At 40.3% G+C, this 72,089-nt stretch overlaps 3 protein-coding genes and 1 non-coding gene across 10 annotated transcripts in view; all 4 read right to left on the bottom strand.

Annotated features, from left to right (window-relative positions):
- Window positions 1-15,445: 15,445 nt before the first annotated feature.
- Window positions 15,446-15,614, bottom strand: LOC131254657 (small nucleolar RNA snoR143). The gene has a single exon (XR_009175779.1). It is a non-coding gene; the product is annotated as a small nucleolar RNA snoR143 (small nucleolar RNA).
- A 5,138-nt stretch (window positions 15,615-20,752) lies between these two features.
- LOC131252882 (factor of DNA methylation 2-like) lies at window positions 20,753-42,103 on the bottom strand. Of its 2 annotated transcripts, XM_058253647.1 has the most exons (8): window positions 41,981-42,103; window positions 26,794-26,876; window positions 26,227-26,472; window positions 25,920-26,044; window positions 23,813-24,025; window positions 22,433-22,645; window positions 21,118-21,340; window positions 20,753-20,991 (listed from the first exon to the last, which is right to left on the bottom strand). In XM_058253647.1, exons 2-7 carry the CDS (start codon window positions 26,828-26,830, stop codon window positions 21,119-21,121), a joined length of 1,056 nt encoding a protein of 351 aa, XP_058109630.1. In that variant the 5' UTR covers window positions 26,831-26,876; window positions 41,981-42,103; the 3' UTR covers window positions 20,753-20,991; window position 21,118. The 2 variants fall into 2 exon arrangements, with proteins under 2 accessions (XP_058109630.1, XP_058109631.1); XM_058253648.1 differs by lacking the exon at window positions 26,794-26,876 and having other exon boundaries at window positions 41,981-42,096.
- Window positions 42,104-48,619: 6,516 nt separating this feature from the next.
- Window positions 48,620-59,306, bottom strand: LOC131252884 (factor of DNA methylation 1-like). 4 transcript variants are annotated; one of them, XM_058253649.1, is made up of 9 exons: window positions 59,023-59,299; window positions 54,977-55,006; window positions 53,979-54,884; window positions 53,336-53,517; window positions 52,808-52,897; window positions 52,397-52,678; window positions 52,021-52,233; window positions 50,658-50,890; window positions 48,620-49,024 (listed from the first exon to the last, which is right to left on the bottom strand). In XM_058253649.1, exons 3-8 carry the CDS (start codon window positions 54,877-54,879, stop codon window positions 50,660-50,662), a joined length of 1,899 nt encoding a protein of 632 aa, XP_058109632.1. In that variant the 5' UTR covers window positions 54,880-54,884; window positions 54,977-55,006; window positions 59,023-59,299; the 3' UTR covers window positions 48,620-49,024; window positions 50,658-50,659. The 4 variants fall into 4 exon arrangements, with proteins under 4 accessions (XP_058109632.1, XP_058109633.1, XP_058109634.1 ...); XM_058253650.1 differs by lacking the exon at window positions 54,977-55,006; XM_058253651.1 differs by lacking the exon at window positions 48,620-49,024 and adding an exon at window positions 49,085-49,287 and having other exon boundaries at window positions 53,979-55,006; window positions 59,023-59,300.
- Window positions 59,307-67,177: 7,871 nt separating this feature from the next.
- LOC131252885 (ubiquinone biosynthesis protein COQ4 homolog, mitochondrial) overlaps window positions 67,178-72,089 on the bottom strand; it is a 7,384-nt gene continuing 2,472 nt past the window's right edge. For 2 of the 3 annotated variants that reach the window (XM_058253656.1, XM_058253655.1), the window contains exons 2-3: window positions 68,680-68,877; window positions 67,178-67,926 (exon numbers count right to left, since the gene is read on the bottom strand). In XM_058253656.1, the coding sequence (XP_058109639.1) occupies window positions 67,417-67,926; window positions 68,680-68,862 (693 nt within the window). In that variant the 5' untranslated portion in view covers window positions 68,863-68,877 and the 3' untranslated portion in view covers window positions 67,178-67,416. Of the gene's footprint in view, window positions 67,927-68,679; window positions 68,878-69,590; window positions 69,698-72,089 lie in introns of all 3 variants that reach the window. The other variant, XM_058253654.1, reaches the window with a different exon arrangement.

Consider the following 72,089-nt stretch of genomic DNA (forward strand, 5'->3'; position numbering starts at 1 on the left):
GTGCTTTGCCACTGCCAGAAGGAGACGGATTGGCGACTCCCCCGGACACCGGGTGGTCGGTGCTTTGTGAGCCCCACCATGACGTATGTGTTAATTTCATCCATTCCGTTCATCCATTTTTCCAGGTCATTTTAGGGATTGATATAAAAAATTATAGGGATATAAATCTTAGGTGTACCACACCACAGAAAAACAATAATGATTGGATATCCACCATTAAAATCCTCCTGAGGCCCACTGTACTTTTATTTGACATCAAATCTGTTGAGTAGGTCATAAAGACCCAGATGAAGGGAAAAAATAAATATCAGCTTGATCCAAAACTTTTATGGCCCCCTAAACGTTTTTAATGATCAACATTCATTCAACCGTGTTTCCTGTAATGTGGTCCACTTGAGATTGAGATATACCTCATTTTTTCTTTCATACCATAAAATAATCTATAAAAATAGATGGACGGCATGGATGAAACACATACATCATGGTGGGGCCTACAAAGCACCGACCATCAGTTAATGGCCGATGGCAGAGGGAGTAACCAATCCGTTTCCCTGCCAGAATGGGAGTTCACGAACTTGTAAATGATGTGGGGTTCACAGAAATTCGTGTCATAAATCCACTCTGTCTATCAGTTTTGTGAGATCATAATAGGACAGAATTCTAAAGATTATAAGTATGCAAATGTCCACCATTGAAACTTTCCAAGAGCATACCATGTAAGACCCTACCCCGAGTATCCATTTCATTCCCTTAGGTCCAATGGTACTACCAGTCGAATCCTTACGACCTGCGACCCGTGGATAGCGTCTGCGATCATCCTTAAGCCCGGTCACATAGACCCGACCCAGATCGACTCGAAACCTATGCCATTGCGACCACATCGGCACCGCGGTTCCAACGCCGCGTCCCATGCGTAATTCTGGTGTGTGCATCTTGACTTATCAATCCAAGCATTTCTTGGCCATAAATCATGTGGTGGGACCCACTTGCTAGCTTGCACATTTTTTAAGGTGGGCCCCACCTAGTAACATTTTCTTCCACTGCCTTTTACAGTGTGGTCCACTTGATAGCTAAATCTATCTTATTTTTCTTCCCAAGTGTTAGTACGAGTTCGCCAAATAGATGAACGGTTTGGATATAACACATACCTCGTAAAAGGACCCACAAAGGTGGTGGGAATTACAACAGGGAAAAAAAGAGCCGGTATCTATGGCTACGGATTATAAACGTAGAGAAACCGCAGCAAATGCTTTTTCAATATGTCCTCTACTATGCATGAAGGTCTTTCGATATGTACTTCGATATATCGAATGTCTTTCGATTAATCGAAAAGGTCCAAAACTGTCCAGCTTTGCATAAAAAATCCCGCAATTTTCGATTAATCCAAGTGTATTCGATATGTATCGAAGATATAGATACAGATTATAGCTGTGCCATAACTGTAGTCAGTAAAAGTCTATGCAAATTTTTTTATTTTATATTTTTAATTTTTATTTTTTACTTGGATAATTTTATTCTACCTACAATTTTCTCTTTTACTTATTTATATTAATATGTATATATAAGCATATAAAAAAATTCTCTCTTTTTTCATTTATTTCTCTATTCATTTAACAAGAATATCTTCTATACCAAAATTAGTTACTTGATGTACCCTATATGATTTTGGGGTAGAGAAGATACTTTAGCCAACTAACCTAGTTATTTTCCAAGATTCCATCAAGTCGATGGTCGAAAATCCATTTCATTCACTCATGGTCAATTTCACAACTTCGTGGTCATTTCCACGCATTTCACCGTCAATTCCCTCTTTTTCCTGACAATTCCATGCATTTCACGGCCATCCCAAACTATTTCGTGTTGATTCATGGTCATTGAGGCATTTCACGGCCAATTCTTCACTTCACGGCCATTTGCATGCATTTTGCGGCCAATTCGCATCAATTCATGATCATTCCCATGCACTTCATAGTCATCCCAAACTATTCAGTGTTGATTCAGGTCTTTGACGCATTTCGTGGTCAATTCCCTTCACATGCAACTGGCCGTGAAGTGAAGGGAATTGACCGCGAAATGCCTCGAAACGACCGTGAAATGCATGGGAATGATCATGGTTTGAAGCGATTTGAGCGCGAAATGCATGCAAATGACCGTGAAGTGAAGGGAATTGACCGCGAAATGCCTCGAAACGACCGTGAATCAACACGAAATTGTTTGGGACGACCGTGAAATGCATGAGAATGATCATGGTTTGAAGCGATTTGAGCGCGAAATGCATGCAAATGACCGTGAAGTGAAGCGAATTGACTGCGAAATGCCTCGAAACGACCGTGAATCAACACAGAATTGTTTGGGAAGACCGTGAAATGCATGGGAATGATCATGGTTTGAAGTGATTTGACCGCAAAATGCATGCAAATGATCGTGAAGTGAAGGGAATTGATCCGAAATGCCTCGAAACGACATTGAATCAACACGTAATTGTTTGGGAAGACCGTGAAATGCATGGGAATGATCATGGTTCTAAGTCAATTGACCGCGAAATGCATAAAAATGACCGTGAAGTGAAGCAAATGACCGTGAAATGCCTCAAACGACCGTGAATCAACATGGAATTGTTTGGGACGACCGTGAAGTGCATAGGAATGATCATGGCTTAGCGAATTGGTCGCGAAATGCATGCAATCGACCATGAAGTGAAGCAAATTGACCGTGAAATGCCTCAAACAACCGTGAATCAACACGGAATTGTTTGGGAAGACCGTGAAATGTATGGGAATGATCATGGTTTGAAGCGATTTGACCGAAATGCATGCAAATGACCATGAAGTGAAGGGAATTGACCGCGAAATGCCTCAAACCGCGATTGTGAATCAACACGAAATTGTTTTGGATGACCGTGAAATGCATGGGAATGATCATGGTTCGAAGCGAATTGACCGCGAAGTGCACTCAAAACGACCGTGAATCAACATGGAATTGTTTGGGATGACCGCGAAATGCATGGGAATGATCATGGTTTGGCGATTTGACCGTGAAATGCATGCAAATGACCGTGGAGTGAAGGGAATTGATCGTGAAATGCCTCAAAACGACCGTGAATCAACACGAAATTGTTTTGGACGACCGTGAAATGCATGCGAATGATCATGGTTTGAAGCGAATTGAGCACGAACATGCAATTGACCGTGAAGTGAAGGGAATTGACCGCGAAATGCCTCGAAACGACTGTGAATCAACACGGAATTGTTTTGGATGACCGTGAAATGCATGAGAATGATCATGGTTCAAAGCGATTTGACCGCGAAGTGCATGCAAATGACCGTGAAGTGAAGGGAATTGACCGCGAAATGCCTCGAAACGACCGTGAATCAACACGGAATTGTTTGGGAAGACCGTGAAATGCATGGGAATGATCATGGTTTGAAGCGATTTGACCGCGAAATGCATGCAAATGACCGTAAAGTGAAGGGAATTGACCGCGAAATGCCTCGAAACGACCGTGAATCAACACGAAATTGTTTGGGATGACCGTGAAATGCATGGGAATGATCATGGTTTGAAGCGAATTGACCGCGAAATGCATGCAAATGACCGTGAAGTGAAGCGAATTGACCGTGAAATGCCTCGAAACGACCGTGAATCAACACGGAATTGTTTGGGATGACCGTAAAACGCATGGGAATGATCATGGTTTGAAGCGATTTGAGTGCGAAATGCATGCAACTGATCGTGAAGTGAAGGGAATTGACCGTGAAATGCCTCAAACGACCGTGAATCAACACGGAATTGTTTTGGATGACCGTGAAATGCATGGGAATGATCATGGTTCAAAGCGATTTGACCGCGAAGTGCATGCAAATGACCGTGAAGTGAAGCGAATTGACCGCGAAATGCCTCAAACGACCGTGAATCAACACGGAATTGTTTTGGATGACCGTGAAATGCATGGGAATGATCATGGTTCAAAGCGAATTGACCGCGAAATGCATGCAAATGACCGTGAAGTGAAGGGAATTGACCGTGAAATGCCTCGAAACGACCGTGAATCAACACGAAATTGTTTGGGATGACCGTGAAATGCATGAGAATGATCATGGTTTGAAGCGATTTGACCGCGAAATGCATGCAAATGACCGTGCAACTTAAGAGACTAGAAGAAGCACACTATGAACACAACTTGGATAACATGGAGTGTGTACCGACATGGGTGTGTACTAACAAGCTAACCTAAAAAAGCAAAACAATATATATATATATATATATATATATATATATATATATATATATATATATATATATATATATATATATATATATATATAAAATACATTTTTGTGGGATCACGTGCCATTACACTTCGATATATCGAATAGAACACGATATATCGAAACTCTTCGATATAATCGAAACCTAATCGATTAATGGTAGAGTAAGTTGTCGATTATATCGAAATCTAGTCGATATAATAGTAGTAAGTCATCCTTACAACCGACCGATATATCGACTATTATTCGATTGATCGAAAATGGTCACACACTGTCCAGCGACAAAATGCTTTTTAAATTGTATTATCGATATAATCGAATAGATGTCAATATATCGAGGTATCGATATATCGACTAGATTTCGATATATCAGAAATTGTCAGAAAATGTCTAGTGTCGAACTGCTTTTTTAGTGCAATTATCAATTATATCTCTGATATTTTGATATATCGAAATAAGTATATATCGACTAAATATCGATATATCGAAAATGTACCTCAATGGTCCAGCAACCAGAATCTTATTGACTGGGGAAGGGTTTCAAGTAGAGGAGGTGGGCCACCATTATCTGATCGAGAAGCTCGATTTAAATGAAGAAGGGGGAGGAGATGGTGATGGAATCGAGAGTATGTTGTTGTATGGGTCAATTAAGAATGACTGTCCATCATCATCTGGTAAAGAATCTCTATTGATCGAAGTGCTCAAAGAATGATATGATAATGGACTGGAGGATGTGATATTGCATCGGTCAATAGAGAAATCATCAGGTGAAGGATTTGAAATGGAAGTGGACCACCATCCACTGATCGAAAGGATTAATCTGCATGAACAAGGGGTATGAGATGATGACAAACGCGAGAATATATCATTTGATGAGTCAATAGAGAGATGGCCAGTTTGATCATCTGGTGGAGGATCTGAAGTGAAGGAGGTGGGCCACCATCTTAAAATTGAGGATATCTATTTGCATGAAGGGGGAGAAGGAGATGATAGTGATTTAGAGGGTGTGTTATTCCATGGGTTGATAGAGAACGAACTACTATCATCATCTCAAAAAGTATTTGAAGCAGAGTGAAGCCACTATCCACCAATCAAGGGTCTTGATTTACATGAAGGGGCAAAGGAAATGGTAATGCACTTGAAGAGTATGTTACTCCATGGATTCATAGATAAAGGGCCGCCATCATCTTCTGGTGAAGGATTCCAAGTGGCGAAGGTTCCCTACCATCTGCTTAGCAAGGAACCCGGTTTACATACAGATGGGGGTACAAGAGATGTCTATGGGCGAGAGAGTGCATCGTTCAATACATCAAATGGGAAAGGATCCCAACCGTTGCCTAATAAGAAGTGAAGTTGACAAGGTGAGCCATCATCGCAGATCGAAGAACTTGGGTCACATTTAGCAACCACAAACGGTGTGTAGCACAACCAAGGAAATGTTCCCAATCGACCGACAAAGGCATTGGATGACAGGAGGTAGTCGATCATAGACAATTTCGAGGCATTTCGCGGTCAATTCCCTTCACTTCACGGTCGATTGCATGCATTACGCGGTCAATTGCTTCGAACCATGATCATTCCCATGCATTTCACGGTCATCCGAAACAATTCCGTGTTGATTCACAGTCGTTTCGAGGCATTTCGCGGTCAATTCACTTCACTTCATGGTCATTTGCATGCACTTCGCGGTCAAATCGCTTCGAACCATGATCATTCCCATGCATTTCACGGTCATCCAAAACAATTCCGTGTTGATTCACGGTCGTTTCGAGGCATTTCGCGGTCAATTCGCTTCACTTCACGGTCATTTGCATGCACTTCGCGGTCAAATCGCTTCGAACCATGATCATTCCCATGCATTTCACGGTCATCCAAAACAATTCCGTGTTGATTCACGGTCGTTTCGAGGCATTTCGCGGTCAATTCGCTTCACTTCACGGTCATTTGCATGCATTTTGCAGTCAAATCGCTTCGAACCATGATCATTCCCATGCATTTCACGGTCATCCAAAACAATTCCGTGTTGATTCACGGTCGTTTCGAGGCATTTCGTGGTCAATTCGCTTCACTTCACGGTCATTTGCATGCATTTCGCGGTCAAATCGCTTCGAACCATGATCATTCCCATGCATTTCACGGTCATCCAAAACAATTCCGTGTTGATTCACGGTCGTTTCGAGGCATTTCGCGGTCAATTCCCTTCCCTTCACGGTCAGTTGCGTGCACTTCGCGGTCAAATCGCTTCAAACCATGATCATTCTCATGCATTTCACGGTCATCCAAAACAATTCCGTGTTGATTCACGGTCGTTTCGAGGCATTTCTGGTTTCTTAAGTTGCACGGTCATTTGCATGCACTTCGCGGTCAAATCGCTTCGAACCATGATCATTTCCATGCATTTCACGGTCTTCCCAAACAATTCCGTGTTGATTCACAGTCGTTTCGAGGCATTTCGCGGTCAATTCGCTTCACTTCACGGTTAGTTGCATGCATTTCGCGGCCAATTCGCTTCAAACCATGATCATTCCCATGCATTTTACGGTCGTCCCAAACAATTCTGTGTTGATTCACTGCCCACGCATTTTACGGCCAATTCGCTTCACTTCACGGTCATTTGCATGCATTTCGCATCAATTCGCTTCAAACCATGATCATTCCCATGCATTTCACTGCGTCCCAAACAATTGCATGTTGATTCACTCGTTTCGAGGCATTTCGCGGTCAATTCCCTTCACTTCACGGTCCATTTGCATGCATTTCGCGTCAAATCCTTTGAACCATGATCATTCCCATGCATTTCACGGTCTTCCCAAACAATTCCGTGTTGATTCACGGTCGTTTGAGGCATTTCGCGATCAATTCGCTTCCCTTCATGGTTAGTTGCATGCACTTCGGTCAAATCACTTTGAACCATGATCATTCCCATGCATTTCACGGTCATCCAAAACAATTCGTGTTGATTCACGGTCGTTTCGAGGCATTTCGCATCAATTCCCTTCACTTCACGGTCAACGATTCACGGCCAATTCGCTTCAAACCATGATCATTCCCATGCATTTCACGCTTTTGAGGCATTTCGCGTCAATTCCCTTCACTTCACGGTCAGTTGCATGTGAAGGGAATTGACCGCAAATGCCTCAAACGACCGTGAATCAACACTGAATAGTTTGGGATGACCGTGAAGTGCATGGGAATGATCATGAATTGATGCGAATTGACCAAAATGCATGCAAATGACCGTGAAGTGAAGGGAATTGACCGTGAAATGCATCGAAATGACCGTGAATCAACACGAAATAGTTTGGGACGGTGAAATGCATGGAATTGTCCGTGAAGTGGAGGGAATTGACGGTGAAATGCATGGAAATGACCACAAACTGATTGAAATTGGCTGCGAAGTTAATGAAATGGATTTTCAACCATCGACTTGATGGAGTCTTGGAAAATAACAAGGTTAGTTGGATAAAGTAGTTTCTCCTACCCTAAAATCATATACGGTACGTCAAGTAACTAATTTTGGTTTAGAAGATATTCTTGTTAAATGAATAAAGAAATAAATAAAAAAAAGAGATTTTTTTATATGCTTATATATACATATTTATATAAATATGTATTAGAGAAAATTGTAGGTAGAATAAAGTTCTCCATGTAAAAATAAAAAATAAAAAATAAAATAAAATAAAAAATTTGCATAGACTTTTACTGACTACAGTTATGGCTACAGCTATAATCTGTAGCTATATCTTCGATACATATCGAATACACTTCGATTAATCGAAAATTGTAGGATTTTTATGCAAAGTTGTTGGACAGTTTTTGAACCTTTCTCGATTAATCGAAAGACATTCGATATATCAAAGTACATGTCGAAAGACCTTCGATGCATAATAGAGGACATATTGAAAAAGCATTGGTTGCGATTACTCTACGATTATAATCCGTAGCCATAGATACCGGCTCTTTTTTTCCTTTTGTAATCCCCACCGCCTTTGTAGGTCCTTTTATGAGGTATGTGTTATATCCAAACTGTTCATCTATTTGGCGAACTCGTACTAACACTTGGGAAGAAAAATAAGATAGATTTAGCTATCAAGTGGACCACACCGTAAAAGCCAGCGGAAGATTGAACGTCTACCATTGAAACCCTTTTAGGGGTCCCATAAATTTTTTTTTCCTCTTCATAATTTGTTTTTCCTCTTCATCCAGGTCCGTGTGACATTATGAATAGATTGGATGGAAAATAAATGTTATGGTGGGCCCTACAAAAGTTTCCACGGTGAAAATCAATTTTCTGCTGCTCTTTGTGGTGTGGTCCAGTTGATCTTTGGATATGATTATTTTTTTTTGATAATGCTCCCAAATGATCTCGAAACATGGATGAACGTTGTGGATATAATAAATACGTAACTGTGGGGCCCATGTAACTTTGATATCTTTTGAACCGTTCGTACAACTCGGAGATCGAGGATTGTCAGCATTCGTCTTTGAGCACCATCGATCAGCTTGAAGGAACAAGCAGGGGCATTTTTGACCTTTGGCAAGCCATCCGTACAGTTGGGGCTTATTTTTGCAAAGTAAAATAAGGTGGGCGTAGTTTCCTAAATGGGTCGTACAGTCGCAAATTTCTCATAAGACAAAAAAGGAAAAGAATCCTGACGATTGCATGGTAATAGGGACATGGATACTGTTTGGTGGTGTGGGACCAACCATGACGTATCCACGCAGTCCATTCATTTTCCAGTTCATTATTTTAGGGCATGAAAATAAAAAGGAGGCAGATCAAATTCAGGTGGACCACACCATGGGAAACAGTGGGATTAAACGGCAATCATTAAAGACTTCTTAGTGCCCACGGTAATATTTATTTTCCATCCAACCTGTTGGTTAGGTCACAAAGACCTGGATGAAGCCAAAAATCAAATATCAGCTTGATCCAAAACTTTTGTAGCCCGCAAGAAGTTTTTGTTAATGGTGGGCGTTCATCGTCATTGTTTCTTGCAGTGTGCTTCACTTGAGATTTGGATGTAGCTCATTTTTAGGAAATACCATAAAATGATCAGCCAAAATAGATAGACGGTGTGGATTAAACACAAACATCATAATGGGTCTACAGAGCACCGTACGCAAATCCAGGCACCGTTTGGTGTCTTTGCCGCTGCCAAAATGGGAGTTCATGCACTCGTAAATGACGTGGGGTTCACGGAAATTCCCGTCACAAATCCACTCCGTCCATCTGTTTTGCGAGACGACAATAGGACAGAATTCTAAAGATCAGGTACATCGAAAACTCATGTGGGCCACACCACGTTAAACGGTAGGTATGCAAATGTCCACCATTGAAACTTTCCAAGAGCATACCATGATGTTTACAGGCTATCCAAACCGTTTATAGGGTAACTACTACTCAGATAAACGGTAGGCACAAATATCATTCTGATACAAAACTTCTGTGGTCTCACAAAGTTTCCATTGATAGGCTTCCAATCCCTCCTTTTTCATGTGGTGGTGTGGCCCATATGAGTTTTGGATCTGCCCCGTCCTTTTGTTGTCTTGCAAAACTGATGAATAGAGTGAATTTGTTACGAAAATCTCTATGGCCCACACAGCTTCTTACTGCAGGAAGTCCAGCGAGCACAGGCAATCTGGTACGTCCATCCTTGCTGCGGGTTAAGGGTTCCTGGAAGAGGTGCGGCCTCGGCTTCACCCAACACGGTGAGGCCCTGACCATGGGGCCCACCTTGATGTATGACGGTACATTTCCCAATATTTAGATAATAAAGAAATATTGATTTTGAAAAGCAACAGGCAAATCTCATACTCTGTATCACCGTATGACATGAATCTACAAATTAGGTAGATTCTAAACTCAGGCGGACCACAGCAAATGTGCCTAGGGCACCGGAAAAGTCTACCGTTGAAATTTTTCTGGAGCTACATACCTGGTGTGAGGTACACCAGCCAATCCGCTTTCGGTTTTTAGACCATTGTCCTACCGTGGTCTTGCAAAACAGGTGTATGGAGTGGTTCTGTCAAGAACATTTCTATGGGCTCCACACATCCATGGACATTCAGAATCCCCATCCACCCCCGTGGTGGCAAGATTAATGATGATGTGTGTTTATCCATGTCTAGACATCCTTATGTATGCTAGGCCCTATTTGGAAAAACAAAAAATCTGGATCCCCTGTTTGCCATAAGCAAGGATTTCTAGCTTTGTTGCAATGTAATTGGACCACATCATCATATACTGCATTTAATGTAGCATGCTTTATGAACACATGGACCAATCACAACAAGTGAAGTAGGGTTGGGTCAGCTTAGTGCTCAACCCCAACCCAATCTAAGGTTCTTATACCTCAACCCTAACCTAACCCAATCCAAGGTACCTGTACCTCAACCCTAACCCAACCCAACCTCGGGTTGGGAATTCTCAACTCGGGTTGGGAATTCTCAACCCAAGCGGGCTTGGGGGGATTGGTCGGGTGGATATATGATAATATTTTCGTTATCATATTAGTCTATTATATTTTCAATATACATCTTATTTTTTGTACTATGATTTTATTTTATTTTATTTTTCTAAACAAACAAGCCCAAATATAGGACAATTACTGTTTTAAAAGTCATGTTACACACACAATCTATTTAGGAGAGAGAAATCCACCATATCTTATTAGCTTGAGTCCTAGAAAATGACGTAGACTAATGAAACCCGACAACACTAGAATTTCCTGTGCCTCTAACACAAATGATCCGTACTCAATTATAATTTATAAGTAACTTATATATCAATCGGTTTCGGGTTAGGTCGAACAACTAAAGACCTCAACCCGATCCCGACCTAAGTTTTATCGAGTTGGTGTTTTATAGCCCAAGCCAAAGATCAAACTCGATACATCATGCCCGAGCCTAACCCAATGTTGGGCTAGTCATGGGTCGGTCGGGTTCAAGGTGAAGTAGTAAATGCCGTGTGTGGCAAGCATAGGATCTGGATTCAAAAAAAGGAAGAATTTCTTTTTTAAGATAGGACATTTCACAATATCTGGATGATAAAGAAATATTGATTTTGAAAAGCAACAGATAACTCCCATACTCCAGATCACCATATGACAGGAATTTAAAAATCAGGCAGATCCTAAACTTGGGTGGACCACACCAAATGTGACTGGAGGACCATAAATGTTTGCCGTTAAAACCTTTCTGGAGCTGATCGTGATGTTTATATGCAATCTAAATGTAATGCCCTGGAAATCGATAAACTTCAAGAACAAATATCATCCTGATACAAAACTTCAGTCATCCGAGGCTTTCAATCCCAACTATCTTGTGTGGTACGGCCCACATGAGTTTTGGATCTGCCTGATTTTTAGACCCTTGTCCTATTGTCATATTTCAAAATGGGTGGATGGAGTGGCTCCGTTACGTACATCTCTGTGGGGCCCACACAACCGTGAACATTTAGATTCCCCATCCACCTGCATGGTGGCAAGATTAACGGTGATGTGTGTTTATCATGCCTAGACATCCATTGTGTCATTTCATCTTAGGGCATGAGGCAAAAATTGAAGCATATCCAAAGCTCAAGTGGACCACACCACAAAAATTGTGGAGATAATGACGTCCGAACCCTATTGTTAACGTCACACGACCTGGACAAATGGAAAACACAAATATCAGTTCGATCTAAAACTTTTGTGGCCCATTAATGCTCAATCACCACTTTTTCTCATGGTATGGTCCACCTGATAATTGGATTTGCTTCATTTTTGGCATAATGCTCCAAAATGATCCGGAGAACAGATAGACAGCATGGATACATAATACATACATCAAGGCAGCACCGTCTGTTTTGGGTGAGACCGGAGTCTGACCTAATCCACCCTCAAAAAATGTGGGCATCCAACAGGAATTTGTAAACATGACGCCAAGCAACTAAACTATGTGGGGTCCACCATAAATTATATATTTTATCCACGCCTTCCAAATGGACCACACCACGGAAGACATTGTGAATTTAACTTCTACCTTTTCAAGTAGATCCAAAGCTCAAATGGATCAAGCTTATATTTGTGTTTCATTCATATTTTTGTGATCTCATGAACAGGTGGATGACAAATAAACATCACTGTAGGGCCTAGTAAGGTTTGTCTCTTCCGAGACATCCGATAAAATTGAAATGATACTAAGGTTTCAACGGTTGAAATCACTATTCCCTGTTTCCTGTGGTATGGTCCATTTGAGCTTTGGATATGCTTCGATTTTAATCTCAACCCCTTAAATGAGCTAGAAAAACAGATGAAGCCGTGGATAAACCACATGCATTCACGGTTGGCCCAACAGAGTTTACTTAGTAATAACGATATGAGCGATTTTTACATCAGCGGCTGAAGATAGCTCATGCAACAAAAACCTCCATGTGGTCCACCCTCGTCCATCATTTGCGCCACCTCACGTTAGGAGGAGGACCTAACAATCAAGCAGATCCAAAGCTCAAATGGGCCACACGAGTAACAGTGGTGATAGGGACACCCACTGTTGAAACTTTCCTGAGGCTCACCCCAATGTTCATATACCATCCACCCACTGTTAAAATGTCTACTTCGTGTGAATGGGACCCTCACTTGAATGGTCAAGATGGGTGCATTGGGGGTGGAAATGGGCCTGAGAGCCGGAAACGGATTGGCTACTGACCCTGCCACTAGCTAATGGTCGGTGCTCTATGGGACCCACCATGATGTATATGTTTCATCCATGCCGTCCACCTATTCTTCCATATCATTTTATGGTATGAGCCCAAAAATGAGCTTGATCCAAATGTCAAGTGAACCGTTGATTGAACGCCTACAACTAAAAACTTCTAGAGGCCACAAAAGTTTTAGATCAAGCTGATATATATTTTTTCTCTTCATCTAAGTCTGTATAACCTAATCAAAGGGTTAGATGTCAAATAACTATTACAGTGTGCCCTAGGAGGTTTTTAACAGTGGACATTCAATCACTACTATTTTCTCATGGTGTGGTCCACCTGAGATTTATATCTACCTAAGTTTTGGAATCAAGCCCTAAAATTATCTTTCAAAATGGATAGACGGCGTGGATAAAACACAGACATCATGGTGGGGAGCACCAACCACTAGCCACCTGGCTGGTGGCAGCATACTTGCCAACCCGCATCCCCGGCGGCCCAACTCCATAGGCCAGTGTTCGAGTTGGGCAAGGCCTACAATGAATGGACCAGCCCTAAAAATTGGCCCCGACCAATCATTAAGTGGGCCATAGTTATAGAAAGATTTTGGGGTCGAGTGTCGCCAAGCTACAATCCCAATATCAGATTGGTTGAAGGATTATCAGATATTTTTCATTTTTAACCGTCCAAAAAAAATATCCATTTTTCGTTTTTAACTGTCCAATAAAAATAGCCACCAATCAGATAATTGGATTATTCAAAAAAAAAAACAAAACAAAACAAGGCCGAAGAATTTTGATTTATTTATTATTATTATTTTCCAACAAGCAACCGGCTAACTGTTGATAGCAACACTCTTAGACCCGATCTAGATATATGGATATGGGATCAAGATCATGTCCAGGTACACCTCTTATCTCGCCTATTGAATTCACATCGTCAATTCATTTGGTGACGTTATCTCGCCTATTGAATTCACATCGTACATCCATTTGATTGTCACCAATTGCACGGTCAGCATCACACGATTGGTCTGACTTTGGTCTAGTCTCCTACAGTTGGGCCAACTAGGGCTGAAAGTCGAGCGGGTTGGGTTGGGTTGGGTTGGTGCTCAACCCTAGCCCAACCCAAGGTTCCCCTACATTGACCCTAACCCAGGTTGGGAATTTTCAACCCAAGCCTAACCCAAGCAGTTTAGGTCGGATAGATATATGCTAATATTTTCATTATTATATTAGTCTATTATATTTTCAATACAAGTTTTATTTTGTATACCTATGCTTGTATTAATCATCCTATAATTGTATTACATATATATATATATAGTTATTTATCATAGAGAGCATTTTATCTAAACAAACACATTAAAATATAGGACAACTACTCCTTTAAAAGTAATATTGTGTATCAAGCAATCTATTTGGGAGAGAGAAATCCACCATATCTTATTAGCCTTAGTCTTAGAAAATGACGTAGACTAATGAAACCCGACAGCACTTGAATTTCCTGTGCCTCCAACACAAACGGTCCGCACTCAATTATAATTTATAAGTAGCACTGAATTATAATTTATAAGTAACTTATATATCAATCGGTTTCGGGTTGGGTCGGACAACCAAAGACCTCAACCGGATTCCAACCTAAGTTTTATAAGGTTGGTGTTTATATAGCCCAAGCCATAGATGGAACCATCATGCCCAAGCCCAACCCATTGTCGGGTCGGTCACAGGTGTGGGTCGGGTTCAACCCACCCAACTTTCAGCCCGAGGGCCAACAATACTGCCAATCAGCAAGTGTAAAACATTTTTTAAGGGAGCGCTGGAGCCCACCTGGCTGATTGGACACAGGCATGTAATCAGGACTGCTGACCAAGTGGGCCACAACATGAGTAGGCCATATCACAGACCGTCACACCATTTCTGCTAGCAGGGATCTATGGGGCTCGCTGTTATGTATGTCGATTTATAAGTAAATTAGAGTTGGGCACATGTCAAAGAACAACCCAGCCTAGCCTGGCCCAGATCAGCCCAACAGGTGTTATATCGCACAAATGCACAGATCTAATATCTACATCCCTCCAAAATAACTACTGTGGCCCTTTGGTCTTTGGCGTAGGTCCAAGCCATATAGCCTCGGCATACCAGCTGAGAAGCGCAGCGAAACGCCCCACGTGGACAGATTTAAGAACAATCCCGGCCGTCCATTGAGGAAGAAACTGGTCGTCTAATGCATAGAATACAACCATTCATCTTCTGCCTCATGCGTGTGAAGCACGGACAGCCAAAAATCCATCCAAAGTCGGTATCGCACATCTGACGATTGGATCTACCTCATCTTCCGTTCATCCCATTATCATCTTGGTGGCGACCCTGTTGGACGGGTTGGATGCTGTGCAAGCAACGGGGTGGGCCCCACACGCTGCTAGTTGAGCGAAAATGGTTTCGGATTTTTGAAAGAATGGAAGCACAAAGAAAACAGAGAAAAGTAAAGACGATATGAGATGGAATCAGTAGACAAGCGGGGCAATCAGAGCCGCTCATCTGTGGATCCATCCCTACGGTTGTCTGGCCGCTGCCGTTCATATAAAAACGGCTTTCAATTTCCGCACCGTTGATCAAAAACCCTATCACACGAATCAAAGGCCTTTATATCACCAACGAATGCAAAATGACCAAATAAAAAGAAATAAGAAATAAGAGGAAATTAGATGTAACTCGAAGTGAGTGCTCAGATCCTGCGGCGCATGTTAGATTTCAGCGCAAGGATGCGGTTAAAATACGCGATGGATGACAATCGCAGGAAAAGGAAAAAGAAGGTAGGGCTCATATCAAGTGTAATTTAGGAAGATCTGTCATCGTGGCGAAAGAAAAACCCATCGATATTAAAAAGAAAGAAAGAAAGAAAGATACCAAAGCCATCTCTCGGCGGCTCCTTTCTTCTCCTTCCTTACTGAAATCGATAGGGTTTTCTTTCTTTTCTACAAAAAGAAATTTAAAAAACCCACTCCAGCCTCTCTCTTTCTAATCACAGCCCCCAAATCACAAGGAAGAGAGAGATTTCACAAGGAAGAGAGAGAGAGAGAGAGAGAGACTTCAGATCTAGGGTTCCGATGTCATTTTAGATGTTAGGGTTTCAAGTGGGTGTCGGGGGTTTATAAAAGTGCGCTTTAGGGCTTTGGGTTAAGAAAAAATATTTCAGTAGTGCGCGGACCACTGTAAAAGTTAATCCTGGGAACGGACGCAAATTTCCTAGAAAAGGAAGTTGGGCCCACCGTGATGTGAGTGTGGCATCCACTCCGTTCATCATTTTCGAAAAAGGTCATTTTAGGTCGGTAGAAAAAAGGAGCAGGATCCAAAACTCAAGTGGGCCACGATACAGGAAAAGAGTAGGGATGTGAAAGCTCACCGTTGAATCCTTCCTGGGCCTAAAAGTTCTGCATCAGGTTGATGTTTGGTTTTTACCTGGTGGGACTCACCTGATGAACGGGTTAGATGGAATTAAACATTACATAGGGCCCTAGAAAGGTGGTGGTCCGTCGCATCTGGCTATTCGCTGTGGTCCCGCTCATTTTAGTTTTGAATTGGTCTTGTTTTGGGGTTCGCATCCTACCACAGACGGTCTTAAATGAATGATGGAATCTGATTGCCTGTTTGAACGGTGGAAAATATCGAAAAAAAAAGTTTTATTTTTTGAAGAGCCAGATGAAGCATCAGACCTTGAAAAGCAGATATTACTTAAATAATATATTCAAATTTTCATCCACAAAATTTAAGGTGTGCAGTAGGAGAGCTTTTTGTCTACTTGGTACCCATGTTCCACGAGAGTTCATATTTCAGTAAGGGAACGAGTTTTACTTGAATTGAAATTCAAATCACAATTATTAATGAATTCATGTGAATTAAAATTCTCAGTAGTATACAGATGTCATGTAAATTTAAAATTTGTATTTGAGACCTTTGTCCATACTTAACATGCATTTTACTAAATTCTCAATAGTGCCCATTAAAGATATGTAAAATCAACTTTGATTACCGGGTGTGTCACTCCATTTTAACCTTAAGATCCAAAAGTTAGCTTGATTCGTGATTTAGGTGGATCATGAAATTGGAAACAATATATAGATATACCTCTTCCAATTGTTTTAATTCATATGGTCCACTTGAATCATAAAACGTGTCAATTTTTGGGCCTTGGGATTAAAATTAGGTCACGCACCTAATGATTGGGGTGGATTTTATGCAAACATTAAGGAAGGGTACACCAAAGTAAACTATATTTATTGTCATCAAAGATGTTGTGATATCTAAGTGTTGAAAATATTGTGGGGCATGGACATCACAATGTTTATATAAAATTCGCTAGGATCACTAGGTGTGTTGCTCAGTTTTAGCCTTAGGGCCAAGTATCAAATTGCTTGGTGATTTGGATGGGTCATATGAAGGGAAATGGTAACCCTCATTCTCATAATTATTTCCTTTCATGTGATTGATATGGATTGTGGATGAGCCTGATTTTTGGTCCATATGCTTTCATTTTAGCTGTGTATCTAATTGTTGCGGAGTGGATTTCATAAAATCATCACAAGGGGCTCTAAAAAAATCACACGCTAAGCAGATTTTTGGGCTCTATCGTTAAATAAAAGGGACAAACTTAGTGATTAAGGTGAATTTCATGTAAATATCAGTGGGGCCCACCAATTTTTGAAGTACACGGTTGATTTTGGTGCCTACCACCTCTAGCTAAGGAATTCAAAACGGTTGAAAAAGGTGGTAAATGACACTGTACAACTCCTCAAACACACTTATTTCATGACTCTGCCATCGAATCTCAATCTTTACCACCATTTATATGGTGCCAAATGACCCCTAATGCTATAAAGATGGTGGAATTGTAATTCCGTGGGAGTTCAAATTGTCAATTTACTTTAAAATTTTAGATGATTTATCCAAGCCATTAATATGAAGGCCCTCATCACGGATGGTGCAGCTGACTGATGGGCCAGATGTTCAACACGCATCACGGTGGGTCCCACATAGCTCGACCTCATGGGAAGTTCCAGGAGGTCGACCGCATAGAACCATTTCCCTTATATATATATATATATATATATATATATAAAAGAATAGGAATGCTCACCGACGCAACATTAATACCCGTGCGCACCTTTGTGCACATGTCATGGGCATATAATCTGAATGGTCCACGAGTTGCGGCATCCCTTGAAATTTTATTCACCTAATTGTCAGCCTTATCCAAAATTCTAGTGGGCCATAGCAAAGAGAAATGCATATCAAGGGAGGAAAGTGTTTCCTTTTGCCATGGCCCACCAGAGTTTTGTATCGAGCTGAAAGTTGGGCCTATAGAGTTTCAAGTTTCAAGGGGTGCCGCATCACATGTACCGTTCAAATTCTGTGCTCACGTAAGAATGTGAGCGGGTGAGCATGTCTCTCTCTTTTGCCATGGGCCACCAAAGTTTTGGCTCAGGTTGAAAGTTAGGCTTGTGTGGTTTCAAGGGGTGCCGCATTACGTGGACCATTCAGATTTTGTGCCCATGACATGTGTGCAAAGGTGCGCACGGTTGCCCCCCATCACATGTGGGCAGGCCCTGAGGTGGCTGGCAGGCTATTGTGGTAGCAAACTACTGTACACACAGTGAAGTTAGAATTTTGTCTCACATAGGAAACATCGTCCGAAGTAGTAGTGGCTGTAAGTTGGATTCCTTCCTTAATAGGCGTGACCCGTTTTAAATCTGTGAGTTTCGGCAAAGCGGACAATATCCAATATGGCAGAAAAAACTAACGTATCTTGGTGAAGTTATCTCTTTAAAGTATAAAGACTGAAATACAGGGATCACATCATGAAGATGCCCAACCTTGCCTCTAAATTGAAGGCACTCAAGCTAGACATTTCAAAGGAATGATAGTTTCTCACATGTTGATTACTTTTCCACCTAAGTTCAGCACATTCAAAGTTAACTATAATACAAACAGAAAACTGGACCTTGATTAAGTTGATTGCACAATGTATGCAGGAAGAAGAATGACTTGAAACAAGATTGACAAACCAAGCTACACTTGGGTCATTTCCACTTCATTAAATTAAATTATTACAACTAAACTCAATTGGACATCCACATGCAACCTGATTCAGCTAATAAGAATTTATTTAGATGCAAGTGGAGTCTGTGAAACAAAACAAAAGTAGAATGAAATTTGCTGAGAATCCAAGCAAACATATGGCATAGACAACAAAGACATTAATCCAGTGGTGAAAAGAGTGGGAGTTCAACGAGTTTTCCATTGATTTTTCTTCTTATTTTTTTAATGGTTAAAGAGTTTTGCTGTTATTTGAATTTCCAAATGGTGGAATCTCCATCCAATTAAAGAAGAATGACTTCTTCCATGGCTGAAAGGATTTTCCATACAAGAGATTCAAAAAAAAAAAAAAAAACCTTTAGTTTGAGAGCTTATGTGTGATATTATATACTAAAAGGAGTGAGCAGAACTTGGTTAATGGACCTTTATTTGTCAACGAAGAAACATCAGATATCATGTGGATAATGTCATTGTAACTGAGAATTGTAAAGCAAGGATAAATAAAATCAAGAACAAACACAAAAACTGTATGAAGGGTGTGTTTTGGAAGTTACTATATTAGAATTAGAGCAGAATGGCCATTGTGATCAATTCGGAAAGGAGCTGCGTTGAGCTCATTTTCCAATTTGAGCCAGTCTCATAGACTTTCCTCCATTCCACTCAAAGTGGACTGGATTTCTGCATTTTTCAAACATTGCTGATTTCAGAATAGAAGTTTGCACCATTTAAATACAGAGAAACGGATATTTCTGAACTTGGTCCAACTGAGAAATGTAGTGATTTGAGGACAAAAGAGGTTCTCAAAGATTTCAATACACCACTGATACAAGCAAGTACCTCTGTAGTAAAGTTCAGAGTAGAATATTATAACCAAGGATCAGATTAGCAATTATGTTGTGTGGATTCTTCAAAATGAGTGAGGCATCTATGTCAAATTCCATTACTCCACCTGATTTTTGGGTAACTCTTTTATCTTGAGGAGGCACTCAGATGAATGGATTGGATGGCATATAAATACCAAGATGGGTGTCCCATCCATCAGGTGCATCACCCCTTCTGTAGCCTTTCCCAAAAATCAGGCTGATTCAACACTCAGGTGGTCCACCCCATAAAATCATACATAGAAACATCTACATTCATATGGTATAGCCTGCTTGAGTTTTGAAATGCTCTGATTTTTGGGTAATTCTTTTATCCTGATGAGGCGCATCAGATGAATGGATTGGATGGCATATAAACACCACGGTGTGCGTCCTGTCCATGAGGTGCATCACCCCTTTTTTAGCCATGATCCCAAAAATCAAGCTGATTCCACACTCAGGTGGGCCACCCCATAAAATTATACCTTAAACCTCTACATTCATATGGTATAACCCGCCTAAGTTTTGAAATACTGTATTTTTTTTTAGTATTTCTTTCATCCCGATGAGGCGCATCAGATGAAGGGATTGAATAGCATATGAACACCAAGGTGGGCATCCCATCCCAACTTTTTCCTAGGGTGTGGCCTACCTTAGTTATTGATGGTCATGATCTTTGGGCCTGAAGGCGAAAATGAGGCAGCATACCTGATGGATGGCATAGATCTCATGAAACCCATCCATGTGGCTCTCAGTGTGCGAGGTACCCAGCGCGAGTCATGCTAGTGCAGCTCTTCACATATCACTGTTATAAATTCTGTTTGAGGAGGATATCCATTTACATGATTTCCAAATGCATACCTTTTGAATGCAATAAAACAGACTTGTTCATCAGTTTAGGGCCTTGTCTCATCATAAACTCCCTCTTTTTCAAAGGACATACTTACACCAACAAAATGACATTACTTGCAAGCATACAACTCTCACATTTCACACAATCTCCCTATCTCTTAGCATGATGAAGACAAAGACATCACTCTAATTTTTTCTTTTCTTTTCTTTTTTAAAGTAGAGTCGTCACCCTTCAAAAAAAAAAAATGGAGAAATCCTACATTAAGGAAACCTTCAAACAAGTTGGAATTAATCAAGCTATGAAAACTCCATGTAAAAGAGCATAGTACTTGAAATGAAAGATAGCTAGAACTAACCTCAGCCTTTTTTATTCTTTAATCGCTTCGAAACATGTTGGATGACCTCTTTTAGGCTGGCTTTCCTTTTTACAGTGAAGTTCCAGAGTTCTTGAATTGGATATCTCCCACTTGGGTTATGCTCATTAAGCTCCAACAAGGCTGTCGTTACAGCTGTGTATACTTCTTCACCCCATTCTTCCTTGAGCCCTTTTAGCTTTTCATCATTATCATCTATTATCTCCTATAACACAAAAATCATACTCGACACATACAAAAACACATTAATTTCAATATAAATCAAACTCTCTTATCATAAATTAGGAGTATGATTCTAAATGCAAGGGATGATAGTAGGTGGCAGAAACAATATGCTTCTTGAGGGTATTATATATAATAGAATATAGGTGGGACCCATGGTTCGGTTATCCAATCTGTTGGTCTGATTGACCCCACCATGGATTTCCATGCCCCGAAAATCATCACAAGATTCTAGTAATCCATTATTTAGCCATTTCTCAATTAAACATTGACCGTTGTTGGAATTCTTTTTCTTAACCAGCTATTTAGAGGACAATGGTTCTAGGACTGTACCATCAAGAAGATTTTGATGATGATCTCAGATAGGACACTTAGATCAACAGTCTGGAACACTAGGTCCCACTTGTAAAAACTGAAGTTTGGGGATGCAATGCAGACTCTCTGGTCATGCTTCTATATAAGATATTTTGTTGGATAAACTCCCAGCAGCTTATATTTTGAGAATGGAGACAAATGACTAAGGATGAAATGCCAATTTTTCATAATTTGTAATATGCTTAAGCTGTCTATGGACCAGGTTGGCCCACTTTGGGCTGGCATATGGGCAGCTGACGGCCCCGAGCCTATTCAAGCATGGTCTTTGTTAGTTAGCAAGGTTTAAAATTGTTGGCCCACACACAATCTGGTTTTTTTATGAACGTGTTGGATGGCATATACACACCATGGTGGGCACCACACACAATCTGGTTTTTTATGGTGTGCATGCTCTCCCCATTGTTCCCAGTGTTTGGCTTACCTCAGTTCTAAATGGCCTGATTATTGGGGCTCACAGCCAAACATGGGGGCCACACCTAATGGATGTGGTGGATTTTCGACCACCCCAAGGTGGCCCTCACATGGCTAACAGTAGACTATGGGCTAGATGAGTTGCACAGGGGTGAATCGATCTGCATCGCCCTGACTCAGATTAGTGGAACCAAGTTGGATGAGTTGGGGGCAATACAGGTACATTCATGAGGCACCATTAGAGAGAATCAAACAAAAGAAAAGAAAAAGGAAAGAACAATAAACATACTTGAAGCTTTCCATCAGAGGTTATGATTTTGAAAGGATGCCAGCTTGCATTGTTAACAAGCTCTTGCCATGAAGTGCACATCTCAGCTGCTTTGGCATTGGCTTCACTGGATGGAAATTTTTGGTGCCATGCATTCCGAAAAGGCATCACATTAAGATCTCCCAATCTCTTGATTCCAATCGAACCACGACCCCTCTTCACATCACTTAGACCCTGTAAGCAAAAGGAGGATGGAGTATTGATCTGTAACTTATGTATCTTAAGCTCTTATGAAAGTTTTCTTTCTTTCTTTTCTTTTTTAAAGGAGAATGAGAGAATTGCACTACCGTGGCATGTGACCTTTGTGAAGTTCTATAGAGTGCACCTAAACACATCTTTGTTGTTGAATTGATGTCTTCAATCTATGCAGAAACATCGATCGATCGACAGCCATGCTCAATCGATCGAAGCTCCCCGGAATTAGATAGATTGTTCTCTGGACGTTTTGGACCATGATCGATTGATTGAACCATCGGGTTGATCAATGGTTAGATCGATCAACAATAATTCGAAAAATACCCCAAACTCTCTAGACTATTTTTGGCATGTTCGATTGATTGAACATGCGTCCTTGATCGATCTCGATCACGCATAATTGCGGAAGTGCGCGATTTGTTTCTAATTCCAGTTGTGATAGTATATATATCGAGTGTAATCGGGACTAGGATATACCAAGTGAATGTTAAGACATTCCTAAGATTTCTACACCAAAAAAGCTAGGGTTTTGGGAGATTCAAAGGGGGTTCTTATCATTGTAAGTTATGTATCTCTTGTAATATCATTTCATAATGGATTGCTTGTCGCTTTGTGCAGTAGTTTTTTTCAGAGAGGGTTTTTCGACGTAAAATTCGTGTGTTCTCCGCGTGTTTTGTTTGTGTCTGATTTCATCTTATTTGATTAAATTCGAGTTTGCTTCCATGATATTCCCAACATTTGTAAGTGTAGCAATTGTATATGGATAGTTGATTTTGGTGATCCATAATTTGAATGGAAGATATCCCAAGAGACAAGGCAATCTAGTCATGGTAGGCACTTGATCAATGGCCATTGTCAACTCAAATAACCAGCAAAGTTCCACACTCAATGAACATATCTTACAACAATAGGATGGTCAATGAAGCAAATTTTGACCTCCATGTGGTGCCCCACCAAATCAACGATCCCAACTGCCATAAATTTTTCCATTCATATGGTGGAAGTGAACTTCATAGAACTTGTAAGAAACATATCATAATAGTAGCATTCCTCTCTTTAGAAAAAGAAGAAGCAATAAGGGTAAATAAAAGACCATGTAAAGTTATAAGGAATATACAGATTCAAAGAGAAATCATAGATACATACTTTAATAAATTCTTTGCGAGCTTCTTGTAGCTCATTGTTACTCTTGTGCTCTCTATCAACAAGAGGATGATATTGTTCTTCCAATTCTTCAATTTCATTTTTCCTTTGTTGAAGTTCTTTGTATAAAAAATCTATTGCTTTCCCATCATTGTCACCTCCCACATCTTTGGGCACCTTCAACTTTCCTTTCATCAACTTCAACTTTTGTTTCATCTGCTTTTGACAAATGGGGCAATTATACAAAATATGAAAACAATGATAGCAAGTTCTAATCAAACTTGAAGTTGAGATTTTGTATCTACTAATCATACTTAAATGTGCATCTTCAGGTGAGAATAGAACCATGTAAAAATTCATGCTTTGATATTAGAAAAAGAAGTCAATGGTGGTCTAGCAGAACAAGCATGATTTGATTTCCATTAGTATAACTCCAATTCATAACTTTGATATCAGCAATTTCGTTGGTCACAAGAAGTCCGGGATGGTGATAATGTGGTTAATTAGAAGTACAAGCATGATTTGAATTCCATTAGTATTTAGGGATTTTTACTGCAAAACTCTTCACTAATTCTTATTTTACCAAATAGTGCCTGGCCTAACTGGATTTCCAGGGAGGTGTTTTCGGAGGGATAAAATGACCAAAATGCCATTTTTTTTCTTTGTTCTTTGACAAGTTCTAAAGTCAAGAATTGTGGGCTCACATGGTAAGTATGACATCCAACCCATCCAACAAATGTAACTAATGATAATAATTAGATGAAACATATCTAGATTCATGTGGGCCCATCTGATGATTTGAATGGCCAGATCTCTAGTACGTCTGATCTTCATGGTGGAGTGCATATGTTGGATGTTGTACACATGAGATGTGGACCCCAGAATTCTAGACTTAAGGAAAAGTAATTGAGGACATTTTGGTAGTTCGTCCCTAAAAAGCACCCCCTAGTAATTTCAATTAGTGGGAGCATTATTTAGTAAAAACAGAACTCCCATGGAACTGTAGTAAAAATCCCTAATATTTAGTAGAATTTACAATTTGGAATTTAGATATGATAATAGTGTTAGCAACATGAAGTCCAAGATGTTGACATCCCAATATAATCTTTTGGATGGTGCGGTATTTTTTATGCGATTTTTGGAGCAAATGGAATATGGCTTTAAGTACAAATTGTAGGTTGGAAAATAAAAATCAAAAATCAAAATTTTTTATTTGAAATTTATTTGTGCAATCGACCCCATTTAATTGGCATAAGACTCAAACAATAATGATGATGATGATGATGACAATATACGAATATACATTAGATATAACAATGTGCGTGTGGGTGTATGGCACTTTGGATCATTAGAAGTTCCATTCAATGGAGCCGACTATTATCTTATTGTCTTCCATGTTTATAAAAAAGGTAATGACATGCATGCAGGCTACTATTTTTGTTTTACAGCCAAATTTTAGGATGGAAACTCTGACCTACAACTTGGTTTATTATTATTATTTTTAATATTTTTTTGAAGAGTGAACAAAATAATTTTATTAAGAAGCTGAAAATGTGCAATAAAAATACAGCCCAATATCCAACATTGAAATATCTGATATAATACAGATCCACAAAAATTATAGAGACAACCCAAACATAGAAGCCACAACGGCTACATTTACATCTTGATTCCCATTCACCTTTGGATTTGTTATGTCCAACATTCATTTAACTTCCTTTGTTTCAATCTCATGTTCATTAAACATATTTTTTTAGGTTGCATCTAAATGTATTGATAAATCTAGGTTAGCATAATTTATAAGCCAACAAGGTAGGCTTCATATTTGGGGTGACCCAAAGAACAAAACTGCATTAACCATATTAAGGAACCTGCATTACATAAGAATATAAAATATAAGACACAAAGCAACAACAATTTGTTTCTAGTTTTCACCTCAATCCTTGCCACTACATTTTTAGAAACAAACTCCGAACACGAAGTTTCAAGAGAATCCTTCGATTCAAAAAGAAGTTTGGTTGACAATTTTCACCTTGCTAATCTTTTCGATAATCAATTATTTTGTCTTCATCAATGTTAAAATACTATAAATTTAAGTAAGTAAAATTACCTTTTTATTTTCATGAATTAGTTTCTTCTTCTCATTTTCAATTTGCAAGTATTCCTTTCTTTGAGATTCTAAGTCTAATTTCAATTTCTCAATGTCCTCTATTATACATTGCATTTGTCTTGTTCCTGAAAAAATCAAAGCAGAATGAAATAAAAACTTCTATAAATTAGAAATGCATGACTACTTTTTTTACAGGTTGGTATAAAGGGGTAGTAAAATCTCAATGCAGTTAAAACCTAAAGTGAAAATATTTTTAAGATAAATAAGAGTTTGATAAGACATTCAATAATTCCTTGGTACTAAATACCTTCAACATAAGCTTGATGTAGCTCATCTCTCTCTTGAGAAATGCTATTATACTTGCATTCAATACTATTATACTTGCATTCCATTTCCACCAATCGTTGATTCTTGACATCAACTTCGTTAGCTAGAGCCACAAGCTTGTTCTTTCTTTCCACATCTTCACGATTTACAACGGAAATTGTTTTCAAAACTCTATTTTTGTGTAGATAAGAACCTAAAACACCATCATTGTTGTAATCATCCCCACCTGTGACCCATCCATGAATGTTTAGTCCACCCTGCTTTAGTCCTTTCCAATCCCATTTATCAAAAGAAAATAAGGTAAAAGCATTTTCAAATGACATTGCATTCATGAATCCCGACCAATCTCTGGAAAATTCTACTAGAGCATGACCTGAGAAACTTTGGTAGTCCCATAAAAGATGGACTCCTACGGGATTAAATCTATGCAATGGCTCTTTTATCTTAACCTCATGTTTGTTAAGATATTTTTGCTCCACGAACTTAGTCACATGAGGGATAATGCCCGTCCAAGGCCAAACAAACTGATCAACATGAGACGACGTACTAGTAGACTCTGTCCCATTCCTAGATTGAAATGTCATCGTTGCTACTTCTTGGTCTCTTTTTTAGTAGAACTTATGATGAAATCTGTAAGAGAATAAACCATAATAAGGTAAACAAATCGAAAAGGATGAGACCAAATTAAAGTGAGAAAAATGTCTAAATCATGATAGTTACAACAGGAAAATAGCTGAGACAATGAAAGGATTTAAGTGAAATGCAAATAAATAAATTCTAAAAGTTTTTTATGTTTTTCATAACGATGACAACCCTCAAATTGCAATCACATTCCTTTCATGTCCAACTTGAAAATAACGAAGTAGTTATTTCAAGCTCAGTATCTCAATATCAAGGTAACCAATAATGGTCAGTGGCTACAATGGCCAGCCTTATAATCGTTACAATATAGGCCATAACGGCCGTTACGACCTTGTTACGAATGATTATTTTAAGGGGAAAAAAAAAACGTATAGGCCCTGTACCAGCCTCTTACAGGCCATTTTTCCAAACTGGGAGTTACGCCCCATATTACATAACAGTCACCACTGTTACAGTTTCGTTACTGCTGTAACTTAAGTATTTTTTAATACCATGGTCAATACAAATACTAAGGCAATTACAATTCAGTCATTTCCACATCAATGAACTACATTGGTTGCAATTCATACAATGGTGCATCTAAATGCAACCTAGACCATGTTTGGAAGTATGATTGACTTGGATTATGATACTTAAAAAGTGTAAAAAGGGGTATGTGCATGGCTGATGATTTCCCACTGCATCTAGAATGGGGCAACGGTCCTAAATTCCGATTGCTTACTCTTTCAGTTGGAGTTGAAACAAAAACAATTGTGATATATTGATTTGGCAAAGATTTCTAATTGGATAGTGGATAAAGAAAAGGTTTTGTCATCATCCAGTTCCACTCCATTATAAGTTAGCTATCACAATTTAAGCTTGTTCTACCACCCGACCTCACCCAATTTAAATTTGCTCAACCAACCATACCTGATTTCAAATCGAGTAGCTCTTTCCAACACAACCTAAAGGACTTGAGGACCTTGACAACACAAACCAACACAACTCAAACTCAGGTTGGATCAAGTCAACCCCAACCCAAGTTGCAGCCCTAATATGCACTGTACAGAAGCTCATAGACTGGATGGCTGGGACTGTTAAATGAAGCTGACTTTTGGTCCATCACCCGCCTGCAGTGGACCCCACCATATGAATGGCAAGCAACTGGTGGGCCTCACTAGTAGAGAATGCAAGCCAAAACAAAAATGTGCTACAACATGAGCAGTTTGAATTCTTCGGCAGAGGTGATTTTAGGTCCATTGCTAATCAGCAGTAGGGCCCACCAGGTGAAAGGTCAGGATTGTATAGAATAGAGGGCCAAACAAAAATGCCACTAATTCAAGTTGAGCATGGTATGAAATTAAAACCCATGTTTCACTACCCTCTATCATATAAAAATTAATAATAATAAAATAAAATAAAAACCAAAACATTATAAACAACTACTGAAATAAGCTAGAATCATTATTCTAAGTATCGACAATATTATCGATAATATCCCCAATATTATCTATATCTACTAGACGATAATATCGATAACACTATCAGTATCAGAAATTTCGGGCATCGGTATGTGGACACTGGATCGTGGGTGGATTACGCTCACGGGTGCCTTTTTAAGGCTTTCGTGTATGTTTGAGTCGTTGGGGTACAATATTTGACTTGGATTCACCATTAGCCAATTACACAAATTTTCACAATAGGCTAGACCCTGTAGAAACCTTAGGAGAATGAATCGTTGAATTTCTTGTCCTAAAATGACTCCTGATCCGTGACCGGAATTCCTGAGTAAGGGACCACGATTACAAGGAGGGAAGGTGTTAGGCACCCTCTTTGCCTATACAAGCATCCAGTCTCTACTTCATAGGACTAAACAAAGAATCGGGGATGAGATTAGTCTCGCGTCAAATGATGCAAACGCATGTGCAATGAAGTGTAACAATGTGGTGTCTACATCAAGTGATGGCGTAGGTTAGTCAAGTCTACCTGGACGTACCCACTTGAATAAGCAATCGAAGTCTAGTCAGTCTAAGTTTTTTATGGGCAAGATCTTGTATTCCGGCAAGCAGCAGAGCATACACTTAGACCAACTAGACCAGCAGGTGGGTTGGAGTGGAAATCATCATTTATGATACTAATGTAGGTATGGAAGTAGTTGATCAGAGCTAGATGAGTAGCATGTGAATGGATTTGTTGTAAGGGTTAAGCTGAGCGGCTTAGATCAACCTACAGTGACTTAGGTGGCTAACGTTTTGGACTTGGCTAGGCTGAGTTAAGGTTAAATGGGCTTCCTCTCTTGCACTCTTTCTCTCCTTGGTGAATAGATGGGCTAAGTCCCACTCTCCTTCTCTTACTTGAGCTCTCTTGGTGAATGGTGAGTGATGAGAGAAGTGAAAGGGAACATAGTATTTACAAAGTTGTGGGATGGTTTTGTGGTAATTCTTGGGAACACTAGGGGTAAAGGGGCTTTAAGGGCTAGGATTGGATGCTGCCATGTGGCACAATGGGGATGTTGGATCATGGGGCAAGGGACGTAATTTTGGATAAAGTGAGGGGCGTAATTTTGGATAAAGTGTGAGGCAGAGGGGTTGTTTCCATTAAATGACGTTCACTTATGGAAACCAGATGATGTCATCACCCCGCCTAACCTGCCTGTGAAAGATAAAGGATGTGGACGTAGCGAGCAGCACACCACATGGATGGGTCCGATCTTTTGCAGGGGTGCTCATGGGATGGTGTTCTCCCTTGGTTCTCTCAAATTTGCTTTAATGTGATCCTAAGTAGTAGTGGGCCTAGGCTTAGGTTGGGCGTTGGATTGAGCTTTGGACTGGGCTTTGGATTTTGACTTCTATGGGAGTTTCTACTATGCTTTGATCAGCTTGTTGGACTCGGGTGGGGTATCTACACAATAGGGTTGTACATCGAGCCGAGCCGAGCCGAGTCGAGGTGGGCCAAGCTCGGCTCGACTCGTCCATGTTATACTCGAGTTTGAGCTCGAGCTCAACATCGAAGCTTGGCTTGTTTGCCAAAGCTGTCGAGTTAAGCTTGTTCATGGGTTGCTCGAAGTCGTCGAGTGGGCTGTGCGGGTTGCTCGGAGAACGAGAGAAAGAAAGAGATAGAGAGGGGCAAAGAGTCTCGGGGTGCCGTGCTGGGTGCGGCCGTGCGGGCCACAGCGTGCTAGATGATCATGCTCAGTAGGGTAAGGGAAAGAAAGAGAGGGAATGGGGACGATAGGGTCGAGTAGGGTTTTTTAGTAAAAACTTTTAAGTTTTAACTTTTTTTAAAACTTTTATATATTTTTTAATATTATATATTATATTAATTAATTAATTATATATATATAAGTTTATTCATACATATATATATAAGTTTAATATATTTTAATAAATTTATATATATATATATAGATATATAATTAATATAATATATATAATATATAATATTAAAATATATTACTCGAGCCGAGTCGAGCTTGAGCTTAAGTCGAGTTGAAATGCACCATGGTTGAACTCGGCTTGAACTCAACTCGAGCTTTAGAAAACAAGCTTGACTCGCCCCGAGTCGGCCTTTCAAGCCAAGTCAATCCGAGCTGACTCGAGCCAAGTCGAGCGAGTTTTTCAAGCTAGCAGAAACTCCCGTAGAAGCCCAAATCCAAAGTGTAGTCCAAAGCACAATCCAACGTACAACCTAAGCCTAGGCTCACTAGCACTTAGGATCACATTAAAGCAAATTTGAGAGAACTATGGGAGAACACAACCCCAGGAGCAACCCCCTTGCAAAAGATAGGACCAATCCCTGTGGCTTGCCGCTTGCCACATCCACATCTTCGATCTTTCGTAGGCTGGTTAGGTGGGGTGATGACATCATCTGGGTTCCATAAGTGAACGTCATGGAATGGAAACAACCCCTCCGCCCCTCACTTTATCCAAAATTACGTCCCTTTCCCCTCGATCCAACCATCCACATCGCGCCACATGGCAGCATCCAATCCTATAGCCCTTTTACCCCTAGGGTTCTCAAGAATTACCACAAAACCATCCCACAACTATATAAATACCATGTTCCCTTTCACTTCTTGTAACATTCCATCCAACCAGAACAGTGTCTTGGGGCGTCCACGTAGGATTTGCTGCAGGACCGTTCGCTTAAACTGCTCGTGTGTGGGGTACCACTAAATTAATTAACCCAGGTTAGCCCATTGGGGTGGACCAGTCTAGTAAGGATCAGACTTAGTGCGGGCCGTCAATCCAGATATCCCGTTTGCACTTAACAACAGCCCGTACGGGCCATGCAGCGGCCAAAGAAGGTCAGAAAAATCTAAAAATTTGGGGAACCATAGATCACACTGGGCTTGTGGTCCATTGTGGACCACAAACTTAGTAGACATCCAGAAATTAATTATCCACGCCGTCCTAGCGGCACTTGCCAAACACAACTCACCCAAGGGCCAGAATTAAAATCTGGCACTTGTAAATAAAACTGAGATACCAGGCTTTGCAACCGTCAGATCTCTTCTACATTTACGGTGAGAGCCTAGAGTATTTTTCTACGCCCATCCACAAAACCTGGGACCCGATTGTGGAACGGCGACCATTGATCACAAATCGGACCCGTACGATCAAACCCCACATCCGATCGCTCCCAAATTTTGCACGGCCCTTCATCGGGCCATGGAGCATCTATCCAATAAATTTCATAGCTAGGGGGGCATCAGAACCGCCCTAACAACCAGAATGGACCTCTTAGGGCCATTTAAAGAGCGAAGCCATACGATGAAACCCCGCGTCCAATCATCTTCAAATTTTGCATGGCCCCTCATCGGGCCATGAGACACTTACAAAATTTGGTGACCTAGGGGATGGTAGGGCCTCCCCAAAGCCAAAGGGGGATCTTAAAGGGCCATTGAGGGAATTTGTTTAACTTAAGGCCAATGGGTCCAAGTCTAGGAAATAAAGCCCTAAGGACCCGTTTGGCCGGGTGGATTGGAAGGGATTGAATGGTACTAGGGTGGATGGCATGGATTTCTAGGTAATGATGGTGTTGTCAGTGGATTGTCTTGAGATCCATGGGATTGCTCTATCCCTGGATTGCTATATCTAGTCTATTTGGCACGTCTGGCCAATCCCGAGATTAAACCTTCCCATCCCTTCCAATCCCTCGTGCCAAATACATCCTAGGCAAATTTGAACGGATTAGGTTGGATTGGATGGGATTTAAAGGTAATGATGATCCATGGGATTGGGATCAGTTCACCGACTATGTTTGGCACGCCGGGTCAATCCCAAGATTTAACTTCCAATCCCTTCCAATGCCATCCAATCCCTTCCAATCCGACCGGCCAAACAGGCCCTAAGGCTCTTTCTCTCATAACTCCCACCCTTACTCCATCAACCAAAGAGAGTTAAGAGAGAGAGCAAAGAGAGTAAAGAGAGAATGAAGGTGGACCATAGATTGAAGTGGGACCCAAGGGAGTTCAATCTTACAACTCCTTACCTCTTCTTCAAGAAAACCCTCCACCACAACCGCAAGAACCACTCCCGCTGATTTTATAGGTAAATCCCTTACCTCTTTTTCTTGAAACCCTTGTGTGGAGAGGGGATTTGCATGGAGTTCTAACATGCAAATGTTTGCTTTAGGGATTTCGGTCAATCGACTCCAAATCCGATCACTCCTAAGTCGTTTCTCAAGAACTCAACGATCCATAGGTGCAGACTATTATTCTTAGGTGGCCTAACACCAATTTTAGTATGAATCTAATGATTATGATTACTTGGATGATGTATTTGAAGAATCTAGAGAAAACCTAAGCTGGACCTTACGTTTTAGATCCTCTCAATTAATATGGATTGATTATGGCATGTTTGTTGTTCCTCAACATGATTGGGCATGGGTTTGGTGAATGCATGTTCATTATTACTTGATTCTTGTGATGATCCCCTATAGCTTGTATGTTACATTAATCCTTATTTTATATATATGTGTGTGTGTGCGCGCGCGCTTGCTTAAATCCCCAAATGTATGTTATGTTAGCATTAGTTCTTGTTGCATGATTGTGCTATGAACAGTGTATAGCTCTTGATCTCTTCGCTAACCCACACCACACAATGCACGTTTATCTTGTAATATTGTTAGTACTTGCATTTATAGAAAAATTTGAATATTCATATTTGAAGTATGAATGCATGACATCACTTGTGTTAGATGTTAAATTCAGAATTGTTGAAGTATCATTGATCACCCTCAAATCCCTAGGTTGGTCAGGAAACTGAGGTGAGAGAAGGTGGCCCCGCCGGTAGGACTTTCCTGAGGCTAGACCGGCGATTTTGGGCGGATACGAATGGGCGATAGTAGTTGGACTACATGGGTCACTTGTACCCGATATCGTCCGTCACGTACTTGCCTAAACTCGGATGGTCTAGTCCGCGTACTGACTAACCTAGTTTTCTCACGCCTACATGGAACCTGGAACACCCTTCAACCGCTGAAGCCCACTGATAACCAATTGAGACCGATCCACTGACTCGAGAGCCGGGCATGGTGGAATTGGACAATGTGTCCGAGCTGTCAGCCTATGCTGGAGTGACGAGCCTCCCCGTAGTAACTGCGAGTGTTCCCTTCTCTCAGCACTCCCATGTGCTTGAAGTCGGGGATGGGGGACCCGACAGGATCAAGGATTGCAGGGTCTTGGCCTCACACGTTGGGGGGCCTTAGCCTCGCCACCAATTAAGGATATTGATATCGTGGGGTGTACTAGTTTCCCCAATCTGCTGTTTGAATGGACTAATTAAAAACCCGGCTAACACGATCATGATCGCATCGCAATAGTTAGGTTGGCGACTCGGCAGTTGAGGTCGTAATGAGGGTGGTTGGTCATATGCGATCGTTAGATGGAGTCGCTCGAGGGAGTATTGTTGTGAGGGCATGCATCATATCATTTATCATGCACCTGCATTAACAAGATTAGTTAGGTGTTTATGAATGTTTGCCTTTCATTAAATTCATATTATAATTGATGTTTGTTACAACTTAAGACTAATAACACCTACTGAGTTGATCACTCACTCCCACTCTAGGACGGTGTTTTAAAACACCAACCAGACTCTCCCGTAGTTGCAAGTGACGCAGAGTACAAGGAGCCTGGCGACGCGAGTCTTGATGAGGAGGATGAGCTGTCTTACTTCCAGCTCATGGGCAATTCTCCATCGACCTAGTAGACGGATCTTGGATCGCTGGGTGTTGGACTTAGCTCATCATTCTTTTTAGACATATTTTTGTGATTTTGTTGGGCAACGCCTTGTGCGACCCATTCATATTATTTTGAACTTGTATATACTCAGCCTCATTTATTTCAGTAGACTAGTTGTGGTTGTGCTCCATGTTTCAAGTAATTCCATACTGCACATCTAAACCTGATTAAACGTAAATTAGTAAAATTGGTTATAAGTGATACCCGGGAACTTGGGAGTCGAGCGTATGCACGACCCCTAATTTTCAGGGTGTTACACTTCTCCCATCACTCATCATTCATCGAGAGAGCTTAAGAAAGAGAAGGAGAGTAGGACTTAGCCCATCTATTCACCAAGGAGAGAGTGTGTAAGAGAGGAAGCCTATCTAACCTTAGCTCAGCCTAGCCAAGTCCAAAACATTAGCCATCTAAGTCACTGTAGGTCGATCTAAGCCGCTTAGCTTAACCCTTGCGACAAATTCATTCACCTATTACTCATCTAACTCTGATCAACTACTTTCATACCTACATTGGTATCATAAATGATCATTTCCACTCCAACCCACCTGCTGGTCTAGTTGTTCTAACTGTATGCTCTGCGGCTTGTTGGAATACAAGATCTTGCCCATAAAACACTTGGACTGACTAGACATCGACTGCTTATTCAAGTGGGTACGCCCGGGTAGACTTGACTGACCTCCCCGATTCTTTGTTTAGTCCTGTGAAGTAGAGATCGGATTCTTGTACAAGCAAAGAGGGTGCTTAACACCTTCCCTCTTTGTAATCGTGGTCCCTTACTAAGGAATTCTGGTCACGGATCAGGAATCATTTTAGGACAAGAAATTCAATGATTCATTCTCCTAAGCTTTTTATAGGGTCTAGCCGATTGTGAAAATCTGTGTAATTGGCTTATGGTGAATCCATGTCAAATAATGTACCCCAACTACTCAAACATACACGAAAGCCCTAAAAAGGAACACGTGAGCTCAATCTGCCCGCGATCTAGTGTCCACATGCTGATGCCTGAAATTTCTGATACTGATAATGTTATCGATATTGTCGCGCAGTAGAGATCGATAATATTGGGGATATTATCGATAATATTGTCGATACTCAGAATAATGATTCTAGCTTATTTCAATGGTTATTTATAGTGTTTTGGTTTTTATTTTATTTTATTATTATTAATTTTTATATGATAGAGGGTAGTGAAGCATAGGTTTTAATTTCATACCATGCTCAACCCCAATTAGTGGCATTTTTGTTTGGCCCTCCATTTTGTACAATCCTGACCTTTCACCTGGTGGGCTCTAACGCTGATTAGATGGACCCAAAATCACCTCTGCCGAAGAATTCAAACTGCTCATGTGGTAGCACAATTTTGTTTTGGCTTGCATTCCCTACCAGTGAAGCTCACCAATTGTTTGCTATGCATATGGTGGGGCCCACTGTAGGCAGGTGATGGACCAAAAGTCAGTTCCATTTAACAGTCCCAGCCATCCAGTCTATGAGCTTCTGTACAATGCATATTAGGGCTACGACTTGGGTTGGGGTTGACTTGATCCAACCCGAGTTTGAGTTGTGTTGGTTTGTGTTGTCAAGGTCCTCAAGTCCTTCATGTTGGGTTGGAAAGAACTACTCGATTTGAAATTAGGTAGGGTTGGTTGATCAAATTCAGATTGGGTGAGGTCAGGTTGTAGAACAAGTTTAAATTGTGATAGCTAAGTTATGATGAACTGGATGATGACAAAACCTTTTCTTTATCCATATCCAAATAGAAATCTTTGCCCAATCAATATATCACAATTGTTTTTGTTTCAACTCCAACTGAAAGAGCCAGCAATCGGAATTTAGGACCATCGCCCCATTCCAGATGCAATGGGAAATCATCAACCATGCACATACCCCATTTTTATACTTTTTAAGTATCATAATCCAAGTCAATCATACTTCCAAACATAGCCTAGGTTGCATTTAGATGCACCATTGTATGAATTGCAACCATTGTAGTTCAATGATGTGGAAATGACTGAATTGTAATTGCCTCAGTATTTGTATTGACCATGGTATTAAAAAATACTTATGTTACAGCAGTAACGAAATTGTAACGGTGGTGACTGTTATGCAATACAGGGCGTAACTCCCAATTTGGAAAATGGCCTGTAAGAGGCTAGTACAGATCCTATACGTTTTTTGCTTTTTCCTTAAGGGTCCTAATGGCCGTTATGGCCTATATTGTAACGACTATAAGGTTGGTCATTGTAGCCACTAACCATTATTGGTTACCTTGATATTGAGATACTGAGCTCGAAATAGCTACTTCGTTATTTTCAAGTTGGACATGAAAGGAATGTGATTGCAATTTGAGGGCTGTCACCATTATGAAAAACACAAAAAGCTTTTAGAATTTATTTATTTGCATTTCACTTAAATCCTTTCATTGTCTCAACTTTTCTCCTGTTGTAATTATCATGATTTAGACATTTTCCTCACTTTAATTTGGTCTCATCCTTTTCGACTTATTTACCTTATTATGGTTTCTTCTCTTACAGATTTCGCCATAAGTTCTGCTCAAAAAGAGACCAAGAAGTAGCAACGATGGCATTTCAATCTAGGAATGGGCCAGGATCTACTAGTACGTCTTCTTATGTTGATCCGTTTGTTTGGCCTTGGACGGGCATTATCCCTCATGTTTAGTGGAGCAAAAACATCTTAGTAAACATGAGGTTAAGATAAAAGAGCAATTGCATAGATTTAATCCCGGAGGAGTCCATCTTTTATGGGACTACCAAAGTTTCTCGGGTCATGCTATAGCAGAATTTTCCAGAAATTGGTCGGGATTCTTGAATGCAATGTCATTTGAAAATGCTTTTACCTTATTTTCTTCTAATAAATGGGATTGGAAAGGACTAAAGCAGGGTGGACTAAACATTCATGGATTGGTCGCACGTCGGGATGATTATAACAATGATGGTGTTTTAGGTTCTTATCTACCCAAAAATAGAGTTTTAAAAACAATTTCCTATGTAAATTGTGAAGATGTGGAAAGAAAGAACGAGCTTATGGCTCTAGCTAACGAAGTTGATGTCAAGAATCAACTATTGATGGAAATGGAATGCAAGTATAATAGCATTTCTCAAGAGAGATAAGCTGCATCAAGCTTATGTTGAAGGTATTTAGTACCATCGATTTATTAAATGCCTTATCAAACTCTTATTTATCTTAAAAGCATTTCACTTTAGGTTTTAACTGCATTGAGATTTTAATGGCCCTTTATACCAACCCATAAAGAAAGTAGTCATGCATTTCTGATTTGTAGAAGTTTTTATTTCATTCTGCTTTGATTTTTTCAGGAACAAGACAAATGCAATGTATAATAAAGGACATTGAGAAGTTAAAATTAGACTTAGAATCTCAAAGAACGGAATACTTGCAAACTGAAAATGAGAAGAAGAAACTAATTCATGAAAATAAAAACGTAATTTTATTTATTTAAACTTTTAGTATTTTAACATTAATGAAGTCAACATAATTGATTATCGAAAAGATTAGCAAGGTGAAAATTGTCAACCAAACTTCTTTTTGAATCGAAGGATTCTCTTGAAACTTTGTGTTCGAAGTTTGTTTCTAAAAATGTAGTCCAGGTTGTGTTCAAAGTTTGTTTCTAAAAATCTAGGTGAAAACTAGAAACAAATTGTTGTTTGTGCCCTATATTTTATATTCTTATGTAATGCAGGTTCCTTAATATGGTTAATGCAGTTTTGTTCTTTGGGTCATCCCAAACATGAAGGCTACCTCGTTGGCTTGTAAATTAAGCTAACCTAGATTTATCAATACATTTAGATGCAACCTAAAATATGTTTAATGAACATGAGATTGAAACAAAGGAAGTTAAATGAATGTTGGGCATAACAAATCCAAAGGTGAATGGGAATCAAGATGTAAATGTAGCCTTTGTGGCTTCTATGTTTGGGTTGTAAGGGGTTGTCTCCACAATTTTTGTGGATCTGTATTATATCAGATATTTCAATATTGGATATTGGGCTGTATTTTTGCTATGCATTTTCAGCTTCTTAAAAAAATTATTTTATTCACTCTTCAAAAAAAACTTTTAAAAAATAAATAATAATAATATAAAAAACCAAGTTGTAGGTCGGAGTTTCCATCCTATACTTTAGCTGTAAAACAAAAATAGTAGCCTGCATGCATGTCATTACCTTTTCTATAAACATGGAAGACAATAAGATAATAGTCGGCTCCATTGAATGGAACTTCTAATGATCCAAAGTGTCGTACACCCACACGCACATTGTTGTATCTAATGTGTATTCGTATATCGTCATCATAATCATTATCATTATTATTTGAGTCTTATGCCAATTAAATAGGGTTGATTGTACACATAAACTTCAAATAATAAAAAAATTTGATTTTTTATTTTTATTTTCCAACCTACAATTTGCACTTAAAGCCATATTCCATTTGCTCCAAAAATCGCATAAAAAATACCACACCATCCAAAAGATTATATTGGGATGTCAACATCTTGGACTTCATGTTGCTAACACTATTATCATATCTAAGTTCCAAATTGTAAATTCTACTAAATATTAGGGATTTTTACTGCAGCTCCATGGGAGTTCTGTTTTTACTAAAGAATGCTCCCACTGATCGAAATTACTAGGGGGTGCTTTTTAGGGAGGAACTACCAAAATGTCCTCAATTACTTTTCTTTAAGTCTAGAATTGTGGGGTCCACATCTAATGGTACAACATCCAACATATGCACTCCACCATGAAGATCAGACATACCAGAGATCTGGCCATTCAAATCATCAGATGGGCCACATGAATCCAGATATTTTTTGGGTGGTGTCCATTCTTTTTTATGGGGTGCCCTACAGCCCATCTATTCCCCAAGGAGAGAAAGAGTTCAAGAGAGGAAGCCCATTTAACCTTAGCTCAGCCTAGCCAAGTCCAAAACGTTAACCACCTAAGTCATTGTAGGTTCATCTAAGCCGCTCAACTTAACCCTCGCGACAAATCCATTCACCCGCTACTCATTCAACTCTGATCAACTACTTCCATACCTACATTAGCATCATAAATGATCATTTCCACTCCGACCCACCTACTGGTCTAGTTGGTCCAAGTGTATGCTCTGCGACTTACCGGAATATAGGATCTTGCCCATTAAAAAATAAAATAAAAATTGGACTGACTAGACTTCGTCTGCTTATTCAAGTGGGTACATCCGAGTAGACTTGACTGACCTGCGCCATCGCTTGCTGTAGGCACCACATCGCCTCACTACACTACATATGCATTTGCATCATCTAGCGCAAGACTAATCTCATCCCCGGTTATTTGTTTAGTCTTGTGAAGTAGAGATCAGATGCTTGAACGGGCAAAGAGGGTACCTAACACCTTCCCTCTTTGTAATCATGGTCCCTTACTCAGGAATTCCAGTCACAGATCAGGAGTCAGAATTCAACGATTCATTCTCCTAAGGTTTCTATAGGGTCTAGCCGATAGTGGAAATCTATGTAATTGGCTAATGGCGAATCCAAGTTAAATATAGTAACCCAACGACTCAAACACACACGAAAATCCTAAAAAGGCACCCGTGAGCGCAATCCGCCCACGATCCAGTGTCCACATGTCGATGCCTGAAATTTCTGATATTGATAGTGTTATTGATATTGTGAGCAGGAGATATCGATAATATTGCGGATATTATCGATAATACTGTCAATACTTAGAACAATGATTCTAGCTTATTTCAATGGTTGTTTATAGTGTTTTGATTTTTATTTTATTTTATTATTATTAATTTTTATATAATAGAGGGTAGTGAAACATGGGTTTTAATTTCATACCATGCTCGGCCCGAATTAGTGGCATTTTTGTTTGGCCCTCCATTTTGTACAATCCTGACCTTTCACCTGGTGGGCTCTACCGCTGATTAGCGATGGACCCAAAATCACCTCTGCCGAAGAATTCAAACTGCTCATGTGGTAGCACATTTTTGTTTTGGCTTGCATTCCCTACCAGTGAGGCCCACCAATTGCTTGCCATTCATACAGCCCTACTACACAGTGATATATCACTAAGTATTACCAATGCATCACCAATATTTTTAACTGTGTAAATTTCAGGTGTTGCTTCTATCGCTAATGTATCAACGATATTTCAATAATATCACCAATGTATTAGTATTGCCAAAAATCTATTTGTTAAAAAAATTCCATTTCAATTTTTTTATGGGTGCCTAGTTGTATGATGAAATACATGCTTGTATGTATATACGTATGCACGCATGGATGGATGAATGGATCATGGATTGATGGATGGTAAGATAGATGGTTGTTTGGATGGATGGATGTATGTATGCATCCATGGATGGATGGATGGATCATGCACGTGTGTTTTTATGTATATATACACATGCATAGATGGATAGTTGGATGGATGGATCCACCATTTTCCTCATGTTTATGCAAGTTAACAATACATGCTTTTAGGCCCCCATTAAAGGAAAATTTATTATTATATTCATAAATATGCAAGTATGCATCTTTTTCGCTATTATTTGATTCTTAAATACTTAAAATGTGTATTTTAGCATATCTTGAAGTATCATTGAAAAATTCCACAAATTTTCACATGTTTCTCCAATGTTTCCCTAAGTCAGTGTTACATGCTTTTATACCCCATTAAATATAAACTTATTATGCATGCGTCGTTTTTGCAATTATTCAATTCCTAAACATGCAAATATCTATATATATATATATATATATATATATATATATATATATATATATATATATATATATATATATATATATATATATAGTAACATCTCCTTGAGTCTCATTGAGAAATTCCACCATTTTCCTGTGTTTCTGAAATATATTTTCCTCAGTCAGCAATACATTTATGAGTATCAACGATTTAGATACATGTTTATGAATCCCCAGCTAGCGATAAATGTAATGATACCGATACTACAAAACTACCAAATGTTCAGCTAGAATAACAAAAACACCCCTGAAAAAAATCAACTTTTACAAATAAAATAATAATAAAGAAATAAATATATAATTCCAGAAATACCCATTCAGCGTATCAAATTTACATATATGACATCCTTTTTTCTTGCTTAACCTAAAGTTTCTACCCTCTAACACAAATATAAAAATAAATATAAAAAGCATCACACGGAAATCCTCTAAAACACCCAAGCCCTTTCTGGCCACCATGTTGAAATCGACTCCGTCCATCAGGTGTGCCCCTCTATACTAGGCCCTGAGGCTAAAAAATCAGCCAGATCCCGGTGGGCCAGACCACACAGAACAATGTGGATAGGACCAGCCTTAGGCTTGTGTGGGGCCAACCTGGTGTATATCTTTCATCAAACCCATTCATCAGGATTGAATCGCTAGGATGAAGAGAATACACGAAAATCAACCTGATCCAAAACTCAGGTGGGCCACAAATCGTGAACTTAGATGTTTTAGGTGTAATTTTACATTGTTCCCGTTGGTGTGGCCCATCTGAGGTTTTTATCAGGCTGATCTTTTGAATGTACAGTGAACATAAGGATTATCATTTGATGGACGGACTAGATTTCACATGTACAACGTGGTGGGCCCATAAGGTTTAGAGTGTTAGACGATTCTGGTCCCACACGAAGTCATTACCCACAAACAACCACAAAACAAGCTAAAATTACATCTCAAACCTCGAAAGAGATTCTTTAAAACTAACGAAAAACAAACCCAATAAGAAACATACGACAACATACAGAATTGCTGTGTAAGAAGAAAATCAAGGATAAAAAACCTCAAAGTACGCTTAAATTACGAAAATGCTAGTTTCCGAACCTTGAAGCTTGCACCTTCTCTTGATAAGATCTCGACCGTTGATCGTCAAAAGAGGATGATATATGAAGTGGAATCAAGTTAGAGAAGGGCTGAAAATAGAAGAGAGAGAGAGAGAGAGAGAGGGGCTCAGATGTTTGGACGAGACTGGAAGAGAGTGAGAGGGAATGGATGGCAGGGACGCGGATTATATAGTAGCTCACCACGCAATGGAGTGGTGTGTAAACTATGTGGGGCTCATCTTGATGTATAAGTCATTATCCAGACCGTCCATCTGTTTTTCTAGATCATTTTAATGCATCATACCAAATTTTAAATACATAAAAATCTCAACCGGACCACATCACAGAAAACACTGGGGATGATGACATCCACCATTGAAACCTTCCTTGGGCCCACTGTGATATTTATTTATCATCCAAACTGTTCATAAGGTCACAAAGACATGGATGAAGGATAAGTACAAATATAAGCTTGATCCAATGGTCCGGAAGAATTTCTCAACGGTAAGCGTTCAATTCCACTGTTTCTTGTGGTGTGGTCCACCTGATTTTGGATATCCTTCAATTTTTGGAACATGGTTTAAAATGATCTGGAAAACTGATGTACGGTGTAGATAAGACAGATACATAGCAGATTGGCCCACAGAGTTTACTCACCAGGCTGTGAGTTAGTATACCATCCGCATCCGGATGGAAGAATGAGAAAAAAATTGATACTCTGGTAGAGTGTGATGGTTAATGCTCAGCAACTTAGAAATTTCTTGGAAATTGGACACGTGGCATACAAGGATGTCAGATTGACAACTCATGACTGCTTATTTGATTACCTGACTATCGGATTGGTGGAGATTTATTGGATGTATAGAGATGAAAAATATCCAATGGTCCTATTTCAACAAATAAGTGTCCATGAACGAACAAGAGATAACAATCTGATTTTGCTACCGTGACTTAGAAACAGCGGGTTCCACGATTTAGCCGGTTTAATTTGAGTTATTATATTCCACGTGTACAGTATCTGAGTGCATGTGTATCAAGCCCCATGCCTTGCCAGAGTATCATCTAAGTCTCTGGTAGAACGTACTATCCATGGCAGTTAAGGACAAGTAGCCGTTTGGCGATTATTCTGGTGTAAGTATTACACCGCTTAAAAAATGGTGATGACTCATCTTCCTCACGTACAGCTATCTTAGAACATCCAAGCTGTGGGTCCTACTGTGGACGAAGTATATATCTGAAATCTCACTCATGAAAAATCCTAACCATGCAAATGATGGCTTTCAAATGGATAGTGAAAATTAAAAATATTGAGTGGTCCAAATTCGAAGGGAAAAATCAAATGATTAATATCATCTTATCATTGAAATTTTCAGTTACAATCTATCCTCAGCTGGGCCAGCTATTTGGACGGTCCGAATTACCGTACAATCTGCAATTTGTACATTTGAAGAATCACCACCATTTTTAAATGATGCAAAACTTACTCAGAAGCTTTCCACGGAAAGCGCCTGTAGTGAGAATCAAATCCAGGGAAGAATTATTTGAAACCGTCGCCCGCACCTTCGCATGGTTTCTTGGTACTAACAAGTGGTATGCCATCGTGTGATAATCCTGACCGTTGTTATTTTTATTACCACGTGTATGGAGAACAATAGAAAGTGGACTCGAACTGCATACGTACACTGCCAGTAGGGAGACGGTGCTCTGTCCGCCCGACCTTGATGTACGTGTTTTATCCACACTGTCCAATCATTTTTCAAGCTCATTTTAGGGCATGAACTCAAAAAATGAGGCTGATCCAAATCTAATGTGGACCACACCACAGGAAACAGTAGTGATTGAACGCCCACGATTAAAAATTTCTTGGGGCCCACAAAAGTACTTCTTGGGGACTATAAAAGTTTTGGATGAAGATGATATTTTTTGTTATCCCCTTATTCAAGTATGTGTGACCTTATCAACAGGTTGGATGACAAATAAACTTTACAGTGGGACCTATAAAGTTTTTAACGGTGGGCGTTCAATCACCACTGTTTTCCTGTTTTGTGGTCCACCTGAGATGTAGATCTGACTGATTTGTGTGCTCATCTTTTAAAATAATGATTCAAAATGGACGGACAGATAAAGATAAAATATATGCATCAGGGCGGGGCCCACAGAGCACCGTACTATGCAATCCCCGTACCATCTACGGAGATGGGGCGAGAATCGCCTGTCAAGAAAGATTCGCACTCCACCAAACTCCAGCTACGCTAACAGCCTAACACGCTTCCACTGCTTTTCTTAAAGAGTTATTTAATACTCTGATTGCATACGAAGCTTGATGCGCAGGCACATAGAAATGATATACGTGGCACATGTTCACTCAAATAAAACTGATTAAATTGTGAGATCACTATATTTAAGGGTGCGTCTGTGTCGAGACTGGATAATTTCAAATAACATATTTATAATTACCGCGTCTGTGTCGAGACTGGATAATTTCAAATAACACATTTATAATTACCGTAAAATAAAAGGAATTAGAAACCGAAAAATATAATATTAAGGACAAATTCAAGTACTTATGATTATGTTGTTCTTGAAGTGTTATTCATTTATTTTCAAAATAACTGAGATTGCCGACAGGTTGCAGGAAAATAACCTCTTGGATACGATGAGCTTATGTATGGTTCCGCGTTTAGTAATCACAAATGAACCATTAATGAAATTCTGTAAACACGGCTTTTCTAGCATATGGAAAAAAATAAATAAATAAAATCCAAATAGAAAGAGATAGAAAATTGAAAATTAACTTTGCTGGATTAGACCACTACACTGGTTTGGTTCTTGTGGACCTGACAATCTCATGTTTGTAACAAACCTACTTGCTTGATCAGAGAACACTTGGAGTTTTTTAGTTCAAATGAGAGAATGCATTAATTTGTTTGTAATGATAGAATGAACCAGCCAAGCTCTATTTATATAAATAAGGGTGGTGGACGTTTTGGTCCAAGGTCATAAATGCAAGGTACCGTTTCTAATTGTGGGTGAGAAAACTAGCCATTTTTTGCCAACTTTTGACCATTTCATATGTGAGAAACTATCTACATGCTAGCCATTAAGACATGGTGGCTAGTTGTTTCTGACTGTTGGACTAGCCACATGCAGCAATTTCTACATAGTCTGATTAATTACTACATGAGCAGTTACACTAAACCTTTTAAATGGCTCCACAACTCCTATATAAGGCAAAAATATCTCTCTCAAACCTCTTACCTACATCACTCCGAACCCAGCCACCTAACTCATCTCTCTTAGCTACTGTCACATTGCGACTCGCACCCGCCTCGCGCTGCTTCGCAAGGGAGTAACCCATTTGCGATATGATGCGTACGTCCGAAGTGCCTCATTATAGCCACATTGCCTCATATGGCCACACCCTTGCACTGATTCCTAATCCGTGACTATGCCCAAGCCTATGCTCGTGCATGTGTTTCGGTGCTTTGCATTGGAACACGTAAGTCTCGGTAAGTCTCGGTACTCTTCTGTGTCACCAAGCAAATATTAAAGTACTTAAGAGTTAAGACCTTATTAAGATGATTTTTTCTTCTCTCCTATTAGATATAGAACTATTTACAAAGATGAAAAATTAAATCACAAAAACTTATATATATATATATATATATATATATATATATATATATATATATGGGAAAAGGTACTATGCGCTCGACCTCACGAGTTCGTCCCGTGAGGTCAAGCTGTGTGGGCCCCACCGTGATGCGTTTCGAACATCTACCCCATCAGTCAGATGCACCATTCCATCGTGGGCCTAGGTCTCAAAAATCAAGTCAATCCGTGACTTGTGTGGGCCACACCACATACAGAAGTGGGGAGGGGCCACGCACCATTAAAACATTCATAATCATTTTTTGGGCCCACCGAGATGTGGTTTGCAAACCCAGCTCATCCATTATGTGTGTTCCACTTGGATGAGGTTTCAGACCAAGTTTCAGCAACATTCAAAACTCAAGTGGGCCCTACCAAGTGCTTTTATATGTTTTAACGATGTCTTCACATGATTTTAGATGGTATGGCCCACATGAGTTTCGTATATGGCTGATTTTTGGGATATCCCATAATTTAGAGGGGACCCATCAAATACACGGTGTTGATGGTCGACACGCATCACAGCGGAGCCCACATAGCTCGACCTCACGAGAGCTTATCATGAGGTCGAGCGCATAGTACCTTTTCCCTATATATATATATATATATATATATATATATATATATATATATATATTAAAAAATATTTTTTTAAAAACAAAATCATTTTCCATAACGGTTTGTTAATGCTGTAAATTTTTACTTAATGCGAAATTTAGAAAGCACTTGACATTTAGTGTTGTTTGTTAACACTGAATATAGAAAGCGTTCCATAATTTTTGCTGATTTTTTCGACAACAGATATCTAACTTAATGGTGAACTCAAAATCTCTTTTTAAAAATCCAAAATTATGGAGATTTTCTCCTTTACATAATACACAATCAACTTTTAAGATATAACACTTCTCTAGGCCTACCATGACTTGTGTTAGATCCGCACCATCCATCAACTTTTCTATATTATTCTAAAGTATTATCCCAAAAAATGAGGTACATTCAAAGCTCAAGTTGACCATACCACAGAATGCAATGGGAATGGAACAACTATCGATTAAAACTTTCCTAGGGTCCACCATAAAGTTCATTTGCCATCTAACCTCTTCGTAAGGTCACACAAACCTAGATAAAGGGAAAGCACAAAAATCAGCTTTATCAGACCTTTTATAGCCTTCTGAAGTTTTCAACAATAGGCACCAATTCTCACTATTTCTTCTAGTGTGGCCCACTTGAGCTTTAGATCTGCCTTGTTTTTTATTTTATTCCCTTGAATGATATAGAGAAATGGACGGATTGTGTGTATACTACGGTAGGGCCCTTGACAGGACCGTCCGTCTCCAGCTAAATCCGGTGGGGGTAGTAACCAATCCCCAATCCCCACACGGATTTGAGGGGAGCGGATTAGGTGAGACCTTGAATGCACCGAGGTGGGTGGGACCCCTGACTGTGGGGTCCACTGTGATGTATGTGACTACATCCACACTGTCCATCCATATTGAAAGCTAATTTTAGGGCATGATCTAAAAAATAAAGCATCTCCAAATCACAGATGAACCATAGTACAGGAAACGCGGTGATTGACCATTAAAAATTTCTTGTGAGCCACAAAAGCTTTGGATCAAGATGATATTTGTGTGGTCTCTTCGTCTAGGTGTTTGTGACCTTATCAACAGGTTGGATGACAAATAAACATTTCAGTGGAATCCATGAAGTTTGTAATGGTGAATCTCTGTTAGCATCATTTTCTCCTTCACAGGACTATACATTGATGAATCAAGTGATGTGCCCCACCGTTGGATAACTGAAAAATCTCCCACAAATAGACAGTCAAGAGAAAAATAAAGCAAGCGACGATCTGGAGAAGAGATTGAAGGACAGACGGCTAGGATATTCCCATATAGAAGACTTTTAAAGCATCCACCATAAACAGTGGGGCCCATAAGATCAAGTTACTGGATCAATTGAACCATAGGCCCTGTTCCAACGGACAATTCACATCCTGATGCACCAAGACCCTATAATTTCTCCTACCAAAGTCTCCTAATTCATTAAATTGAGGTTTTGCTAGTACCACAAGCACCTCTATACACAGCCACATGTGTCAACCTGGCACGTGTAGGATATTTGATCCATGTATCAAGTGCAACCCACTGGATAGACGATCTTGAAAAATATTGTACACATTCAACTATCAGATGGGCCACTTGAGAAACGGTTAGGGTATCACTGCAAATGTGCCTGGTTAGCACATCTGACTGCATGTAGAGATGCAAGGGGCAATCATCAAACTCTCTCTCAGAACCTAATCAAAACTAACAGAGAATATGGAAGCAGTAAATAATTCAATGAGCTCTTAATAAATGTCACATTAGCAAACTTCTGCGACCTACTTTTTCAGTAGTTCCTTTGTTTCACATCCATAGGGATAGATTATATATTTGCAAAAGATGCTATAACATGTTTGTAGTGCCCTGCCCCATCTAAACGCAGGCAGGCATGCCAATGTGGCACATATGTATGAGATTTGAGCTGTACATCAGGTGGATCACACTGATTAGGTCTTCCCTCTCATGAGTAAAGCTGTTCTGCTCCTCAGGTGGGCCACAATCTACAAAACAAATGGAGTCCATTGTCGTCCCCGTGAGGAGTGAAATTGCCTGATTGTGACCCACCTGATGGGAAGCTTAGATTACTCACATGGATATGCCATATTGGCACATACATTTGTAATACAGGGGCATTTTCACACCAGGCTCGAGTGGGGTGACCTGTGGGATGTAGGGGCACACTCTGGGTGAGCGGTTCATGTGAGGCGGGAACCCATGTGATGTGGGGCCCACAAGAGGGGTTTGGCTGAAGACCTGACCCACTAGATGTACGGCCTGGGCTATGAGATAGAGGGATTGATTCGCCATACTTATCAATTCGAGCTTTTAGAGCAAGTGGTTAATTGTCTTGCATCTATACGCTTGTGGACTTAGCAAACATCATGTATGGTATCAATAAACAAAATGCAATTGTGAGGGAGGTGTTCAGTTCCACAATGCTGTCATCAAACTGTTTCTCACTTTGTTTTGTAAAATCTGTTGTTTTTCTTGTTCTTTTCTTTTTCTTTCTTTATTTATTTCGTCTTTTTTTTTTGAAGGATAATCTGTTGTTTATCTTTTGTTTTGATAGTGAAACCATGATCTATGTAACTGAGACGCATATCATATTTACAACTGCAAGCAAGCATCACAGTATTTGAATTGAAACGACACCATGTATATACCCAGTTACCAACCTCACCCAAGTCTTTTGAGATGGGTTCCACCATAACAGTGGCCTTTTGGCTAGCCAAGACCGTCATCTATGTAGACTTTAGTCTTTACTATTGCCCACAGACATATTTCTTTACCTGCATTACCCACACAGTCACAATCCACATTAGACAAAATGCAGTTAAAAGTGAAAATAATGGGAAGAAATTCTACCTGATGTTGGGAGTAGAAATGAAAAAGACCAATATCAAAGAGAGGATAAAAAACAGGCTACTGGGACGAATTAGACCTAATGGTTGCAACAAATCATAGTATACAGAGCCTAAGAAGATGTACAGTTTGCTGATTCATGGAAGGTTACTGAGTTGTTCTGGTGGCCCACGCTTTGTATGGGAAACTCCTCAAAAATCTCCCGGATTGGAAGAACCCAACCCTTTGGTCAATGACCGACCATGAGCACTTAAAGGTGGGCAAAAAGAAGAAGAAGAAAACACAGTAATGGTGCACACTCGAAGAACAACAGACCAAAGATTGAAGGGTTAGGAATCTTTCAATCTGGGACATTTCATCAGATCAACAAAATCAATCACCAAACTGTTGGTCCCGCATGCATGTAATCCGCATTTCTGAGTCTCAGTACACCAATCCTGTTTTTCTCGTATATTTAAGTGGATTAGCTGCTGTACTGCACACCAGCGACCTTGCTGGTGTATGTACGTGGAGCATTCAGAAGAGCCCGGCAGTCCTCAAGCCCGTAATTGTATGAATGATGGAAAGAAGATCAAAGTTTTGTGGGCCCCATCATGATGTATTTATTATATCTACACCGTCCATCTATTTTGCAAGGTCATTTTAGGGCATGTGCTAAAAAATTATTCATATCCAAAGCTCAAGGGGACCACATCACAAATAGCAGTATGGACAATGATTCCCACAGTTAAAACATTCGTAGGGCCCACCATAATGTTTTTTCTCCATCCAATCTGTTCATAAGGTCACACAAACATGGATGAAGAGGAAAAACAAATATCAGATTGATCCAAAACTTCTGTGACCCCCCAAAAAGGTTTCAATGGTAGACGTTCAATCTCCCACTGCTTTTTGGAGTGTGGTTCACTTGATCTTTGGATGTATCTTATTTTTTAGTTAAACCCTTAGAATGATCTCGCAAAATGGATGGACGGTTTGCATATAACACCTACCTCATGATGGGGCCCATGGAACTTGGTGACGTCAACACACCAGCAAGGTAGCTGGTGTGCAGTACACCAGCCAATCCGCTTCTGGAAGATGTATAAGACGCACACATACAACAAATGTGCGATCTCCCGTGAACCAAACCATAAAGGTCCTTATGTGTGAGTGAAGGGGTGGTTGGCTCAGGTGGGCCCCACCATGATGTGTTTATGAAAGGGGTAAATGCTACGGTACATGTTATTCTCTATTTAAAACACTGGCTTGGACCTATTGAGTTTAATGGCTTGTAGCAGGCTTAGTCCTGAGTCATGTACATTGGGCCCATGCCCGAGCTTCGCAAGGCCCGGACTGTTCACAGCCCTAAGCTATAAATTGTAATGCAGAACCTTTGACCACCATCACTTCCAAGCATTTTCAGAGGTTCTTGAGAGCAATATCATGCTACGATGTGTGTTTGGGCCGAAAGTCCATGCCAAGTTTGTCACCCATCAAAGTTTAGGTATTTTGGCCAAAACAAAGATTCCACGATTTACCAAAAATTATTTATTATTAATTCAAGGTTGGAATACTGACCTTCACTTTGTCTTGCGCTTATGGATCTTCCATTGCTTCAATACATATTGCACAACCTCCTTTAGTGTAGCCTTTCTTCCTTCTTTGAAACTCCAGAGCTCTGGTACTACATACCTACCGCTAGGGTTGTACTCGTTTATCTCAAGCAAGGCTGTGGTTACGGCCTCGCACACCTCATCACCCCATTCATTCTTTAGCCCCGATAACTTTTCGTCATCCTCTTTTATTATTTCCTGCACCGACCCTCTACATTCTTTATATGCAAACCACAATAATCACCATAGCCTCATCGCAACTTAGGATTGGCTAGACCATAAATAGTAAATAAAAAACAAATGTCTACTCAAAATGAATGAGCCGAGTTAATTGCACAGAACGAACAAGAAAGTAAATGGTATACAAGAACAATATGGACCTCTCCTAAACACTAGCAGGACCTAAACATGCCAGACGATATGTTTAGTCAAAGAAGGAAAAACAACCAATGTCATGAAAGAAAGCTGTTTTAGTTTTCCAGGTGAAAAAATAGTTTAAATTTTTTACAAATTGACTCAAAACTCAACCAAATCAACTAAGTCAATTGGATGTCGAGTCAACGTGCCAATGAATCTCATTTCCTTCAAGTTTTTCAAGTTTTTCCAAGTTTTCTTGAGAATTTGAGTGGATCAGGTTTTTTATGGTTCAGATTTTATTTTTATTTTTCCTGAAATGATTATGGTTCAGATTTGTTATGCTAGAGTTTCTCAGAGTTCAGTGTTCTTTAAAGAATTTTCCTCTTATCTTTTACATTTTTAATACTTAAAATAGCATTAAAGATTGAGTTTTTATGGGTTCTCCACCTAGTCATCAAGCCAACCTGACTAAACAAAAAATTAAAAAATTAAAAAATAATAATAATAAATATAAAAAAAGCCAACCCGACTAAAGGACTTTCAAGTTGATTCGAGTTTTCAGGTCTTCAAACCATGAATGGAACTCATGTAGGTGAATAATGGTTGACACTAGCACATATATGTATTCGAATGTTAGTATGCGCGGGTGTCACTAAGATGTGTTCATGCACACACGCATCCATTCCTACATTTTTCTTTTTCTTTCTTTCATTTTATTTCCTTTTTCCTCTCTTTTCGATTTTATTTTTTTTTGTGTGTGTGTGTGGGGGGGGGGGAATTGAACCCTGGATTACTCACACATGCTACCCTGTCTCTACCAGCTCATCAAATGAGCAGGATATGCATCCATACCTAAATGCAGCAGTAATATAAACAAATGTTGAATACATGATATCCCATGTGTAGATACACAAATAAAGGATAATGCAAGACAAGCAGTTATACCAATGCTGGATATATGACATACATACCTCAACTTTCTCTCCAACAATGATGTTTTTGAAAGGATGCCATTCTGGGTTTTTTAAATGATCTTCCCACAAGGAGCATAACTCCATTGATTTGACTCCTGCTTCTTCTACTGGAAATTTTTTCTTGCAAGCTGCAAAAAAAGGTTTTCCATCTAGTTCTCCCATTCTCTTAATGCCAATTAATGTACGGCCACTCAACATGTCACTCAAACCCTATAAATCAACAGAAAGTAGGTTCTTGTCAGTGAATTTTGAGTTCATTGATTTGTGAAAGAAGACAATGTTTAAAATATATGCAAATCCATGTTATCTCGCGACAAGGATTATAGCCAACTCTTAATTAGGTAAAATTTCAAGAAAGATAAATCAATCATACAGTAATTAACTCTTTACGAGCTTCTTGTAGCTCATCATTGCTCCTGCGCTCTTTGACTATAAGTGCTTGATTCAACTGTTCCAAGCCTTCCATTTCTTCTTCTTTCTCTTTAAGTTCTTCGCTCATTTCTTCCACCTTCTTCTGATTTGAATCATCATCTCCCATATGCCTCATCACTTGTAACTTCCCTTTCATTTGCTCGATTTCCAATTCCAATGCTTGTTTGGCATCCAGTTGCTTTTCTAAGTAAAGTATTTTGCTAAGAGCAGCCTCTTTTTCCCTCTTGAGTATTTATTTTCACAACCAAAAGAAATGGTATGAGTTGCCAAATTGGTAAAGAAATATTCAACATATTCATTTATCTTCAAGGACAACAACCTTTGGTCAAAGGTCTAAAATTGGAAAACGGACCTTTTGATCTTCCACGAGCCTTAAAACATTCTTGTCAGCTCTTTTCTGCTCCAAAGTTGCCATTTGAAGAGAACTATTATTCATATCATTCTGAAATAACAAAAAAGGTGTCAATCATCTTTACAAACCATTACCACCAGCTTTCACAATCATCACCAAGCATCATTACAAAAAACTGTGGTTGTTGCTGCCGCTACTATCATAATGTAACATATTCTCTTTCAAAACTACAGTTGTTTTAGTTGATAAAAATATAGACACAACATAAATGAGAAAAATGAATGACAGAACAAAATGGTGTATCCAGTAACAAGTGAGTTATATTCCTGATTGTTGTGCTGATATATGCTTGCGGTTGTTACAATTAGAGAAGAAATGCTTCATGACAGTCTTTCACCTCAACCAAAACCTACTAGAGAACTTCCACTAATATGTTGAGTAATTAGTGATATATTGCAAGCATCCATGTTATTTTATTCAATGCAAATCTTAAACACATTAAAAATTTTGACATGAAAGCATCACTACCTTTTTCTTCTCATTTTCAAGTTTCCTTCTTTCAATATCATTCTGTGAATTGCGCTTATCCAATTCTCTGCGTCGCTTCTCAAGTTTTTTCCTCTTACTTTCCAACTCAAGCTTGAGCATTTCAGTCTCCTCCAAAATCCTACGAGAATGCATGTGTGCAGCTTCCTGCATCTTTCTCATTTCTGAAAGTAAAATGAGTATAAAATAAACATCTGCAGAAGGAAGCATTTGGTTAAATAAAGTGTAAACTATTTTGAACATGTAAGGCATGTAAAGATAGACAGTGCCAATCCAAATCAGATAAGATACACCTGTAGGCCCCATCCATTTGCTTCAAGTGGGAGACGAAGCAAAAGAGATTTGGAACCAACTCTCTTTCAAGCATCTCGACTGTTGCCACACACTTCCTGGAGAGACCAAACAGCCATATTCTTTGCATTTAAATACTCTTGGGACAAAACAAAATCTTAACAGGTCGGGATTCCGCCCCCATATAAATGAGACCTTAATTTACTGTCAAGATAGTAATGCTTATTCACTGCTTTATTGAAAGAGGTGGAACAAACTTATTATCACCTAAATAAGAAACACTTCCAAGACAAGATAAGCATGTAAAATGGATAGGAACCATTAGACTAAATACCTTCATTGTAGGTTTGATGTAACTTATCTCTCTCTTCTATCATCCTGTTTAGAGATAAACTGGTCTCACTATACTTGCATTCCAGTTCTTTGAGGTGCCTATTCTTTACATCAATTTGGTTGGCTAGATTTTCCACAAGTTTCACGTTTTTACGCGCTTCAGCTTTCTGGATATCAGAGACCGTTTTCAAATCTCCACTTTTACGTAAATGATCCCCTATAGGACACCCTGATTTGTAATCATCAGCGCGTGCAACCCACCCATAGATGTCTGATCTACGGTGCTTCCGGTCATTCCAGTCCTTTTTACCATAATGATCAGCTTCAAAACAAATCTCAAACGCCATCGCATCCTTAAACCCACTCCAGTCCTTTTTGAAGTCCACTATAGCATTACCCGTATGACCTCGGATGTTCCATAATGGATGAACCTTCACGGGATGGAATTTCGACAACTGACTTTTAACCATATTTGCGCTTTCCCCAACGTACTGCTTACCGTTCCACTCTGTTGGAAGGTTGACAACTATTCCCATCCAAGGCCAAACAAATTGGTCATCATTATCCAGCTTGGACCGCTTGGCAGGAGGTTCTGGTGCAACATTAGGTATTTGTGGACCAGCTGCATCAGCAAGGTCCTTCCTCAAGTATTCCGACAAGGCTAGGTGGCTTGCCTTCTCTTTCGCCTTCCTGTTGGATGCCCCCACCCCTGTGGCATGTTGAAGGAGGTCCTTGTAATGGAAATCTTGTTTCCTTTTCCCCATGCAGAAAGGGCATCTAAAAAAGACATCTGAATATTTTACTTTAGGCTTCCCTGTCTTCAATTGGTCATATAATTTGATTTTGTAGCCGTCTATCTCAGAGTCACTTATTTCTGAATCCTCCCCTGAACTGTGATCCATGGAATCTGTGAAGAGAAGAACATGATGAAATCAAATAATTGAAAATGCGTAAAAGGAACAACAAAATCATTGACTAAAGTTTTGAAAGCTTCCCCACTATGTAGACTCGCAAGAACTTTGAAATACCCTGCAAAACAGGACAACAGAAAGCCATATGAACAGAAAGTCAAGTACCTAAGGCCAAACATGAAAATTAGTAAATTTGATACGAGGTCAATTGAAAAACGAAAGGAGTGAGTTGATAAAGTTGAGCTATAACAACTCAGGATACTTCAGAAGATTAAATTTTCCACCGAGAAATATCACTTGGAGTTTGAGACTCATGAGAAGACTAAACAGTCCTGCTACTCTACAACTGAATCATTTATCTACAGAAATTCCATCCGCTTTAGCATCTTTTTGTGAACAATTTTCAATTTTCATTCCCCATCATCTCCATATGAGGTTTTATGAGCTTAATTATAAGCTCAAAGGGAATAAGATGAGCAATAGAGCAGTACAATCAGATGGACAAAACACTACTACCATCAGATTTCACCATACTATGCTAGTATCGACTTCTAACTAGCATGTGCACCATTGTTGGAAAAGGATAAAATAACAAATTGAAATGCATGATGTAGAACAAGTTTGATATGAAATACATAGCGAGGCTTAACTTGTCTAATTCTTCAAAGAACTAGATATTGTCATGGCCAGCCGCTTAGTTGCGATAGCTTTGCCCATGGAGCTATATGGTGTGACTGTTGTATGCATGGTAAGTCTCTACCATGCGGCATTGTCCCTATGATGCAGCCTGAATTGGGCCAAAGATTCATGGGCTAGGCCCAAGCCCCAAAGATGGCCCATCGAAGAAGAGGCCCAAGCCTCCTAATTAGGCAGCTAGTTGTGCAAAATCAATCAGCCAAAACTTCAAAAATTCATTCTTATCCCTTAAGTACCTTTTTATTACTTCTCCATTGTTGTAATATGTCAATAGTTGTCAATGACATTATGAACCTACCTACTTTGTGGGTCTAAGGAGCCTATTTAAGGGCCTTTCATGAGTAGTCTTAAGACACCTTTGATTGGAATAAAATTTCTGAATTGTTCTCTTTCTACTTTATTTGTGGTTCTTGTGATTAGATTGAAGGTGCCTCCATTTGGGTGGATCCTTCCCATCAGCCGGTTAAGCCACCCTGCACATGTGTGGACACAAATTGCCTACAACCCTAAGCTCTGTGGAGCCACCCTGACATATGCATTATATCCACTCCATCCATCCTTTTTTCCAGCTCATTTTGGGGCATGAGCCCAAACATGAGGCATAGCCAAAGCTCAAGGGGACCATACCATGGGAAACAGTGGGAATAAAGACACCCACCCTAGGGCCCATCGTAATGTTTATATGCCATCCAACCCATTCATAAGGTGACTCCAACCTGGATGACAGAAAAACACTAATATCAACTTGATCCAAAATTTTTGTGGCCCCCAAGAAGTTGTTAATAATGGGCATTCAATCCCCACTATCCTTTGTGGTGTGGTTCGCTTGAGCATTGAATTTGCCTCATGTTTGGGCTCGGGCTCTAAAATGAGCCGCAAAACAGATGGACAAGGTGGATACAACACATACATCATGGTGGAACCCACAGAGCTTAAGGTTGCAAGGGCTTAGGGTTGCAGTAGGTGTGTGCATGTGTGATTGGATCTAGGAAAACAAGTTGTATTTTACTGTCTGGTATTAGCTTGTATTGCCTATGCTTGTTATGCTTATCCTAATGGAGATTTGACCAATTGCTTTAATCCACCAATATATGGGCCTTTTAGGTGAATCATGGTGAGTTGGCAATCAATCATGTTCCTATGTGGACTAAGCTTCTCAACAAATGATCTATGGCCATTACAGGTTTAACCTTGTATTAGGAACTGGAATTATTGATAAACATGGATGGCCAAACTTGTGTTAAAGTTATTTTAATTAAACAATTGATTTTGAAATCAGCATATGCATTATTTTGTAAAATCAACGGTTTACGATTGTTTTTGGATGATCAATCATGGTCGTGGACTAGGTTAGGCTCTAGGATAGTGGGCATAAAGCGGTACGTAGAAGGATATGAGTATGACAGCATGAAACAAGGTGATCATGTACATCCATGTGGCATTAATGAGAGGCATCCAAATTTGGACGGATTTGACTTGGTTAAAGTCTTTTCATGGTTGGACAAGTACTATTATGGGTGTTGCTTGCGGTTTAATTAACCAACGAGGATAACCTTAGAGAGATTCCTCTATGACAAGAAAAGCTAGATGGGATAGGTTACAGCTTATAAATATAGCCTAGGAAGCCTCCACAAAGCTCTATGCCCCAAAAAGCTCCATTGGCACATAGAGTAAGAATTCTTAATGAGAATGTTGCAGCCTTGTACGCGAGAAGAAGCAAAAGTGTCACTAATCATCTTCTACTTTTGTTAACTCATGCATTTCTAAGGCTATAAGTAAATCCAAAATGATTTTGTTTTGTTTTGTGCATGGACCATTGGTAGAACTAGCCAACAATTTGGATCAGTGAAAGATGGGCCCCATGTGCAAAGCTCACTGCTCAAACAAAAGCTCAATCGAACTTTTGTATACTTTCCTCAAAATCAATATAATAAATAGCCTCGAAATCCTCTATTCTATCCAAAAGAGAAAAAAGAGGAAGAAAAATAAATAAAAGAACATGACCTCTCTCTCTCTCTCTCTCTCTCTCTCTCTCTAAAGTGGGGCGTGGGGCCCACATGATGGACAATCCACATCAAAGGTAGGCCCCACATTATGGATGACCCACATCAAGGTGAGCCCACATAATGGATTGTCCCCATCAAATATAGGCCCCTAATGATGAATGGCCCCCATCCAAAGCAGGCCACGCATGATAGGTGACCAAAATTGAAGGTAGGGCCCACACGACGGACGATCCATATCAAAGGCGGGCTCCAAATGAGGGGTAGTGGATATTGAAGGTGGCCCCACATAACACTAACATTGAAGGTGGGCCCCACATAATGGACGGTCCACTTCAAAGGTGGGCTCCACATCATGGGCGGTGGATGTTAAAAGTGTGCCTCACATGTTGGATGGTCCACATCGAAGGTAGGCTCCACATGATGGGCGGTGGATATTAGAGGTAGGCCCCACATGATAGATTACCCATATCAAGGTGGGCCCCACGTAGGGATAGTTCGCATTGAAGGTCGGCCCTTAACGATGAATGACCGATGTCCAACGCAGGCCCCACTTGAGGGGCGACCCACTTCAAAGTTGGGCCTTGCGTGATGGACGGTCCACATCGAAGGTGGGCTCCACATGATGGGCGGTGGATATTAAAGGTAGGCCCCATGTGAAAGATGAGCCATATCAAGGTGGACCCCACTAAATGACAATTCACATCGAAGGTCCGCCCTTAGTGATGAATGAACCACGTCCAACGCTGGCCCCGCTTGATGGACGGGACGGCCCACTTTGAAGCTAGACCTTGCATGATGGACGGTCCACATTAAAGGTAGGCTGCATGATGGACGGCCCACATCCAAGGTGGGCCCTGCGTGATGGATAGCCCACATCCAAGGTGGATGGCCGACATTGAACGTAGGCCCCACACGATGGACGGTTCACATCAAAGACTAGGCAAAGGTGGGCCCAACATAATAAACAGTCCACATCAAAGGTTGGGCCCACATGATGGAAGGTGGATGTAAGGGGTGGACCGAACAAACTTAAGGGACAGGTACTCTTTCAACCACCATAAGTAGATTATGTAAAGTAACTTACAATCCAAACACCCCATTTCAAAAGTCAAATTTTCAAACGCCCATTTTGATATGTATTTAAAGACTGCCACTCAAACAATCTTTTACCAACATAAATGGGGAACTGATATCCACACCCACTCTGGTTGTTTATAAACACACCCTTTCCTTTCTACTTTTGGCAATACTGAGTACGAGTTTGTACTACTGAATTACCAAAAGTTGAAATAATGGGTGTATCTATCAATAAATAATCATATGAATAGATTCTGAAATGAATTATCTAAATAGTGCAACGACATGAGTGGATACGAGGTGAAAATGCGAAAATGATGTGAAAATGCAAGGGAAATCGCAAGATTTTACAAACCTGAGATCTCACGCTTGAGATTTGGAGTTTCTTCCAATCGGATAACGCGATTTAAGGATATTGATATCTAGATCCTCGTCGAAGAATATGAACGGACGCTATCGTTTTGGAGAGAGAGAGAGAGATGGAAGAAATTAGGGTTTTGCGATGGTTTTGCAAGGAGGGCTGGAAATGGCAAAAAACTAGGGTTTTACGAGGGTTTGCCAGAAAAGAGTGGATGAGTGGAAGTGGAAGCAATTACTAAAAATGGTGTCGTTTCGCAGAAGAGGCATAAACGGAAAAGGTTTTTGGCGCGTCTTTCTTTTACGAGAGACGCCAGGAAGGAAGGATAAGAAAAGTCTTGGTCTTCAAGCGCCAGGCATAAAACGCACCACACGTACCAACGACAGACACGTGCAACGTATCGCAGACGTTCGTGTTGTAGTGGCCACAGTAAATAACCCCTGGATCTAAAATTCAGCTGACTGATTTATTAATTATGCTATGGTCGTATAAAAAAGTGGACGGTTTGAAATTGATGGCCAGCCGTCTTTATTTAAGCGCGCTTGTTTTGCACACCTGATAAATGGGCCAGGCTGATATAAGTGATACATGGTGCAGATCTATCGTATAAATTCCTAGTGGGCCACACCAGATGATCCTCGTGGGCCTGTAATTCCTGAGGCTTTGGGCAGTCTCTTCAGCTCGGAAACGGATTGGTATTCACCCCTGCCACCGGCCAATGCCTGGTCGTCGGTGCTCTGTGGGCCCCACCATGATGTATGTACTTCATCCATGCTGTACATCTATTTTTATATATAATTTTAGTTTATGAAGCCAAAAATAAGCTATATACAAATATCAAATGGACCACATTAAAGGAAACTGTGTTGAATGAATGTGGACCATTAAAAAAATTTTGGGGCCCATAAAAGTTTTGGATCAAGATGATCTTTGTTTTTTACCTTCATCTAGGTCTGTATGACCTAATAAATAGATTGGATGTCAAATGAACAGTACATTGGGCCTTAGGAGGATTTTAATGGTGGATATCCAATAACTATTATTTTATTGTGGTGTGGTCCACCTGAGATAAATATCCCTCTAATTTTTTGTATTTAAATCTAAAATTATCTTTAAAAATTTATGAACGGTATGGATTAAATAAATACATCATGGCGGGGCCCATAGATCACCGACCATAAGCCACCGGGCTAGTGGCAGGGGGAGTAGCCAATCCGTTTCCGTTCAGCTTCTTTTGGGAGATGTTACAGTAGAGCGGGGATAACCGGCTTATGGTAGAACTGCTTCGAATGCAGATTGCCTGCGATCGCGGACCAGAGGAAGCGGTTCGGAAGAGAATGGGGTCCACCATGATGTTTGTGTGAAATCCACACTGTCTATCCGTTTTTTCAGGTCATATGATGAGATGATCAAAAAATGAAGGCAGATCCAAGATTCAAGTGGGTCACGCGACAGGAAACAGTGGGGATTGAATGCTCACGGTTGAAACATGCGTGGGGCCAGATAAATTTTGAATCAGGATAATATTTTTGTGCTTTCAGTTCATCGCGATGGGAGTGACCATATGAACGGTTTGGATAGCAGATAAACATCACAGGCCGGCCGAGAAGGTTTCAACGGGAGGCATTTCGCTCCCCACCTTTCACTGTTATGTGGCCCACTTTAGTTTGGCTCTACCTCACTTTTGGGCTCGTGCCCTATCATGAGCTGGCAAAACGGACGGACGATTGTATTTCTCGCAAACATCACGGTGGGCCCCACCTAAGCATCCGACGGTAAAATAAAAATAAAAAAAGTCAAATCTTCCGAAAAACTTTCCACGGAGCGCGACTTCGCTGCGAGCCGGCGATGTGGGTGGTGTCGCGGGACCCTGGATGTAGGGCCCACCTCGATGTGTGCATTTTATATCCATGCCGTCCATCTGTTTTTCTAGCTTGATTTAGGGCATAATCCCAAAAATAAAATAAATAAAAATTTCAGGTGGACCACACCACAGGAAATAGCGGTCATTGAAACATTAAAAAAAAAAAAAAAAAAACACAAAAACAAATATCCGTTTGCTAAGGAACTTTTGTGGGCCCAAAAAGTTTTTAATTGTCAATAATCATTGTTTGGTGTAGTGTGGTCCATCTGAAATTTATATACACTTAGTTTTTGGGACCATTGAATTATATAAGCTGGCAAACAGATGGACGACAGGTATATACCATGCATACATCGAGGTGGGCCCTGGTTGCAGCCAAGTCACGCTACTTCTCACGGTCCAGGTCACAGGCAATCCGCGTTCAGCGACCTCTCCATAGGACACGTGGCAGGGTGGGGTATCGATCGGGCCCACACATATCCGGCACTAGAACGGATGGTTTTGGTTTTCAGAACAAAAACTGTTAGACAATGCTAGAGAGCCGACTAGGTGCGCCCCAGCCTCACCCAAGATGGCGCGGCCTTTACTGTGTGGCCCACCTTTATGTATTTTTTTAAAAAACATCATGCCGTCTATCTATTTTTTCAGCATATTTTAGGGCATGAGCCCAAAAAAAGAAGCAGATCCATATCTCAAGTAGAGCATACCATACGAAAGAGTAGTGATTGACCATTAAAAAGTTCATTTGGACCACAAAAGCTCTGGATCAAGCTTGTTTCGCTTCATCCAAGTTTGTGTGACGTTATCCACAGGTTGGATGGAAAATAAACATTACCAAAACATTACGTTGAGCACTAGGAAGCTTTTAATGGTAAATGTTCAATCACCACTGTTTCCAATAGCATGGTACACTTGAGATTTGGATGTGATCTATTTTTGGGCTCATGCCTTAAAATGATCTACAAAAATAGATGGACGGTGTAGATGTAGAAAACATACATTAATATGGGCCCACGCACTAAATCCGCTCCATTTTTTAAAGTGCTTTTGTCTTCCGCGGCCACTCTAATGGTCCCACGTGGCTCTCGGTGTGCGAGGTACTGCTAGCGCTGTAACCCACCAAAATTACGTGGGCCCATGGACGCGGATTGCGTCCTACCCCCGCCAGTCTCTGGCCCGAACGCGCAGTTCTGTGGGCGGGTCCACCGTGATGTATCTGTAAATCCAAGCCGTCAATCCCTTTTCTCATATCATTTTAAGGCATAAAAAGAAAATTGAGACAGATCAAACGTTCAAGTGGACCACACCAAATAATAAGCTTGGTTGATGGATTGAAAGGGATGGGAAGGTTTAATCCCGGGATTGGCCGGGCATGCCAAACAGACTGGATATAGCAATCCCATGGATCTTAGACAATCCACTGACAACACCATCATTACCTTGAAATACATGCCATCCACCCTAATCCCATGCGATCCCTTCCAACCCAACCGGCCAAACGGCTACTTTAGTGACGTCACCAAGTTTTGTGGGCCCCACCATGATGTATGTTTTGTATCCACACCGCTTCATCCATTTGGAGAGATCGTATTAGGGCAAGATACAAAGAATGGGTTATATCCAAAGCTCAAGTGGGCCCACCACATAAAACAGGATGAGAGTGACGCCCACCATTAAAAACTTCTAAAGGCCACAAAAGTTTTCGATCAAGTGATATTTGTATTTTCCTTCTTTCATGTCTATGTTACATTTGAACCAGTTAGATCTCAAATAAACATCATGGTGGACCTTACGAGGATTTCAATGATGGATATTCATCTCACTATTCACCGTGGTGGGTCTACTTGACCTTTAGATCCGACTCATTCTTTCGATCATAGCCTAAAATGATATCTCCTAATGGATTAAGGGTGTGGATACAACACATACAATACATTATGGTGGGGTTCACATAACTTGATCACTTCAGGAGCGAGTCTCGCAACTCAACCTTCCAGTAGCTAATCCGGACGCGGGTTAGATACAATGTCAGTTGCGAATTTGCTACTGAAGTGATGTCACCAAGCTTTGTGGGGCCTACCATGATGTATGTGTTGTATCTATACCGTCCATCCATTTGGGAAGATCATTTTATGTCATGAGTGAGAGAAAGAGGCGGATCTAAAGCTCAAGTGGAACTGCCACAGAAAACAGTGGGGCAATGACACCCACCGTTGAAATATTCCTAGGGCCCACCATAAAGTATGTGTTATATCTACACTGTACATTCATTTGAAGAGATCATTTTAAGGCATGAGCCAAAGAATGAGGCAGATCCACAGCCCAAGTGGACCCACCATAGAAAACAGTGGAGACAGAGATCCACCGTTCAAAACTTCTCAGAGCCACCGAAGTTTTCGATCAAGATGATATTTGTGTTTTCCCTCCGTAGATTGGATCCCAAAAGATGATATTTGTGTTTTCTCTTCATCTATCTCTATGTTAACTTATAAACGGATCGAATCTGAAAAATACATCATGGTGGGCCTTAGGAATATTTCATCCGTGGGTGTCACTACCCCACTGTTTTCTGTGGTGGGTCCACTTGAGCTTTAGGCTAATGACATAAAATGATCTTTCCAAATGTATAGACGGTATGGATACAACACATACATAATGACAGGGCCCACATAGCTTGCTGACGTCACTTGTCAGTATCTAATTGGCGTCCCGGCCATCCATGTTAGGCCCTACAAATCGTTGGAACTGATCTGCACATCACCCCGACTCCTGTGCGGTGGATGGACGGCTCCACCATATTCCTTGGGCGCGGATTAGGTGAATACAGGTTAAGCATTACGGTGGATCCGAGGAACTTTTTAGAGAAATTGACCACCATAAACGCCACCTTTTACCCGGCGTCTTTTCAACACGCTCCCAAACTTTACTTTCCCAAAGTAACCATTCTGTACGGACACATTGTTTGTAGACCAGAAATTGTGGGTTTTCAATGGCCACTGTTTCTTGTTGTACGGTCCACCTTAGATTTGTATTTGCCTTGTTTCTGGGAACTAGATGAAGGGAAAACACAAAGTACGAGCCGGATACAAAACTGCCGTGGCCCCCAAGAAGTTTCTTTCCTGTGGGGGTGTTCCACTTGAGCGTTGGATTTGCATCGTTTTGTGGCACATGCCATAAAATGATCCGGAAAATGGATGTACCGTGTAGATGTAACACACATCATTGCCTCATCAACAAGGCGTTATGTATTTGAGCAGAAAATCTGTCAATGGTTTGTTTAATTCATTTTACAAAAAACGGGACATAAATAAAAATAGGTTACTTTTATGGCCCGTTTGGATACCACCAAATAAGTTACTTTCTTACTTAGTAGTAGATAAGTAACTTATTTGAAATAAGTTTGATTTACAATTAATTAAAAGTAGCTTTTTTATTTAAACTTACTTAATCACTTCAATTTAAAAAGTATCAATTACGATAAGCTACTTAAAGCATAAGTAACTTAACTTAGGAACTACATGCCCCAATGAAAAGGTTAATTTAACAGTGGAGATTGAATGCCTGGGGTGACAGAAGTTTGTATCAGGATGATATTTATTCCTACAGACGGATTGAATGGCATATACACATATGGTCAGCGCCAGGAAGGTTTCAACGGTGGCGGACATTTCCGTTCCCACCGTTTAATTTGTGGTGGCCCACCTGAGTTTTGGATCTGCCTGATTTTTAGAATCCTATCCTACTGTGATCTTCGAAAACAGATGGACAGAGTGATGGATTTGTCTCGGACATCTCTGTAGGCCCCACACAGCCCCGGGCATATGCAATCTGCCCTCCCAGCATATGCCTTGTGCACCATTTATCTTCAATCATCCCACATATGCAATTTATGGAAGAGAGCCCGTTCATCTCCCATCTAAGCTGACATGAACTTTGATCTAAACCATTCAATCAATGACTCGAGAAATGGATGATCAATATCAATTGTAATAGATAAAACCTGATAATTGATTGGAACCATCCATCATGTTTTGGTCGGCATTCAATTGCTTTGCATGCCCTTGGGTCTGGTAACACGTAGTGCCTATTAAGATGCGGCATGGCATGCATACATGTTGATTTGAGGGCCCATTGTGTCTAAAGCATGTTATGAAAATCACTATGCTCCTAAATTATCAAGTAGCCATCAAATGGAAAATTGAACTTTTTTCTTTCCTGAATGGCTTGGACATATGAAATAACACGGCCAACACAAACTGAAAAAATGTGGAAAGATTAAATGGATGTGATCATTTGATCATGTGAATTTTAGATATTCAATCCACAACCGGGCCCATGTTCGATAAAATAGTCGTGGGCCATTGTTTCACTCTACACAGCTAAAGTTGGCTGCCTCAACAATCTTTAAGATTGGAAGATGCTAAATTTTCAATCAATGTTCTACAAATATTTGAAAAAAAAAAAAGAAGAAGAAATTAGTTACGCTAATCAACGGGTCGAAATATTTCTAAACTGGATTTTCTTTTTTCCCATATATTCTACGGCCCAAAACTCTCTCAAAAATAAATAAATAAATAATCAGAACATCTGCGTAATGGGCTGCGAATAGACGGTTACAGCAAGATACTGCAAAAACCAAAATGAAAAAGGAAGAAGAGCAAAGTCTCCTCAACAACAAGGATCTTTCATTTATTTTTCTAGATTACCTTTTATATTATTATATAATGTATTTTTTATAAATAAAAGATGTATGAATTTATTAATAGTGTTTAACATATTGATATTTTCTAAAATTATTCACACACCTTGAAATTTCTCACATGTGCAGCTCAAAGCAATATCGATGGCCTCTTCACAGTAAGTGACCATCGAATTGGAAATTCAGGTTCAGATTCTATGTCTAGCATTCACCACGAAGCCGATTTGATATGCCACTGGATCAAGAATGGACGAAGTTTTGGTTCAAAAGAGTGGGCCTGATAATCAAGTAAAGCCCATTATGGGATCTCATGATCGGGGCCCACTAGTCGGATTGATTTCATATTTTAGGTTTTGATTATTAATGTTATTTATATCATCATGGACGCTTTAAATTTCTTTGATTAGTTTTTATTTTGGTTTACTTCATCGCCAAGTAATATGTTGCGCACATGGCGCGAGTTTTGGGGTATAGGGTTTTCTTATAAATAGGCACCCCTTGTAGGTTTTTTCATTCATTGAAGATTAATAAAAATTCTGCGTTTTCCTACTCTCTGAGTTGTGAAGCCTAATTGGGTGCGAAGCCCTCCCTTCATCGAAGGGTTAACTGCCATGGTGCGAAGCCACATCTATCCCGATTCGCCTATATCCGTCGTCATCTCTACTACCCATCTTCTACCATCCCTTCTTCTCATCTCACTCCATCATCTACACTTCGAATCAATCATCTATTGTAGCAATTCTCCTTTCCACATCAGAATATGGCCCTACAGGAAGGCTGAAACTTCGGCGGAGCATCACACACAAACTGTACATCGGATCGAGCTGATATTTGGGGGTTTTGGAGTCCATCCCTGGCCGACCAGGGCCAAGGTGGCATTTTTCTGAATAGTGGGAACCACACATGTGCGGCCGAGATCACACGCACATGCGTTTGGGCCATTGTTGTTGTCCACGCGCGTGGTACTTCTCTGGTTCGTCTCTCCCCTCTCTTTCACTCCGCTTTCACCCAAAATCCCTAAACCTAACCCTAAATTACTCAAATCTTCAATTTTATGTCCCTTTTTTTACCCTAGGGTTCCTCGAATTGGAATTTCTGAATCCCTTGGATTAGGGACTGATTACTATGCATGTGTGGATGATTATTTCTTATCTTTGAGTATCGTTTGGTTCATAATTTTTATTGATCCAGCCCTATCATGTGTAGGCCTGGACCCGCATAGATTCCCCTTAATTGAATGTTTGGACTTTCATGTGGGATATGAAATTCTAAAATTATTCACACACCTTGAAATTTCTCACATGTGCAGCTCAAAGCAATATCGATGGCCTCTTCACAGTAAGTGACCATCGAATTGGAAATTCAGGTTCAGATTCTATGTCTAGCATTTACCACGAAGCCGATTTGATATGCCGCTGGATCAAGAATGGATGTTTACAACCGAATACATGGCTCGTGGCGAGTCAAAGAGTTGGATCCGATCCATCACCTGATGGTCATCTCTGTATATGGTTGTGGGTTGAACTCTAATCAAACAGATGATTCTAGCCATCAGTTTCTCTACCATCCATTTCAGGGCCACCATCATAGGGATAAGAACATCCATTAGGTTTGAGTTACAAGTTACAACCGTGGACCATTAACGGTGAGGACTCACTAGATGGATGGTCTGGATCCACCACCACTTTCCATGTCTCAGGTTATTGCACAACAAACATCCCGTCCTGATCAGGCCACTTATCCTACCAACATCATTTCAAACAGCACTAAACTGTCGCTTTGAAAACAATTATTAGGCTATAATGACCAAACTTACAGAGTTATTGGATTACTCATTCCGTCGGGTTGCCTTTGGATTAGGTGCAAGGACTATCCCCCATTTCCTCCGAACATCCTCCAAGTTCTCATGGAAGTGCTGTTCATAGTACACACACATCAGATCCGTGCACCGCATACCAGCACGGGTGGCCCACGGGAAGTAATGCTGGAAAAATAGGGCTCGTTGCTTATCGTTGAACCTCACTGAACCTCCAATAACTGATAGTAAACACATGGGTAGAAGCATCTGCTCAAACTCTATCACCTTGAGTGACGATTCACCGATCAAGTTCGTGGGAAGACCGAAGAGAACATGCCAGAAGTCATGCACCTCACGTGCACGGGTGGCCACGTATGCCAACTCTTCGGTGTCCATGAAACGCACAGGCGGCCGGTCGTCCGGTGAGAAGTTCCTTGATCCCATGAACTTTGCATATGCTGCACCAAATGTGCCTTCAGGTAGGTCCCACGCATGGCCAACACTTGTAGATATGACGCGTGGCTGCTCCAAAAGTACTGCCTGGAAAATGTACATGGATGTTATGAAGGAGAAGTACATGGTCCACATGGCATGCGAAACACTCAGCAAATGGCGAGATCAACCAGGAGAAGCATAATACAGCCTGCAATCATCCAGGCGTCAAGGAATGAACATCTCAATTGTACATGCGGCACTGGTGTATGGTGATGAAAGCCATTGTTCGGAGAGCTACCAAATAGATGGACCATATTAGCAAAATCAAGGCTACTGGACTCCTGGATTGCCAACTAGTCGAAGTCATACCTGACTCGTCCGAGTCCGTTTGAACTCAGTGGGGACTGATATGGATTGGCAATACGAGCCACCCCCTGACTCAGGCATGTCGGACCTGTTTACACCAGACTTGGGTGAGTCACGACTCAACTCGAAGCCTAATGAGTTGGGACTAGTCGCCGAGCAAACCATGATGGGATTACAGAATGCATCTGATCAGCAGCCTCGAAATGGGATGACTAGGTTAACAAATGAGGAATGCTCTCCATTGAACAGGCAAAAATCACACAACAGCGGGACAACCAAACTGCCCAAAAATCCAGTCAATACAAAAATTGGCCGTAGAGCTCATCCACATGGTGGCCCACCAAACGAACATTCCCGATCACCATAAATGTTTGCCACATGTACAACAGGGAATGAACTTTTAGAATTTCTCTCAAGTGCTCTTCATAATAACAGTTCTCTTCACATATTTGCTTGTTGATATGGACAAAATATGGAAATGAAAGGGCTTACTCGGCCTTCTGGGCTCTTCTTCATCCGATCGAGCACTCTCTGAAAAGCTGGCTTACCGGTAGTTTCTCCAAGAGCAGCTATCAGGTCCGCTCTTCTGGGGTCCATCAGTGCACCAAAAGCTGAACCGAGGGCAACTGCTGCCTGCTGCCATCCCTTCAGCCGGATGCGCGCACCTTCTATCATTTTACAATACAAAATCTGCCAAGAAGAAAACATAGAAGGTGTTAGATCTAGCAGGCACAGGGAGCCAGCTACAAAGGTCGAATCTTCGAAAATATATGTCAGGAATCTGATGAGGAGCACCGTTGATCATCATCATCATCATCTAAGTCTTATCCCAACTAATTGGGGTCAGCTACATGAATCCTATTCTGCCGTTCCACACTATCAAGGGCCATAACTTCAGTTAGACCACAAGTCATCAATTCTTTTCTCACTGCCTCCAACCACGTCCTTTGGGCCTTCCCCTTACCCTTTTAGAGCCCTCAACTTGCACCAACTCACTCCTAGATGGTGCAGTTCTTGGTCTCGATGGGCGTGTATAGGGCAGCGCATCTACAGTTCTACACATTACTTAAATGTACCAATGTGGTGCATTGGTTCAAGATATGACCCACCATCAAATGGACCACAATGTTAGGACTTAGGAACAATGAATGACTTGGGAAAACTTGGCATTTTAGCCACTGTTGCTGTCCACCTGATCAGTGAACCAGCCCAATTTTGGATGGCTTGGTTCTCAAATCTGTGTGCCACATTGGCACATGTCATGGCATATAGATGGTCTGCCTCATACGTAAAGGATTAACAAACCCCTGACATCACCTTCAGTGCTTGCATAGCGTGTAACAATCTCATTTCCAAATATACCAGTTTTTTTTTGTTTTTTTTTTTTAAAGATCCAAATATACCATCTGATATGATCTTCAATAAGGAAAATGGTAGTATGCACAGGAAGCAAGGGTACAATCCTTTCAAACTGAAAACCATTTCTCAGTTCCAGGAACTTAAACATGATCTGCCTAATGAAGTTCAAACATGCGCCAGTCATTCTATGTACATCTATTATATCAGAAATCTAACATTCTATAAGTAAACTGAGCAGTCAGTGAAGAAAAATTCCATTACCTATTCACCAAAGCAAAAATGGAACTCTTAGCAAGTTCTAGCATGAGATGAACAACGTTTTCGGCAAAAAGAGCATCAGGACCAGCCAAGCAATACATAAATGTCATAATATGTAGGTCAAGGTCCAATGCCAAAACAACATTAATTTAATACCTTCATCCTCTACATTATTTTGACATAACTTCCCTTTTGGGATGCAAAGCCACATCAATCCCTATGAACTGCCCCGGTCTTCCTCTAGGGGTGGATCCAAGATCATTAGCCACTTGGGGCTTGGTGGTCGAACGAATCGAAAAGAAATTGCCATCATGGAAGAAATTTTATCTATTGCTATGTGGTTGCATTATTTTTATCTAGTCCATTTTATCTAATATTTCAACATATGATTGTTCTCTTTTCAGGTTCACTTTACTACCGCTTTCTATTACTAGGAGTGAGTTGGTGCAAGTTGAAGGCTCTAAAAGGGCAGAGGGAAGGCCCAAAAGGACATGGATGGAGGTACTAAGAAAGGACATGATGACCTATGGTCTAATTGAAGGTTTGGCCCTTGATAGAGTGGAATGGCGGAAGTGGATTCATGTAGCTTACTGCAATTAATTGGGTTAAGGCTTAGATGGTGATGGCGATGATGATGATGGCAGGGATCTTCTTTCAAGATCCTGACCAAAGTGGTGAAAAAACAAAGAAGATTCAAAGAGAATTTTTTTTTGGCAGGACGGTTGTGGCGAGGGCCACAAATATCATCTAATTAATTGAGAAGAAGTCCGAAAGCCAAAGGAAGAAAGCAATCTTTGTATTAGTAGAATTAAGAAAAAGAATTGGGCACTTCTTGCAAAGTGGTAGAGATTTGACAATGAACGAGAGGTTCTTTGGAGATGGGTATTGCTGATATCATTATATGAAGAGAGATTGGTCTCTGGGATCTAATGACTAGTGTTACCTAGACACTTTTACTTTATGAATGTTTGTTGTGACGATGCTTGGGGACACTAGGACACTCATAGACATAAAATGATATTCCAAAACCTATATGAAGTGTTTTAGTGTCATTGGAAAGTGCCATGTGTTGAACGCTTTAAGTGAGGTGTCCAAATATATTCATTAGAAACCTTTCCCTTCATCTTCTCAATATTTTGACGTGAATTCTGTCAAGTCAAAAGAGGTCTCATTCCTAGCCCTCAAGCTTGCCTACATTTTCTTGTTGTTGAAGAAAGGTATCGCATAATTGCTATTTATGGTGGGGGTGGGCTTCTCCTTAGGGAATGGGGAGAAGATCCGATTTTGAGAGGATGTTTGGGTGGGGAATTCTCCTTTGAAAGTCAATTTCTCAAGAATTTACCAGCCGGCCCCTAACCCTTTTATTTTGGTGGTTGACTGCTTCTCATGTATTGGGGAGGATGTGGTTTGGGAGCCCCTGTGTAGGAGGTTCCTGTATGATGATGAGGTGGAAGAATTTGTGTCATTGCTGGAACGTATTCATCTACGCTTTCCAGCGAGGACCGCCCCTGATAGGATGGTATGGAGGGTCAATAAACCAGGTTGTTTCTCAGTTCAGTCTCTATATAATCTCATCCGTGAAGATTGAAGGTTGCAAGGGATAGGGAAACCGCGTATGTATGGCATTATGACATCCCCCTGAAGATCACCACATTTGGGTGGCTAGTTGGTAGAAGGAAACTCCTAACCATTGATAATCTCCAAAAACGATCAATGGTGCTTCCCAATATCTGGCTTATGTGTATGAAGAATGAGGAGACGGTCAATCATCTATTTGTGCATTGGCCCTTTGTGGGCATGATTTGGGCTGATATCCTTACTCGCTTTTAAAAACTTGGTCTTTCCCGTCTTCGGTGGGTGATCTCTTGTTAGCTTGGCATGGGGTGGAGTTAGGGAAGGGTAAAAAAGCATTATGGAGATTGGCCTTACTTGTTGTTTGGTGGGCTGCTTGGGAAGAAAGGAATGCGAGATGCATTAAGAACACAAGTAAGGCAGTGGAGGGGGTTTTCGAAAGGGCTAGGCTGCTTGTTGTTGAATGGGCCTATTGTGTTTATAAGCTTGTTGGCTGTAATTTTGCTTTTCTTGGGATGTAATTTCCTTTTCTTTAATATCTTTATATTAGGTAAGAAGTAATCACAGATTTTCTTATTTAATTGGTTTCTTATTTATTTTTAAAAGGCAACAAATAGAAAATGCATTAAAGAAGAAAATGATACAAAAAAAAGGGGAAACTGCTGAGATAGCAGAAATGCCCTACCAATCTAAAAAGCTAGAATCGAAATTGG

Source organism: Magnolia sinica, chromosome 8, assembly GCF_029962835.1.
Source record: "Magnolia sinica isolate HGM2019 chromosome 8, MsV1, whole genome shotgun sequence".
In the NCBI taxonomy this organism is placed as follows: Eukaryota; Viridiplantae; Streptophyta; class Magnoliopsida; order Magnoliales; family Magnoliaceae; genus Magnolia; species Magnolia sinica.

What these genes read in the sequence shown, in the direction of transcription:
- LOC131252882 (XM_058253647.1), bottom strand. Translation starts at nt 26,830, where the DNA reads ATGACATTTCAATCTAGGAATGGGACAGAGTCTACTA. An exon ending in GAATGGGACAGAGTCTACTA is followed by an intron (nt 26,473 to 26,793) that starts GTACGTCGTCTC and finishes GATGGGTCACAG; the next exon opens with GTGGGGATGATTACAACAAT. An exon ending in CCTCTGATGGAAAGCTTCAA is followed by an intron (nt 21,341 to 22,432) that starts GTATGTTTATTG and finishes TTTGTGTTATAG; the next exon opens with GAGATAATAGATGATAATGA.
- LOC131252884 (XM_058253650.1), bottom strand. Translation starts at nt 54,879, where the DNA reads ATGGATCACAGTTCAGGGGAGGATTCAGAAATAAGTGACTCTGAGATA. An exon ending in TTGAAAATGAGAAGAAAAAG is followed by an intron (nt 52,898 to 53,335) that starts GTAGTGATGCTT and finishes TTGTTATTTCAG; the next exon opens with AATGATATGAATAATAGTTC. An exon ending in CTCGTAAAGAGTTAATTACT is followed by an intron (nt 52,234 to 52,396) that starts GTATGATTGATT and finishes GTTGATTTATAG; the next exon opens with GGTTTGAGTGACATGTTGAG.